Below are 70,705 nucleotides of genomic sequence, written 5' to 3'. Positions count from 1 at the left end.
TGTAGCCTTGATGCGTATAATCATGAAGCGCTCATTGATACACCTCTAGCTTAAGACTTCTTGCCTAAGTCTGGCTCCAATGACAAAGCCGCATCCGAATAAGCGCTGTTGGGTTTCGTGGTAGCAGTTACCATGGTAAATATCGCAGTTTTTCATCCTCTTTTTGCCCCAGCCCATCCCTTTGCTAATTCTTCGGCCACACGTGGTCTGTTAAGGGACCTAACATTCCACGTGCATATCCGAAGTTCGTTGTTCTTAATTCGTTTGCGTTGGTTGTCAACAGTAAATCCGTCCGTATCCGAGGCTTGTTGGTGCTTCGCAACTATGAAAGCTTTTACGTGGCCAGGAAGTCACCCCGACGGCACAACCCCAAACCTGGAGGGCCAGATCCTTAGTATAACTGCAAGGATGGGGAGCCGGATAAAACAGCTCCTGATAGGCCTGGGCTCCTAATAAGTCGAAGAAGCCCTATAAGGTGGTCAATAAGTAGTTCAAACTTACTGGAGCTGTTGATTCCATCTTGGGAATTCTTCAGCTGCCGTCTGGATAAGGAAAGGTGCCTTAGTGGAAACACCTCTCCGCACATCTCTCGTTTGCTGTCCACTGGGGTTGGAACCCAATCTCCAGTTGAGGTACTAGGCACCCGATGTTCACCACGGGGAGGTGAGAGAAGGAGTTGATAGACAGAGGTTGGTTTTGAGAAAAACCTGTTAACGCTTGTGTCCTCTTGAATGCACATGTCTACCATTTGAACATCTGACGTACAATCGTACGGATATACGAACGTAAGAACTCACGTACACAAGCACACACTCTTTTAAACCTATCATTTGGATTCAAAGGACCTTGAAACGTTGAAAAATGTCAAAATTTTGTATATAATTATAAAGAAATAAATTGAAAGTCTAATACCACGAAAGAAACACACTTAAACTTTAATTTTGTATTGCATACTTTGTGAAATTCTTGAAATCATAAGTTAAAACAAAATTAATGGCGTCTTATCCTCTCTTCTAAATTTTTAGAAAGTAATCGCTTTATGAAAGATCGTATGAATTCGAGTATGAAACATACCATCAATATTTTCATAAAAGTTAATGTTTTATTAATTTCGTACAATGGAAAATGTTATACAAAAAATACAAATACAAATCAATCGTTAAGTTGTTTAGCTTGTTATTGCTTTCTGACATCAACTCAATGAAATAAAACATCAAATTGAACACCATATCAAACAAGGACTTTATTTGTTCGAAATGAATAAGTAAACCCTTTTCTAACAGTTTGATATAGCTACGAATTTTTACTGAATTTTATTCCTCTTGGTAAAATGGAAGGAGTTGCTTTCCTTCTAATGCAAGCTCTATATTTTAGAAGCAACTAAATGACACTTTTCAGACACTTCTATGAATGCTGTCTGCGCATTTATGCATGTTCCTATATCCTGGTTTTACCTGGAACATCCTTTGGCACGTATGTGCTATAGGTGTGCATTTATCTATATGAAAAAAAGGATACAAGAACACAAACTTTACACAAGCTGCACATGGAAATTGACATCCAACTGAGCTTTAATAATGCAATGCAAATGGAGCACAAGATGAAGGACAAGCATCTCACGTGAAGAATAAGAAGCAACTCATTCCCAGAGTCCTGTGTACTTTGCACTTCCTGTTCCTATATATTTCTTTCTTATTTTATATACCGAAGTTGTATTGTGAGATAAGGTCTCATGCAATGTGAATGAAAGTTGTCCTGTTACTAGAACTCCGGGAAAATTGCAGAAACTAGCATTGCCTTCGACTTTGTCTTCGGGGGTGGTGGAAGAAGGACTATTTCACAGAAAAAGGATGTGCTGTTATTTGTGTGACAAAATATTGATGCTTGAATTTCAATAAGTTATCTCAGCACAGCAAATAGGTAGGTCCTTGTACCTTCCTTCATATAAAAGAGTGTCTTTTTTGTTGTTGTTGTTGATGTTCAAGTGTCCTGTTCAAGGATGTGTGTTTGTTGTCTGACAGTGTCAGTTATTTCCGTGTTTGCGGAAAAAATATGCCAGTTGAGTGGCACTTTAACAGCAAGATTATCTTACATTTGTATACGAATGTGCAATGGCTACATAGGTATATAACGCTTATGGCGAGCAGGGAACTTAAAAAGGACATATAAGAGGATTAACACCACGGTATATTACCCAAACGCCCTCTCGTGAATTGAGTATATGCTATAGCTCTTGAAGAACATTCCTGGTTTTTCTTTTGTTATTGTTTGATGAGTAATGCTTTGTCCTGAAAATGGCCTCCTGAATGGTATGTTAAGTGCGGTTTTTATATAACTACATTCAATTGGGTTGAAGACTTCAGACAACTTTTCGAAGATGAACAGACGATGACGTATATGGAGAAGATTTTTGAAAGTCCAAGTTCCAAAGTCTAAAATAAAGACATAAGAACTTAAGAAAAGAGTTTGGGAAAATTTACAAATCGTTGTAGCTTTTGCTTTGATGAAGATATTGTATTGTGGTAGAATTCATATTTTATATGTAACTTGCGGGCTTGAAGATAAGGCAATGATAAAAGAATAATCGTCCTTTTTAGGGATTAAATCGAGGCATATACATACATAACTTCTTTTTTACCAACAACTAAAATGTTTACTTTATCAACTTAAAATATGGCTTCTACGACTGTTCAGTGTAAGGCGCATAAAATGGTATAAGATTACTTTTGTTTTTGATAGATTCGAGCTTAAAACTCACTCATAACATGGTGAGTTGTCTCGAAATTTTCAGGAAATCATTTTTAAATGAATTGTTAGTTGAATCATTGGAATTGGAATTATTTACCAGAAACAAGTTCAGCTAGTATTGCTTTGTAGTCTTCTTGTCAAAACGATCTCGGATTGTTTAGAATAATCGGGAGTTTGGCAACACAACTTCTGTTCCACGGTATTTGATTACGTACTCCTAGTTTGTATTAAAAATTCAGTGATATCGATTTACCATTCCATTTGTCTGGTTATAATAAAATAATGGACAGTTTTTTTTGTTGTACTCGTACACAGAAGTTTTGATAACTTATTAAAAAGAGAAGATTTATATTTCTCTTCTTGATCCGGTAGGATTCCTTTAGGAATTCGAAACCGGGGGATCTGTCCGGAAAGAAAAACTGTCGCAATTGTTTCAGTGGTGATATCAGAGAGAGGAATAGCCTCTGACCGTCTTGTAAGTCGGTCAATTATTTAACCAATGGATTCATCATCTTTCTTCTAAGATTTTTGTAAATCTCCAGCTGTAAAGAGGTTATCAAGGAGAAAGAGGTGAGTTTCCTGTGTTTCAAAGCCAACTCAATTCAGGAAAACCGGAAATGCTTTAAGAAAGCCAGGAAAGCCTGCAACGCCTATATTCGAATACTGCAATGTCCCAAAGGCAGTAAGAATTTTTGGTCATTCGTAAAAAACATAAGAAATTCTTTATCTTCCTCGGTTCCTACGCTTGTTGTCAATGACCCTCCTTTAGTTAGCTCCATTGATAAGGCCATTTTATTTGCAAGGCAGTTCAGCAAAAATTCGCCCTTACCAGATAATGTCATGGCTCTTTTCTTTCTCTTTTTTCGTACTCGAACATTGGTGAGAGTTCTTAAAGATTTCTTCATTCATAAATCCGGTGTTGGTATCCGCCCAGATGGTATACACGCTATTACTCTGAGGAGGTGTTCTTCCACGCTAGCAAAACCACTGGGTAAGTTTTTTCATCTGTCCTACTCCTCAGGTCTCGTTCTGAGCGGATGGAAAACTGCTTTTGTCCAGCCTATTTGGAAAAAAGACGAATCTTCCTCATTGAACTTACGTCCCTTCTTTTCAAGGTCATGGAATCGCTGATTAATTATCAGATTAAGAAATATCTTGAGGACCGAAAGCTTCTTAATGATCGACAATACGGAACTGTGCAACAAATCTTTACATCGTTTTGGAGAAAGTAGGATTATTGCACTTGATATTTCAAAGGCATTTGATAAAGTCTTGCATCTTGCTCTCTTATCGAAAATGAGTGCTTTCGGTATCGACGAATCTCGTCTTCGTTGGATTAGAAATTTTCTCTCGAACCGTTCAATACAAGTTGTTTTGGATGGATTCAAGTCTGAAACCCATAATATGAATTCTGGTGTGCCCCAGGGCTCCGTTTTGTCTCCGACACCTTTTCTTATTTTTATAAATGATCTTCTGTCTGCTACTTTTTATCCAATTCCGACCTGCATAGCATTGTACAATGGGGAATAAAAAACCGCGTGGACTTTAATGCTTTGAAAACCAAATGCTGTCTTGTATTGTTAAAGCGAGATAAAACCCTCTTTGCCAATACCCATGAGTGGAACTTCCATCAACGAAACTGCAAATCTCGACATCCTCAGAATGTGCATCAGAAACTACCTTTTGTGGAACGATCACATACACGATGTCGCCAAAAATGCCGCAAGATGTCTAGGTTTTCTGAGAAGATGCAAGACATTTTTCTCCCCGTCTGATCTGGTTACAATCTACAAAAACTATATACGTCCGAAGCTTGAATATAACTCTCATCTCTGGACTGGTGGTCCAGTAACTTATTTAAGCCTCTTTGACAGTATTCAAAAAAGAGCTTTTAAAATGATTGGTGACATTAACATCATGAACTCGTTTACGTCACTTGAACATCAACGAAAAGTTTTTTGTCTCACCGATCAGTTTACCGCTGAGCCCAACTTCGGCCGTGCTATGAAGTACAGAGATTCATTTTTTAGCCGTACTACACGAATGTGGAATGCCTTTCCACGCTCTATCTTTCCCTGTAATTGCAATGTTCAGGAATTCAAAATCAATGTACACCGACACCGCCTATGCAATCCTTTCCTCTTTTCCTAATGCTCACACTCTGTGCTTGGCATGTTAAAGATATACAAAACCCTTTAAGTGTTTGCTATTTATAAAAAAAAAACTCCTGTTTTCTGCAAAGCCAGACGTTTATCTACTGAAAAACTCAAAACTGCAAAGCAAGAACTCGATGATATATGATCAACCAAGGTATTTGTCGACCTTCAAAAAGCATCTGGGTGAGTTCTCTCAATATGGTTAAGAAGAAAAATGGTGACTGACGACCTAGAAGACTAGATGCTATCATCATCACAGATGGCTATCCCAACCTCCCATTGAATATTTCGCTTGTCATCTGGAGACAGTGTTCAGCGTCATAGATTTAACTCAATAGCGTATCATAAAATCCCTGTGGAACCAGATGACAGTCCAAAAACAGCTATTATCATCGTTTTGCGGACGATAAGCTTTTTATATGGTTTCCACACTCAAGATCTTTGGGTTTTCTCAGACGATGCAAGATATTTGTTTACCCTTCTGATCTGTTTTCAATTCAAGAAACCTTCAAGCTTCCAAATCTGAAGTATAACTCGCATTTTGAGCTGGTAGGTAGGTAGGTAGAAGGCAACCCAGCCTGAGATCCAATTAGCGCCGTAGTGCGCCGTTTTGATACCAAAAACTCGTTTGACCTTTGATTGAAAGGGATAGATTGATAGAGAAGCTTCATAGCGATTATATTAGAGCCATTTTGTCGCATTGAGAAAAAAGATTAGGTCTCTAATCTTTGTCTCAGATAGCTCATCGAGTTCTTGAAACAATGCTTTTCCAAAGCATTTCATTCTGGTGATTGCCAAAGCAGGACATTTGCAGAGGAAATGGATTATGGTTTCACATTCTCTTTGGTCACTACAGCTACGGCAAAAGGTGTTGTAAGAGATACCCAACTTCTCTGCATGAACTCCTATAGGCCAATGTCCGGTACAAACCGCAACAATCCTGGCTATGTCTTGCCTTGGCCTGCATAGAAGATCGTTTGTACGGGTTTTATTATAGGTGGGCCATAACTTCCTAGATATAATGCAGTTGGGTAAATTGCTCCACCTTCGGTTTGATTCAGTTTGGTAGATAGAAAAGATTTTACCCTTCATAGCACCAAGAGGAATGTTAACCATTTCCGCAAGTGAGCTATGAAGGGCCGATCCTTGCCTGGCTAGCTCGTCAGCCCGTTCATTTCCCACGGTACCACTATGGCCCGGAACCCAGATCAGGGTGACACCGAGGTTAATATTCAGGTTCGCAAGCTCTTCGCGACATTGATGGACCAATTTAGATGAGGATATGCCCGAGTTAATGGCTTTGACAGCTGCCTGACTGTCTGTAAAGATAGCCACATTTCAGTTTTGGTTTGGGTTTTGTTTAAGTATCTTACATGCCTCTCTTATTGCCAGCAGTTCAGGAAGCCTAAAGGATTTGGCTACATTTAGGTACTCAGAAAATATCCCAGAACCAACCCCGCACTCCATCTTTGACCCCTCAGTAAAGATGGTCGTGTCGAAACCTATCGACACGATGTCATCCTCCCAATCTTCTCTCGATGGGAAAACAACCTTAAAACCCTTACTAAGGCTCAAAGTACAAGTGCAGTAGTCAGTGTCTACCGAGATAATATCTGAGGGAATCAATTTCGTAGTGTTGCTGTGACCATAAGGTTTTGACAACCAGCTATTTGATTCCTTCAGCCTAATAGAGGTGCAGGAAACTATGTACTTAATAAAAAGGTCGATTGGTAGAAGATCCAAAATAACGTTTAAGGCGTCCGTTGGGCAAGTACGCATGGCCCCTGTGGTGCCCCACTTTTAACCCGTACTTCAATATTCAGTTTCCAGTTTAGTTTAGGGTCGAGTATAACTCCCAAATAGTACCCGTAGCATGATGGTTAGTGCGTTGGACTGTCATGCAAGAGGTCTTGGGTTCAATCCCTGCCTGTGCCACCATAATTTGAAAAAATAATTTTCGCGGGTTCTGCCTCTTGCGAGGAATTGACAAATCTTCCAAGAGTAATTCTTGTCATGAAAAAGTGCTTTCTCAAACTAGCCGTTCGGATTCGGCCTAAAACTGTAGGTCCCTTCCATTCCTGACAACAGTACTCGCACACAGGAATGGTTGAGAGTTGTAAGTCACTAGGCTCTGGTTCACAACGGACTGTTGCGCCACCCCATTTGATTTTGATTTTGATAACTCCCAAATATTTTGCACTGGAAGAGAATAATAGGATTTGACCGTTGAGTCAAGGTACCGTGAAGGGCGGTACTTTAGTTTTGGTGGTAAAGAGCAACAGTTCAGTTTTACTTTGGTTAACTCCTAGTCCACAACTAATGGCCCAGTCTTCAAAGCTGACTCCGTGATTTCACTTATCACAGAGGTGTACTTTCCTGACACCAATAGCACCAAATCATCCGCGTAGGCTACCGCCTTCACTCCACAACTCTCCAATTTAACGAGAATTGTATCCATGACCAGAAGCCATAGAAGAGGCGAAAGAACACCACCCTGGGGTGTTCCCCTACTCACGTGTTTTGTTGCGATTGTATTGCCTAGAGAGGCTCGAATCTTCCTACCACTGAACATGGAAATAATCCATTCTCGAATGAAGTCTTCTACACCGAACTTAACGAGCGATTCTTCTATGGATTCTGGAAGGAAGTTGTTAAAAGCACCTTCTATGTCTAGGAAGGTGGCAAGAGTAAATTCTTTATAATGGATTATTTGTTCTTCAGTACGCACTTCCTCATGGAGGGCAGCCTCCGTAGATTTGCCCTTAAGATAAGCATGCTGAGAGCTTTTGAGAGGTCGTTCAACTAGGATTTCTCTAATATGGTAATCAAGAATGTGCTCCAAGGTTTTAAGCACAAAAGATGTTAAGCTTATTGGTCTGAAATCCTTCGCGGATTCGTAACCTCGCCTACCCACTTTCGGGATAAAAACTAGGACTGGTAGTCCTCAAACTTTCTTAAGCCTCATGGACGGTATACAAAGAAGAACTTTTGAAATTTTTGATAACAGTAACATCAGTAACTCAATCGTAGCCGTCGTAAAGTTTCTTGCCTCACTGATTTCTTTAAGGAATATCCTATTGCATTCAAGTACAAACTTAATATTCGCGCTTATCAATGCGTATCAAGTTAGACTTAAATCTAACTTCGGTCGTACTGGGAACTACCGATTTTTACCAAAATCTCATATTCAAAGCCACCGATTTTAATCAAACATGTCATTAAACCGATAGATAAGTTCAAAAAAATATTTCTGTGTGATTCCGTTTGTCGTCCGTCTTGTTTAGACAATCATTTTTGAATCTTTTCAACAAAAACAATGGCGCAAAATTTTTAACAAGGTATTGTTAAGGGTTTAATGATTTACTTGTGACCAATTTGCTTATTATTAAGCAATTTACTAAACGACTCAAAAATTGTAAGCCTAAATTTTCGTTTTGTTAACTTTTACCAAAAATCATGCCTAAAAACATGTCTAAAAAGTGACAGTTCGTGAAAACAAACAACAACGCTAAAACGGACCTATTAGTTGGAATTTCTAACTTTTGGCTGGACCATTCCTTCCACTGCCTTAAAAGAATAATTGTACAGATGTGAAATCGATTTAGCAAATTGCTAAACGTTACAGTGATTTTAACTTTACAAAACGATTAAGAGATTTTAAGATGCGTTTAAAATAAGGTAAACCACCTTTTAAGCTTAGTTAATCGCTAAAAATGGTTTTAACATTTAAACTCTTCCAAATAAAGAAAATTAAAAAAGAAAACTGTGACACAATTTTTAGAAGTTTTGAAGCACACTTATTTGACGCTAAGTGATATGAATTAGTGGACGGTAAGAAATTGATGTAACTTTACATGGATCGTTTTCTTCGGTGTTCCTTCGATGAACGACGCACCTCAGGAAGGTTTCGACGTTGCAACACGACTTACAGTTGCAATTTTTCTAAATGTTCCCAAACGAAATATCAATTTAAGCGCTTTCCTTTTAAATAGAAAGAGTCAACAATACTTTTTATCATCATCTTTATACCCAAAACATAAATTATTCCTGTTCCATCTGTCTCCGATGATAGTGTTAAAAACTTAAATTTCCAAATGTAAAACTAGTAAAATGTATAAGTGCAGATTTAGGTCTACGGTACGTGTGATTATTATCCATTATTGCCAGCACTTTGCCATGTAAAATCGAAGTAAAATCCCTAAAATGCACATTTATCAAATTTCGAACCTCAATTTGAACATTAAACCATTCGACAATCTTATATACATGACACTTAACTCGCCAGAGACTTGCACAGAAATGTCCCATTATTTCTCCATCCATTTTAATTTTGCAACTTGGTACATGTTCCATACATTTGTTATATGTTTGTGCCTATAGCCATATAACTAGTCCAGGTTAGATCCTATTTAAACCTTAAACTTCAACCACAACGGCTTGGCTTATAGGAGGCATCACACACAAATTTGTCAGTTCGCCAATAAATCTATCGATAATCACTTCTAAAATGAAACCCGTCTACTTCTTAGACCCTGCAATGGGCCAAATGAAGTCAATTCAGTCTTATGAGAAACCGAATTCGCTGAGCTATTATATTATATTGAGATGCGATATGAAGAGGAGATGAAGAAGAAGTCGAAGTCAGAGAAGCAGCAAATAATATGTGTAGATCCACCCACAAAACAAGGACATTTTCTTTTGATATCCATCTCGCTTAACCCAAACCGACAACTGTCATCGTCATCAGAACAAGGAGACCTTACAGATGATATAAATGAAAGACTGAATATTCTATGTCTTTGTCTTAGTTTGCTTATTTTCTATGGTTGCCATACTTTAATTAATAATTTTCAATAAGAAATCATTAAAGAAACTAAAAACTGAAAATGAATAGTGTCCCGAAATGCACTCGAGAAATGAGCTTTCTTTTCAAAACATGATCAGCAACTTTTAAATGTTAACTATTTTCACATTCAACAAAATTTTATCAAAATTCCGAAAATAAAGTTTGAAACTTGCGTTTAAACCTCAAGGCTTCAATTTTTAAGAATCAATCTTTTTATCAGCGTCTGTAAAGCATCATCGGACAACAATTTCTTCATAACGACCTCAACCAAGGAAGAGACTTGAAGACATTAAAACCGGTTCTTACATCATTAAACACCTTTGAAACTGGAAACAACTCTTAACAGAAAATACAATTGAAGAACGCCGCTGAGAAAGCTGAAACATTTGAGAATCGATTCCCGCAATTCATTGAAAAAGCTGAATTCTATTAATTTATTCCAAGATCATACTCAATGATGATTAAAAGCTGACAAAGCCGCTACTTACTGATTTCTTCATCTCTCCTGGAGAAATTTCTGACCCTATTCGAAAATGCTAGAACGTCAGCGGGAACCATACGATTTCTGATTTTTTCTCAAAATCTTACCATTCTCCTGCTGATAATATTCAACAAATGCATGAACCGCAGCTATTTTCCGGAAGCCCAAAAACAGCAAAAGTTTTTCCCGAAATCTCTCAAAGTGGACAGATATTTGTCAATTGTTATCCTGCTCAAGGCCTTCTAGGGGAAAAAATATATCAAACCGGAGTTCTAGTATGTCTTTCGAAATAAACATTCCACCATAAATGCACTTCTGGAACTCAACAGCGACGTTACTCAAGGGCTCAATAAAAAGAAAACGACCCTAGCTTGCTTGCTGGACATCAACTATTATTCAAACTCTCAAACTGTCGGAACTAGAACTTTGCAATAAGTTACTAAAGCTAATCAAAAATGTCCTTATTTGCAGGTGGCTGAAGAAGAATTTGCACAGTTGTACCACAAGAATCTAAGCTGGGACCTCTGCCTGTTTCTAAGGACAGAGATAAAAATATATGGAGACAAATCCATCACCAAAGTCACATCTTCATCTCCAGAAAATGCTGCCAAAAGAGTAAAGGAAACATAAAAAATGTACCTATGATATGCCAAACCTAAAAAGCTAAACGTAAAAGGTGCTGTCAAAAACTGTCTCACTCAAATGATTCACGAATCACTTAGTCTCTTCTCAATGTGCTTAGTGATAGAAGAAATCAAGCTTTGTTAGGTAACACAATATCTTCCAAACATGTGAGGAACACCCCAGGTCGGTGTTCTCTCTCCGCTCCTTTGGATTTTAGTCAAGCATAAATCCTCGTAAAGCTAAAAAGTTCTACAGTTAAGGTGCTAGCTTATGCTCATGATTGAGTTTCAGTGGTGTCGGGACAGTTAGCAGCTGGGGCGCAAGCAGTAGACTAGGTGTTAATCAAAGCAAAAATGAGCTGATGCTTTTTATGGCCGACACACAAATACCTGAATCCACTCTTCACCGACTAAACGGTCAAATCGTAATAGATCCCAAAACTGGAGGATCCCAAAGTAAGAAGGCTTGCATCGTATTTTACGTCCGTAGAAAACATTTGGTAAATTGGGCTCCAATTGAAGATGCATTTATGGACGTAGGCAGTCGTTGTACAATATATATGATCATGCTGATCAATTGTGTGGTGGCCTGCGCTTAGCAATAATTACAACAGCATTTCAAAGATTAGCATCTCACAACTCTTACCAACAGGCAACTCCTACTAATTCCACCGGGTATTTTTGCGACAGACACCGACCACTCCCCTGCCTTGAACTTCAGTAAAGATTATAAAGTCGTCTTTTCTCCCAGAAAATACTCGATACTACTATTTTTACTGACATCATTTGTAAGGTTTTGACATAACCTACAAAACCAAGCTATGCATGATTATTTTTTATATTGCGTTTAACAGTTATAGACGTGTAAACATGGTGTTTACTAATGCCGTAATTTGCGGTATTTTAAAGTTTTCCTTCCTTAAAGGCAAATCCGTTAGACATACGTTCCGTGAGATTAGCTGTGTTTTGGGGGATGGTCCTCTGTCACTTCGAACCGCGGAGAAATGGTTTCGAAAATTCAGAGCCGGTAGAAACGTCATGGATAAGCCAGCTGGCGAATGACTCGTGAGGACGAATACCCATTAAATCATGGAAAACGTAGAGTTAGACCGCCATGTGGCATCTCGTGACATCGCCTAGGAGATGGCAGTTAGTCACCAAACCATTTTTAACCATATGCAAAAGGCTGGATACAAAAAACAGGTTAATGTTTGGTTCCGCATGATCTCACGCAAAAAAACCTTCTAGGCCGAATCAGCGCCTGCAATATGCTGCTGAAACGGAACGAATTCGACCCATTTCTAAAGCAAGTGGAGTTTGGAGATAACAAATGAATCACATACAACAATATCAAACGAAAAAGCCGGTAAATCGTCCCAAAGAGTAGCCAAGCTGATATTGATGGCAAAGGTTTTGCTGAGTGTTTTATGCGATTGGAAGCGAATCATAGACTATGAGCTGCTCGAAGGTCAGAAGCTTAATTCTACCATCTACTGCGAAAAACTGGACCGCTTGAAGCTAGCGATCGACCAGAAGTCCAGAATCGGCCAACAGGAAGGGTATTCCACCAGGACAACGCAAGACCACAAACTCTGTTGATGACTCATCAAAAGCTACGTGAACTCGGATGGGAGATTTAATCACATCCCTCGTATAGCCCGGACATAGCGCCAAGTGATTACCACCTGTTGTTGTCCATGCCAAACGCCCTTGGTGATGTACAGTTGAACTCAAAAGAGGCTGGTGGAAAGTGGCTGTCCGAGTTCTTTACAAATAGGGGGGGGGGGGGCTTCTCCGATTAGGTTATTATGAAGTTGCTATCTAGATAGAAACAGATTATCTAACAAAACGGAGCATATTTAAACCTAAATCCGATCACTGTAACACTTTTAATATAGCATTGAATAAAGAGCAAAAAGCGTAAGGCAGATATTTTCCACCCTTTATTTAAATCAACAGGGCTATCTGCACTGATAGCCGGGCGTGTGTTATTCCTATCACTTTGGTCACAACATCATCCATACAATGTTGGGATGAACTCTCCAGCTTCACCATCAACCTCAGTGTCACTTTTATTTGGGTTCTGAGTCATAGTGGCATTGATGGAAATAAACGAGCTGATGAGTAGGCCGATCAAGGATCGGCCCTTTATAGCTCACTTGCGGAGAGGGTAAATTTTACTCTTGGTGCTATGAAGGTCCTTGGCTGCTCGGTCCAACATGGAAGAAAAACTTTCACTTTCTCTGTAAATGTCCTGCCCTCGCCAATTCTAGAATGTTAAGTCTCGGAGGGGTATTCTTGATTTTCTCTTCTGAGCACTACAAAATGGCTTCAGCGTCCCTAATTTTGTCAATATAAATCCCTTATAAGGTCATCTTTTCTTTTCAAGACATAGGTCTAACGAATTTATGGTATCAAAACTACGCATCCAACGATAATTAAGTCAAGGAGAAAGGGCTGCTTGTGACCTTATACCTAAAACTAGACTTCCGGACAACACCAAAGTAGCAATCAAATCAACAACACAGTTCATGGGAAATAAGCTTTCAAACAAGATAAAATTTAAAGATGTGCTGACCTGATGATGAAGATTACCGATATTTCTTTGAACTCAAACCATTCGCGAAATAACATAAACAAGCTGTGAAAAGGCTAGATTGATACCGGAAACATCATCAGAAACTTTGAAGATCATCAAAACTCAAATGTTCCCCAGCAACAATTCATCGATTCCCTAGCAACATTTACTCACGAGCCATCTCCAGCGAAAAATATTTATAGACTTCATCCCAAACGAAGACTAATCCTCCTACAAGAAGACCAAAGTCTTAGGACAACATTGCATTTAAAACAAACTTAATCTTCAGAATAAAACCTGAGTGGCAACCGTGATTAATATTATTGGTATTGTAGGAATTATACAGAACTACAGACAATCGGCCTTCGCCTTTAGGCTAAATGACTTTTCATGTCACGTGTCAAAGGAGGTGTAACCTCATGTGTATTGTGTGTCCGAAAGTTCACCCGAATACCGCCCAGACAACATGCACCTCATCCAAAGTATGTGTATAGTTTCATTTTGGATGCGGTGATCCTTGAGCTTCTTCGGTCTTGAAAAGCTGACATAGAATGGGGAGTTCCACAAACTAAATGCAAAAGGCACCCAGTAGCAGCAGCAGCAGCAGCCAGCAGCAACATCTAAGCGGGTGGTGGACGAATGGATAATACCAGAGTAATGTTGACGATGACATAACAGCACGTTGACGATGTCGATGACTTTCCAACTGTACCCGGATAATAGGTTTGGAAGACTATAGGATGATGACGACGTCGACGCCTCCACCACTCCTTGCTTATCAATTTGGAGAGAAGACAAAATGAAATGCGCTGCTTTGCTATAGTCAGGCTTCGAGCAGCGCCACCGTGTGTTGTTCGTCGTTGTTGTAGAATGTCGAATGTCAATGCCACCGCCCTCCAACGCTACCACTGCCACCACCGCCGCACTGCACCGCCCGCCGAACCGAGTGAGAGAATATAAATTCGATGTCATTAATTTGTTGTTAAATTGGATAGGTAAGCATTTATTTTGAGCAAATTGCTGGTTGCATGACTTTTGCTGGCTTTGGGACTTTTCTTTTTTAAAGGCTTTGTTGTTCTTCGATGTCTGTATAGTTGTTTTACTCGCTCGTTTATAGCTTGTTATATGAATCCCAGTTAACTGTTAAGGTTTTTCAGCTATGGGCGACGACGTTCAGAGTCGTGTTGGTTGCGTTGGACCGTTTTCTAGAGGGCGGGCTGGTAGCCTGGTTGGATAATGAGTCCGATTTCGAGATCGATTTGTAATACGTGCTATACAGAGATAATATTGTCTTTTTGTGATGCGATAGATATACGAAGGTTGCAACTTATCCTGTGTAAGCTTGAATTTAGCCTTGGGCAATGTTAATATAGACAAAATAAACTGAGATATACTCTATAAATACATACTTTGTTTTAGAATATTCATAAAGTGGGAGGTACATTGCAGCCTATCAAAATTGTGACAAGGGATTCCTACATAATGATGATATTCAACGGTTCGTCATTTCAACTCTTCCTTCATTACTTATGATTTTACATTACTGCCCTTGAAAATGTTCAACTTATACTTTTTTGTAATGCGCCAAATTGTTATTTAATGAACTTGTCAAGAAATTCGAAGCGTTTAACCAATTTAAAGTGTAATTGTTGCAAAGATTTGTTTGACGAAATCTGACTAATTGATGAAGGCATATGAAGGATAGTGTTTGCCTCAGGTTTGCATACTTACCACACCTAAATGCAAATGGTTCGACTAGAATTGTTGGATCCTACGAAAACTTTCCTTTAAATACTTGAAAATATTTACATTCAAAAACGCCATTGCTTTCAAAAATGTCAACTTGGATTGAAAACAGCAACAAGCTCAGCAAATTTTAAGCTGGTTTCTACCCTTTTCAAACCCAGATCCTATTTTTTCTATTATTGGTATTGCTAGAAAATATATTAAGAAGCTGTGTGTATGTTTTGTGGGCTTTGAAGCTGCTTGCGATACGGTGAAAAGGTAAGCAATGATTTATAAACTGGCATCGATCGAAGTTTCGAAGAAATTTTCAATGATGTACATACAATTTCTGGGGTCATCAAGTGCAGCTTTATGAAATTATTCTAAGTTTTCATACGTCAGCAGGTGTACCACAGGGATGCGTTTTGAGTCCTATTCTGCTCATCTTGTACATTGATGATGTAGTTGATATTCTAAAAGGGGCGTAAACTTTGCGGGAGATCTCATAAAGTTTCTTGTCTATGCTGATGATTCGGTACTGATATCACATGATCCTTTTACGCTCCAACTTAAAATAAATCTTTTACAAACATTCTCCAAGTGAGGGTTTTTCATATTAACATATTGAAAACGAAAAATCAACATCTTCTAAAATGGACAGAGAGGAAGACTACGAGAAATAACTTGGCGACTCTATAATGAGTGATAATGAGTGGATAGATGTGGTGACCGAATTCAAATACCCCGATTTATTGTTATCATCAAACTTAAACTTTTTCAAACTTGCAAAGAAAAAAAGCACTGAAGCTGAATTGACAATCAACATGATGCGTTTGAAATTATTCGCAAATCCAAATCAAGTCTTTAACACTAATGTCAAAATTTGTATTTGAGTGCAGGCTTTCGGCGTTAGTCCACATTGGAGACTATTCCATTCATCGACCTACTCCATTTATCTGGAAAACCTAAAGAGCATTCTGATTTATTAGTCTTCATAGATCAACAGATTTAAGATAATTGAGAACCAATACTTCGCGTTTCAGGAAAGGGATCCAATTGACCTCATCATATCTAAAATCATTAGCCTCAAGACGGTTCTACAAAAGCCTCAGCCATCAATTGTCTGCTAGAGAAAGTATTTTCGATATATATTCTCTAGGATATATTAGAAGGATATCGGAGTTGGTTCATTTTGTTAAGTTTCTGCTTTTATGCACTGAACAATCTTTTAGCTTCTATATTTTCAGACGTTATTCGAAATTTTAAAATTTTTTTGTTTAAAAAAGCCCAATCTATCTATCCCATAAAAAAAGATCTTTCTAAAAATGTCTACTAAAGTACTTGAAAACCCGTCAGTCATGTTTTTTAAAACCATGAATTTAGATTCTGGTAATAGGAACCTTGAAACGGCAAGAAATTTCAAAAATTTTAATTTCACAAATAAAAACGATTGCAATTGGTTTAAAATTAAAATCTTGATGAAGTACTTATATTGGTGGGAATTATTTTTGAAATTCTTATTTAACTAGCAAAATGTATTACATATCTACATAATGTAAGTTTAAATAAAGTCATTCATGACAGTCAACTATTGCTCCTTTTTATGAATGAAGGTGTTGTCGAAGACAAGTTCATATTTTTATTCAAATTCAACTATTTGATGAAATCATTTCAGATTCTGATAACATTTAAATCAACGCCTGAATTTATACATTCTTTTTTGCAATCATATTTATTTTGTTTGTTTAAAGTTTGAGAACATCTGTACTTAAGATCAATTAGATTAGATACATATAAAAACATTGCATAACTTTAAGCGAATAGGTAACTGATTAAAAGTATGCAATGATTTTTCTTGATATTATTTTGGCAATTTCGTAATATAATAATGAAGATCTTTTGATACATACTTTGTTGCTCAAATTAAAATAACAAATAGCAGTGATTAAATAACAGCTATTAGTATTTTTTGCATATAAACTTTTTAACTTCCCATAGGAAGCTATTGTAATGGGTCCGATTTGTCAAATTGAAAATTTTGACATTTCTCGACGTTTCAAGGTTCCTAGAGTCGAAATAAAAGATTTTTAGAAAGATGTCTTTGTGCGTGCGTGTGTACGTACGTTCGTACGTCCGTACGTTCGCGACGTTTTTTTCGTCCTCTATAGCGCAAGAACCAGAAGAGTGTCACGGTAAAAATTACCGCGACAAGAACCATTCTCTCCGTCATCCAAATAATTGTTCCTCCCTCCTCCATTCCTACAGGTGTTTCCTTCAATCTACTGAGAGATAGAGGGGCAGCCACGGTCCATCAGCCATCGGTTCACTCTCTCAGTACTTTGGAAAGAAACATAATCATTGATGTCGATTTTCCACTTTAACTAAGGTGACAGACGGGCGGTCTTGTCAAATACTAAGAACGGGTGACAGCCAGTCCCCAAAAAAGGAGCATAATTACCACCATAAGTGTCAGACGGATGGTCTGACTCCAGCAAACCAAAATTGGCACGATCGACACTTGGTCTCCAAATGCCGAAGTTACTCCATGGGAGAATGGCTTCAAGCCCAACTTTTACACCCCCATTATACTTAAATGTACAAGATGGAACGATAACGTTAGTCCCTATTTCCCCAAATCTGCGCGAAAGTCAAACGAAATAACTTTAAAACGCGTGTAGCGAACTTCTGCCACATTTCTCTTCCCACAATTGTTTTTAATCGAAACTTACTAATTTCCATCAAGTTTCCACAATTATATTTGTTTTGCTGGGAAAGATCGGTGGGGAAAAATGCAAAGTGTGAACAATCAAATTTCTTGAGTTCCAAGGTTTTTCTTTCATTCAAAATTGAATCGGGGATGTTAGGTGGCTGAATGCACCCACTGCATTCCGCACTCTACAAGTCAGAGTAGAGCGCGGCGAATTCAGGGGTGACTTGCATTAAGCTGGGGAGATTAAAGTGCGAGTAAGAGAAGACTACTGGGTTTGCAACTGCGTTGGCACACTCACGCAAACAAGCTGAGCGTTGCTGAAAAAAATGACGCGACCGAAACCCAAGTCACTGAGTTGCTGAAAGCACTGGCTATTTGAAGAAAAAGGGTTCATCCAGGCTTGGAAAAAGCCAGGGAACTCACTTTTTTGTAAGCTACGAAATCGAATAGATCGAAATAAAAGTAAATTTTGGAAGAAAGAAATTTGATTGGAAAAAAAAATTTTAATTTGAGGAAGTGTTTTAAAAATTTGGAAAAAGGAGAATAATTTTGGAAATTTGTTGGAAGATACTTTTTGAGATACAGGAGAGGAAAAGAAGAAAAATTGGTTAAGGAAGGAAGGGAAATCTGGCAGGAGAAATAAGCTAAGTATAGTAGTTTGGTTTACTTGATTAAAAATTATTTCCGTTGAATCACATTATTTCGTTGTCGAGACATTGTTCAAAAAAAAAAATTATCGTTTGGCTTTGGCTGTTCGCTTTATTTCCGAAAATTACGGAACTCGTGACCCACTTAAAATAAAACCGTTAAAATTTTTTTTTTTCGGGACTAAAGGTTACCGGTCCATCTTATCTTTTGAATAACGATTTGTTTCTTTGTTTAAAAGATCCTGGGTTTTAGCCCTACTTAATTGCAAGGTTTCCCAGGCAATTTACTTAACAATAAATATTTTGAAAATTAATTCCAAGACTTAATCTTTTATTGAAACTTCTTTCACCGTCGGTTTCGCTCCGAAGGTTTGCAATTTCCTTAATTATAAAAAAAAATTGCTGGCGCCCTATTTCTCAATTTCAGGATAGACACCCCTGTGGTCACCGACATTTTTATATTCTCATCAATTTAATTGATCACCTACGATATTATCTCAATTAGGATATCAATTTATTCGCTGAACCCACCCTAAGCTGAGTGGCCGGAAATATCAGCATCATACGTGCTGAATGTGCTAAATTTTTTTTCTACGACCTTCTTTCAGCGTTACCACTTCTCAAAAAAAAGTGGAAGTAGATTTTAGGAAAAAAGTGAAGTAGATTGAGAAAAATGGAAGTAGATTTCAAAAATCAACCTTTTCATATTATTCTACATATTTTTAAATTATGTATGTTATTTCAATAAAAAATGGAAAAAAAATCATATACTTCAATATGTTAATGTAACATTTCTTAAATTAAATCTTGGTTGTTAGCAACCAAAAAGCAAAGATTGGGCTCGTGTTGGTCATATCAAATGACTTAAGGTTGTTTTTATTGCAAAGGAGGAGTTCTTTAAGAAATAGTTATTGTAAAAGTAATACAATTCTAGTACATCAACAAACCTTTTATCTTCGTTTTTGGACAACTTGAAAATATCTCTTCATATTGAAAACAAACAATCAAATCCAAAATTAGACTAGGGCACAACTTAAAACATTAACAAACAGAAAAAAAATAAAATGCATGAACTCGCTCATGTATTCAAAAATATCTGTGTAAAACAATTTCCTGTTTTGAATTGAAATGTACCTGCAAAAAAGTTTGTTTTCAAAAATGTAAATGCCATTTCCTTTTTTTTAATTTGCGTTTGAAAATCGTTTTTGAATTTTAGTTAATATTTCTGGTATATAATTTTGAACTTATTATTAGACGACTGGCATTTCAATTTTGTAAAAAATGATAACCCATTTTCAAGAATTCAAATTTCGTAAAAAATAATATATGTTTTTAAATTAAAAATAAAAAACAATGATATTTTAGGCAGAAAAAAATAGTTTAGTTCTTGAGAAAGCTTTAAAACAAAATAATTGTTCTAGCTGGGATGGAATAGCCTTTATATATTTTTTATATTGAAAGAAGCTAAACTAAGAACACAAATTTTAGCAAGAATTTAAAAAAATCTATCGGTTTGTTTTTGAAAAAAAAAATCGAATTATCAATTTTTGACCGTACAAACTTGTATTGAAACTACTGTTATTTTTAGTTTAAAAAAAAACGGGGGACCACTTTTTTCGTCTTCTCTACCATCGTAATGTCATGTTTGATTAAAATCTCGAATTCGAATTTGTTTACGAATGCAAAACTTGCCTTACAGGCCCTATATGTATGATAGATAAAGATATTTACAAACTCAAACTATGTAAATTTGTTATTGGGAGATCGATTAGCTTTGAAAACGTCCTTAAGGATTGTTTTAAAACGAAACAGAAACAATAAATAATTTTCGTCTATTGAAAAGTGAAACTATGAGAATTAGGGCATTATTTTCTAAAATCAAGTCGTTGTTATTGAAATACGGCCCAGACATTTTCAACAGCCCTTTTGAATAGAAATAATGATAAAGGTCCTTCTAGGCCCTTTCATGTATGTCGAACATGACAAAAAGGTTACACTAGAACACATTAGATAAGACGTAACTTCACTGCAAATGCAAATACTCAAGCGATTTTTAATTCTCTAGAAAGTTTTAAGACTACATACAAGACTGAGAGAAAAAAGGAGTAGATTCAGTCTATTTTTATTAAAATTGAAGTAGGTAAAAAACCAGATATTGAAAATGAAGTAGATTTCAATATTTTGATGATGGTGCGAAGTAGGAAGTAGATTTTAAATATATTTGAGAAAAAGAAGTAGATCTACTTCAATTGAAGTAAAGTGGTAACGCTGCCTTCTTTAAGTCATAGGTTCTAGTCTTCGTCGTAGGTTCGTTCGAGATCGTCGTGGTCGTAGTCGTGGTCGTCGTCGTCGTGTAGAAAAATTATAGCAACAAGAGATATCAACTTCAAATAAATTTTGTTATACAGATAATAAGGCAGAAAGATGCAGAAAGATGCAGAAAGGGCTCTCAAGAAAATTGCGTGAGTGGTTTTTTTACCATAGCAGTTTGAAAAAAAGTGAAAATTTTTGTTATCACTAAATATCTTACGAACCAAAAACGCTAGAGACTTAAATTAAATTTTATATAATATATTGTAATGTGATACCAAACAGGTATATTTTTGAAAAAAATCAATATAACGGTTTTTTTATAAATCAATAAAACTGAAAAAAAAAATTTGTCACCTCCAAAATTTTACGACTGAAATATGATTTCATCTCTAAAACAATTTTGTGCAGCGAAGATTAATGTTTTTGGCAGCTGATAAAATTTTAAGAAAAATCTAATTGACAGTTTTTTTTATAAAAAATAAAAATTTAAAAAAAACATTACTCAAAGTTCGTAACAATTGAATATCGATTTAAATATACTTTCAAAAACTTGAAATTTAGGCTTCGAACTTATTTTATCTTATAAGAAATATTGTTTTTAACATTCGATAAAATTTTGAAAAAAATCGAATTGATAGTTTTTTTACAAAATTTAAAAAAAACCTAAAAAAAAAATGCTAAAACTTGGTTAAAATTTACTTTCGACTCAAAAATTAAAAATTAAAAACATTGGTTTCAAACTTATTTTATTTCGCAGAAAATATTGTTTTCGATATTCTGTAATTCTGTAAAAAATCCAACAGTCCGTTTTTTAATGAAAAATAAAATCTACAAAAAATAGTACGCAAATTTGGTAAAAATTGATACGAGTACATATAGACAAACTTTTAAGCAAGACATATCGACAGACGGGATGGGAAGTTATCAATGTGGGTCGCATCCCAGCCTCTTTTTTAAAATACATTCTGGAGTTGCGATAATTAAATCATCAGTAGAAAATTCCCACCCTGCTCACTTCAAATAACTCATCATAAAAATTAAACGGAAAACGAGAACTATGGAAATTTTAAAGTTTAAAAATTTCTAATAACTCTGATTTTCTAAAGTGTTTAACATCAACGAAAAAAACACAAACTACTTAAGAAATAGTTGCCATTTCTTTTTAACTTCCCATAGAAAATTGTTGTAATCGATCCGATTTGTCAAATTGAAAATCTTGTCATTTCTCGACGTTTCAAGGGTCCTCTAGTGCGTGCGTGTACGTACGCTCGCACGCCCGTATGTACGCGAAGTTTTTTTGTTGTCCATAGCTCAAGAACCAGTAGAGATATCGACTTCGAATTATTTTTTGTTTACAGATAAAAATGCAGAAAGGATTCTCAAAAAAATGCGTTATTTTTTTTTAGATAGCAATTAAAAAAAAAAGATGAAAATGTTGGTTAGAAATCAAAAAAAAAATATTTGTCGCCTTAAAAATTGTACGAATAAAAAAATGATTTTTTCTCCAAAACAATTTCGTGCAACCAAGAATAAAAGAGAATTGACAGTTTTTTCATAAAAAATTAAAATTAAAAAAAGGCTGGGATGCGACCCACACTGATATCTTCCCATCCCGTCTGCGGATTTGTCTGCTTAAAAGTTTGTAGGTTTTCGTGTTGGTTTAAGAAAGTTGTCAGTTGAATTATTCTTAAAAATTTTAAAATTACCAACAATATTTTTTTCACATAAAGAAATAATTTGGTTTGAAAATATTGTTTTGTTAAATAGATTTTTAGTCGAAAACAAATTTTTACCAATTTTAAAATTTGTACAAACTAAATGAATGAAATTAATTTGAGAGATATCAAGAGCCGAACATCAATTTCTCTTAAATTTGCGTACCATTTCTTTTTAATTTTTTAATGGAAAAATGGACTGTTGGACTTTTATAAAAAAACACTGAATTTCGAAAACAAGATTTTATGTGAAATAAAAAAAGTTTTAAGATATATTTTAAATTTTTGAAAAGCACTTGCATTTTAAACAAGTTTTAGTTTGGTTTTTTGTTAGGTTTTTATTTTTTGTTTGATTTTTCTTAAAATTTTACTTAATGTTGAAAACAATACTTCTTTTGAGTGAAAATTAGTTGAAAGCCATAATCTCAAATTATTGACAAGATATTTGAGTCGAAATTAAATTTTTACCAACTTTGAGTAATGTGTTTTAGGTTTTTATCTATATTAAAAATATGTATATAAAAATCAATGCCATTTTTCGTTCTAATGTTATAACTCAACAATGCCTTTTTCGATTTGGCTAATTTTGGTCTTGAATTATTCGTTCGAGACCAGAGAAGGTTTGTAAGTAGAGAAAATTAAAAAAAAATTGAAAAGGTGTAAAATCAACATCTTTCTATACTCCCATATGCAAACAATTTGTACTAATACTTAAAAAAATCCACATTTGTTGATTACCTTAGAAATGTAGAAAGAAGCTGTAATAATAATTGAAGATATTATGTGTCTAACGATTGTAAATAAAGCATTAATACAATCGGGTGAATTGCAACGTGAGCGGGAGTTCGATTCTAATGGTTAACGTTTATTTATACAATCGAATATAACTAAATTTTTTTGGAATTGCTGCTAGATTATTAGAAGGTGGTCGGACCGCACACTCTGCATTAAAATTGCCATTGAATGTACGGGTGATTGAAACTCCAACTTGCAATATTTCGAGAAATTCTGCAATGGCAAAAGTACTGCGATTGACGCCAATTATTTTATGGGATTAGTGCACCATGGCGAACAAAAAATCAAAAGAAGCATTTAATCAAACAATGCAAGATTTTCAACAGCTGTTTTGGTGGGGCTCTGATATTTCTATCAGGGGACTTTCGTCAAACATTGCCTGTCATTTCTCGATCAACTCCTACTGATGAAATAAACGTATGTTTGAAGTCATCAGTTATTTGGAGATATGTACGAAAATTGACACTGAACATTAATATGCGTATTCACATACATAATGATGCAACTGCCCATGATTTTTCAAAACAATTGTTGGAAATTGGTGATGGCAAAATACCAATCGACAGTACCAACGGATTGATCACTTTACCGAACAATTTTTGTACAATTGCGCAATTTATAGATGAGTTTATTGAATGTTTTTTTCCAAATATTCTTCAGAATTATAGAAATCATGATTGTTGAAGAGGACGCACCATTTAAGCACCGACAAACATTCATATCAATACCATTAATTTTCAAATTTAAGCGAAACTGCCAGGTGTAGTCACAACATATAAATCAATTGACAGTGTTATGAATCAAGATGAGACAATGAATTATCCAATTGAATTTTTAAATTAATTGAAATCGGATTAGAATTCATATATCACCGCATTGCTTGAATCTAAAAATTGGTTCTTTGATTATATTATTGCGTAACATTAATCCACCAAAACTGTGTAATGGATCCAGATTGGCAGTGAAAAAGTTATTGCCAAATTTGATTGAAGCTACAATCTTAACTGATAAATCAAAAGGAGAAGTGTGTTTAATACTGAGTATCCCTATGATTCCAACTGATATGCCATTTGAATTCAAAAGATTACAATATCCTGTGCGTTTATCATTTGCGATGTTCATATGCCCAAGGGCAAACACTTCACGTTTGTGGTGTCAATTTGGAGGAATAATGTTTTTCACATGGCCAACTTTAAATTGCCTGTTCCAACTGTTTTAGACTAATCCATATAGTCCCACCATAGTAAGAGTACCCAATTCTTTTTTATTAATATGCCTTATACGTAGCGAAGCACGTACCGAGCCGCTAGTTTTTTATAAGAAAAACCGTCATTTTCATTTTTCTCTTAATCTTACCAGATGTTAAAAACGTTATTTTTTTGGCACAAAATTGTTTTGGAGATAAATTAATTTTATATTCGTTAAATTTTCGAGGTGATACATTTTTCTCTCAGTTTTTTTGATTTATAAAAAAACCCACACTATCAGTGTTGGTCGCATACCAGCCTCTTTTTGTTTTACTTCAAATTTCATTACTACGTGATTTATAAATTTAATGATAACAAATATATAAAAAGGGACGGGTACCACTCCACAGAATTTGAATTCTAATTACTTTGTGTTGTTCTGTACTGATCAACGCTTTAAATATGTTTATATAAGATATTAGTTTTTTTAGTTTTTTACATAGATTTTGTAAATGGAACTTCCAACGCCACATTGAGGTTACTTCAAACGTAAAAAAGAGCATACCAAAAATGTTATATACAAAAGCTTCACCTATTTTCATACTAAGTATCGTTTTTCTTCTTAGACCTGGACATTTTTTTATTCAAACCTAGTATAAGTAAGTGGGTGGATAGCACGGCCTTTAAATCAGTGACTAAAATTCTTATATTTGTTATCTTTTATTGCAGCCTCAGATCTACTTTCCTACAAGAAGTGAATTACTCTTATGAACGATTTGTCAATTACTCACAAGAGTCAGTACCCGTGCAAAAAAAAACTTTAGATGGCAGAGGAAGGAATTGAGGCCAAGACCTCTGGCATGACAGGCCTTCGCACTAACCATCACGCTACGGGTACTACTTTAGGTTACTACAGTTACGGTTTTAGTGACTGTAAAATTAATGTAATTCATAAATTACGGATGTTCCAGATATTTTAATTTTTGGAGTGGATAGTCTTATCTAACATTCTAAATATTTCACATTTGAAGTTTCGAATTTAATTGGTATTAAGGTTAGATGGTGCTCGAAAACCGGCTAAGTTTGTTCTCGTAAAAACATTCCACATACGACAGGTAGACTTTATTCTTCATTCTCATTGGGCCTTACCAATAATCAAATTTAGTGACGACTTAAATATTTAAGTGGACTCTAAATAATGAACCATACCAATAATCAATTTAATAGTCAGCTTAACGCTAAACGTTACTCTAAAATTTAGAGTAGAGAAACGCGCGTTTAACTTCGTGATTAAGTGTAAACGTCATGTTTGTGCTGTCATTCCGACAGGTAGCAAAAGAAATTTTTCGTTTTTCTTTTATCTGTTTCAAATTTATTTTTGGCCGTGACCGTGACCGTGGGTTCATAAAAATAAACAAAATTAAAAAAAGGTAATTAAAGTAAACAAATAGATTAATTTCTTTATTTAAATATATATGTAAGTAACATTTCAATTTATTTCAGAGTAAATTGTTATGGCAACGAAGCGAAGTCGGTCCGTTAACTGGACACCAGCAATGAAGGAGTTGCTGGTTGAAGCAGTAAAGCCCTTTTCAATAACAGTGGAGAGTAAAATGAATGATGGGAAGACTCTCAAAGCCAAATTTGAAGCTTGGCAGAGCATTCAAGAAATGTTCAATGCCACTGGCTATTGCTTTACAGCAAAGCAAATAAGGGAACAATGGAATCGGCTGAAAACGCAAGCAAGGAGCAAAATAAGTGCTTTCAGTCGGTCTCAGAAGGAAACTGGTGGGGGAACACCCCCCAAAGAACCTTCTGAGATCGACATTGAAATATCTGCAATGTCGTCGGTCGATTTCCAATTGGATAGTGCGGAATTTGATAGTGATGCAATTCAGGCATATGAAATGTAAATTTATTTTTCTATTCAAAATAAATTTATGTTGACATAAATCATCTTTTATATTCCAGCGAAAACATACCACCACCTGAAACACCACCACAAGTTAAAACAAAACCCAAAACAAGGTCACAAGATGTGGGCAAATCACCACCAAAAAGATCGGCAATAAAAAGGAAAGCAAAAAAGCCAACAATATTAACATCTGAAGAATTAATAAAAAAAAGAATTGAACAAGTTAAAATGGAAACAGAAAAAAAACAAAAATATCCTGATACTTAGGAAAAAGTATTATTAAAAAAATTGGAAGTGCAAGAGAGAAAGCTTGTGTTGGTAGATTTAAAAATCCAAAACATGGAGCAAAACAATGTTTAGAGTTGTTATTTTTTTTTAAGCCAATGATTGAAACAAAACCTGAACACAGACTGAACTGTGATTTTTTTTTTGTATGATAAAGTAGTATTAAGCTTTTTTTTCATTCATCGTTCCTTTAGAATTAAATATATAATTATTTATGTATATTCATACTTATTATTTTAAGTTAATAAAAAAAATAGTTAAATATGTTTCAAACATTAATTTATGTTTTATTTTTGCATGGTTTATTTTATTTACGTAAAATGTTTGAGTATAAACTGTGATCGATAAAATCGTCCAGTTAATCTTCTACCTGGCAGCACAACCAAGTCATCACCATTTCCATCATCAGACTCAAATACTTCATCGGAGATGCTTGCTGGAGAAGAGTCATCTACAAATACCACTGTAAAGAAAGAAATCTATCAAAAATTATTTTGTTTTCATTGCTTTACATTACAAACCAACCATTTGAAAAGTTCTTTGATATGTTGTGTAAAATGCATATAGCTACTATAGAGGCCTTGGAAGTCTCGTAATTGAGCTGAATACCATTGAAGCAGCATCGAAATTTATTTTTCAGCTGCCCAAACAAGCGTTCAATGTGATTTCTTGTATGTATATGGGCTATATTATATCGCCTCTCTGGTTCGGAGAGTGATGCAGACACTCTAAAAGGTGTCAGCAATATTTTTGAAGCAGGGTACCCACCATCAGCAAGAATAACTCCTCCTTGCAAATCCATGCTTTGTAAGCGGCTGCAAATAGACGATTCTCTCCATATTCGAGAATCATGTGCAGATCCTCTCCAACGTGCCACAACATCAGTTATGCGCTGATTCGCATCACATACAATCTATTTAAAATAAATAAATATTTAAGATTAAAAAAAACATTTAAAAATAATATTTAATAATTTATCTAATCTAAGTGGTTCTCAAACTCATTTTCAAATCAAACTAGGATTTGAAAAAAAATCCATCTAAAAGTAATTCGTTTCGTTTAAATAATTTTCGAAAACACGAAAAAATTACTTTTAGATGGAATTTTTTTAAAATACTTCTTAAAATTTAAAACCGGGCTAAGAGCACGTAGAAGAGTTAAATTAAAACTTGGAAACCTTTCAATCATCGAAATATAGTGAGTAGTTTGGAAGTTACAGTGAGGTTTGTCTGGATACATTAAGACATTTCTCAATATAGCCAGATAAACCACCCTGTAATTTCCAAAATAGTTTCTTCATTGGATGGCTTTAAATGGTTCTGAGTCTTAATTTAAGTCCTCTAAGCGGCTCTCAAACTCATTTTCAAATCAAACAAGGATTTGAAAAAAATTCCATCTAAAAGTAATTTTTTCGTGTTTTCGAAAATTATTTAAACGAAACGAATTACTTTTAGATGGCTTTTTTTTCAAATCCTTGTTCGATTTGAAAATGAGTTTGAGAACCACTTAGAGGACTTAAATTAAGACTTACTTGTAACTAAGACAATATTAAAATTGTTAGGATAATTAAAATAATTAATTGCTCACTGATTGTTGTGAAATGTTGTGGCAGTCCCCTGAAGTAAATAATTAAATGTTTCAATGATCATTTACCTACGTACATTTGAGAGAATAATCTTATTATTTTAACTTACCGACGTCCTTCTGATATGAACCTGCAGCCAAATATCTGATTGCTGTAAGTGCTATAACATCTGTTGAAATTGCCCCACCTCTGTTGGAAAGTGGGGTAATATCTGACCGGACAAGATCAATTATAAACCTCGCAGTGGACTTATCAAACCTTAAATTGTTATTTTACAAAAATGATTTTTACTGGGACAAAAAAACCTTACCTGTAGTGCCGAAAAAAAACTTTGTCGTCATAATCAGCGAATGGATCTATCCTTTTTCTGTAAATTTTCCTTCTTCGGGATTGTGACACCTCCTTCAAAATATTGATATCATTAATAATATTTGCATCGTCGGAACTCATAATTAATTTGTAGGTACTTTTAATAGTTTCACTTAAAAACTTTTATGCTGACATTTCATAAATAAAACAAATGTCATTTCGACAGCAGCTGTCTGTTTGGCAACAAATGTAGTAGATAATGTAATAGAGCACAGTTTAGTTAAAGACGTGTTTAATTTGGTTATTGGTTAACACACAAATAAACTCGTCTCTAAAGTTTAACGTGGAGTTTATCTAAACGCTTGTTTAGTCAATAATTATTGGTAAGGCGCATTGTGTTCTAAAGATGTACATATAACCTACGTTTGCCATTATCAACCTCCTTAAAGTAGATATGACATGACATTTATTTTCACCATAAAATAATATATTTAAATTGCATGTTTCACTGTTTGTCAAAGTATCTTTATTTCAATTAATTAAATTCTCCCCGGTATCTTATCAGTAGTTTTTTTGTGTTGCTGTATATTTTGTATTTTTGAATCATATTAACGCTGTTCTATTCTCCCACCACCGCCATCGCCAGGACCGCTCCCTCTAAGTCGTTATCCTCTTGAATAAATTGAATTCCCGTTTGCGATGCCATTAACACTGCATAGGTTAACATATCTCTAGCGCTAGCGTTGGTATTTTCGCTCATTCAATTTATACTTGCGCTACATAGCTTGTGAAATGTAACGAATCCTCCAGCTTTTATGGCATTATTTCTAGCTTCCTCGTGCTTTTCATCAAAGAAGGAACAAAATTAAAATAAAAATAAAACAGGGTTGTTTGTTTTTGTTAGTTTTTATCCCTTGTGCGACATTGATTTTCTTTTTCATTTTTATTTTTTCGTACTCTGTATTTTGTTTCCTCCCTAAATACACTTGCTACTTCTGATGCTGCCGCTGTTATGGTTTAGAGAGAGAGTCCTTTTTTTTGTTGTTGTTTGGTGGCGTCCTGTTTCTTGTGTTTCGGGAGCAATTTCCTCTGACAGCCATTAATCATGTGCTGTCACTTAAATGTATGCATGAGTGCTATGGATGAGGGATGTTATTCCTTTCTTTTCTCGCTGTTTTGTATTTTCAATTTTTGTATTTTCTTCTTTTTTCTGAACAGTTTTAATGATTGAAAAAATAAGAATATAAATAAATATACAACCAGAAGATGAAGGAAAATTAGGAAATGCCCCATAGCTTTTAGGGTTCTGGTTGTTCATATTCTTGAATTCTTTTTCTTGGATGGTTTGCATAATTTCTTTTTTTTAGATAGTTCGTCCCCTTAAATCATAAGATGGTATATTTTTGAATATAAAGTAACCTACTATTTTTGTTCCTTAAATGTCTATCAGGTGTTCATAGCTTAAAACAATATGTACCCAACCCTAAGAAGGAACATAGACAGATTTGATATATTTAAGATAAGGATCAACTGGAGACGTATAATACTATAAAGGATATATCTTGAACTTAAGCTGGATCTTCAACTCTAACTGTAACTTTATTTTCAACTCCAACTCCAAATTTAACTTTATATGCAACTTCAAACTTAACTTAATACTTCACTTCAACTTAGATCTTAACTTTAACTTATTATTAAACATGACTATAGCTTCAAATTAAACTAAACTTCGACTTCAAACTTAGCTTAGACTTACTCGTAAACTGCAACTCGACTCCAACTTCAAATAAAACAAAATTTCAACTTCGAAATCAACTGAAACTTAACTTTAAATCTAAAACTGACTTGAACTTTAAATTTAAGTAAAACTCGAAATATACTTTGACTTGAACTTGAATCTGAACTTAAACCTGGAGTGGAATCGCGTAATGCGATAGTTAACTGTCACTGTGAAATGAAATGAAATTTTGTGGGATTTTTATGCACATTTAAATACATAATATGATATCAAAACCCATAAGAGAAAAAAACAGGTTTGGGAAACTTGGTGAAATTTTCAAGCTTCCAAACAGGCTTGTCATTTCGATCAGCTGTTGTGTTTTATTATCATATTAATTTTTAATTGTTTTGTGCTAAAAACTATTGTTTCTGCTAAAATGTAAGTATGCATCCTTTTCAATCGTTATAAATTAAGTAAAAATGTCTGTTTTCGTTAAGGACTGCTACACAATGAAACCCTCTTTCATGGAAGCACATCCCGAGCTGGCAAGATCCTACAGTGCCTTATCAAGCTCTAGAGGAACATCCCAAAAACTCTTGCCGAGATAGGAGATGTTATTAAAAAACTTACACATATCCGGGAAAAAAGGAATCCGAAAGACCTCACTCTCTTAAAAAAGGAAATTGAAATATGGAAGAAAGAGTTGGAAATCGCAAAAATCGCTAACGATTTGAAGCTGTTGAACAAGACTTCTTAGCCTTAAAACTTCTTTGGAAGTAGATTTAAGTTTTTTTTTGTTATTGTTTTTGTCTTTAAGTTGTTTCTCATCAATTGAATTTTTTGTAGTAATTTTTCGTGCTCTGATAGAAAATTTGCATTGAAGTATACATAACTGTTCACTTTTTTTTAACTTCCCATATGAAGTTTTTGTAATGCGTCCGATTTGTAAAATTGAAAATTTTGACATTTATCAACGTTTCAAGGTCCCTAGAGTCGAAATAAAAGATTTTTAGAAAGATGTCTGTGCGTGCGTGTGTACGTACGTTGGTACGTTCGCTACGTTTTTTCGTCGTCCATAGCTCAAGAACCAGAAGAGATGTCGGTTTCAAATACATTTTGTTATACAGATAATAGGGCAGAAAGATGCAAAAAGGCCTCTCAAGAAAATTGCGTGGGTGTTTTTTTTTACCATAGCAGTTTGAAAAAGGTGAACATTATGGTTAACCCTAAATATCTTACGAACCAAAAACGCTAGAGACTTGAATTAAATTGTATATAATAAATAATGTTTTTGACATCTGATAAAGTTTTGAGACAAATCGAATTGACAGTTTTTTTTATAAAAAATAAAAATCTAAAAAAAAACATTACTCAAAGTTGGTAAAAATTGAAAATCGATTCAAATATTTTTTTAAAAACTTGAAATTCATACTTAAAACTTATTTTATCTTATAAGAAATAATGTTTTTCAACATTCTGAAAAATGTTGAGAAAAATTGAATTGTCAGTTTTTTTTTTAAATAAAAACCTAAAAAAAAAATTTATAAAATTTGGTAAAAATGGATTTTCGATTCAAATATCTTTTCAAAAATTGTAGATATTGGCTTTAAACTACTTTTATCTTTCAAAAAATATTGTTGTTAACATTCAGTAAAATTTTGAAAAAAAATCCAATTAACAGTTTTTGTACAAAAAATTAAAAACCTAAAAAATATTTAACGATAGTTGGTAAAAATTGATTTTCGACTCAAATATCTTTTCAAAAATTTAAAATATTGGGTTCAAACTAATTTTTTCTTTTAAGAAAAATTGTTTTCAACATTCGATAAAATTTTGAAAAAAAATCGAATTGACAGTTTTTTTACAAATAATAAGACTCTAAACAAAAACAATACTAAAACTTGGTAAAAATGTACTTTAATAATATTGTTTTCGATATTCAGTAATTTTTGTATAAAAATCCAACAGTCTGTTTTTTCATAAAAAATAGTACTCAAATTTGGTAAAAATTGATACGAGTACATATAGACAAACGTTTGAGCAAGTGTGGGTCGCATCCCAGCCTCATTTTATTTTTATTTTCATATCGTTTCACTTGTTTCACTAAATTTTAAATTTATAGTGGAGCTGAAGTTTACACAGATCATCTTTCTCACAAAAAATAATCAAAATATATGAAAGTGACACCTAAATAGCTGTCACTAACAAACCATAACAAAAAAGTGATAGTCAATTTGATAATCACTTTACGTGGAGTAAAATCATCCATTTTGATGGTCAACAATCAACAATCACCTTACGCGATTCCAACCCTGTATTGCATTTTCTAAACTTAATCCCTTGAAGATAAATTTCAACTCTAACTTAAACTTGAGTTTGAGTTAAACTTTAACTTTAAATACAAATTGAACTCGTCAATGGAGTGAACATTTTTTTCTTTGAAATTCTAAAAAAATACCCCCCGCAAAAGTTGCATATAGTTATTAAACCAATTTTAAGATTTTTTTTTATTTTCACCGCTAGGGGTCACGCAAAACAAAAAAAAAATTAAAAAAACATATTTTTTTTATTTATACAACTTTGAAATGTATGAACGAACTTAAGAATTCCCTATTTTTAAAAAACAGACCTTTGTTATACATTTTTTTTTAGGAATTTTGTATTTATTAGTAACCTATATTTTTTAGTTCAAAATTGAATTTGATGGGTTTTGGTATCATGTTCTTCATAATCAATGTTTCTGAAATGTTTCTTTCGTTATTATTATTAATTTTATTTTTGCACTTCTGCAGTATTACAAAATTTAATTTGAAAAAGAATCCTTGGTTCCTTGCACCATTGCTTGAAATAAAATTTTAAACCAAAAACTTAGTTGCCCGGCATTAGGTGTCATTTTAATAATTCAAAATAAACCTAACTTCTTTTCACTCGTGGTCGTGTATTACAAAAGAAAATTTTAGTACGATTGCCTTGAAAATCGAAAACAATATTTTACTGGAATTCTGTTCTAGAAATTAAAGTTAGAATGGATACTCGCTCACAGAGAAAAGTTTTCAAATATTTGGAACAGGAAAAATGTTATCGATGCGTCTGTTGACAACTAACGAAGATGTTTGTTGCAACATTTTCTTCCTCGAAGAAGAGAAGAATATCACTCACAGCTTCGAAAATCATTCAAATCTACGTTATTTCTTCAATTCCAACGTTTGGTAAGCTTAGTGTTGAGAACAAAATTAAAAAACTGAACGAGAAAAGTACTGCACTTCTTAAAACATCAAAAAACAGAAGGTCAGGTGCATTTGAGCTGCAGTTAAGCGATTTTAAGAACGATGGTAAAAACTCTTTGACTTCCAAGTACATCAATTTGAAGTGCTGCTCCTGTTCAAAAGAAAAAAAAAGTTCCATTAAAAGAGCGTTCCTTTCTTGAAGATCAAAGGACTCAAAGAAAAATGACCATTGGCACAGTCGATGTTATTGAAACCAGTAAGCTTCAAAAATCCCTTGCAAGAAAGTTGACGAGTTCTTCAGCTTCAAGCTCTTCCAGCAAGCCGACGCAATTCATCACTGAAATAGACGATGCCGAAATCTACTCTTCAGATGCCGAATCTGTTGCGATTTCAATGCCTTTAGAAAAAAAACACGGTTAGGCAATGACGCTCTTTTCAACACCAACCCAAAATGTCTCCCTAATGTTGCGAAGGTGGCAGACAGATTCAGAATGTCTGTCTGAGCAACAACAACAATGGTATCTCAATGCACAATATTAAACTTATTGGGTGCGACGGAACCAATGTAAATACCGGGCTAAGAGGTGAAATTATACGACAAATTGAGATACAAATTTAACGCCCTCTGTAATGGTCTATTTGTATGCTCCACGCAAATGAACTGCCTCATAGACATCTATTTGTGAAGCTTTATGGAAAAAACATCTAGACCAAAAGCTTACTCTGGTGATATTGGAAAAGATCTAAGGAACTGTCAAAATGTATATGCAGTTCAAATTAACTTACCTGATCTTCCATTGTCTTGCCTGAGCTCGGATGAAAAATATTTTTATGAAATATGTCCGTGAAGGATCAATTTTTGATAAAAATCCTGGTATGATGGTGCATTCAAGACGGTGCATTCAAGACGGTGACAGCACACCGCTTTCTTTGAACTTATGTGTCAAAAGAATCTCCAGAAGAGCCATTGAAGCAGATAGTCGAATATTTTGCTAAAGTTTATTCTTCCTTCGTATATGGTGCCAAAGCACTTTTTTAAGACAATTTAGTTGGCAAGGTATTTGCCAGATGATTTAAAAAAAATAGTACATGCTGTCTTCGCTCGGAATGGATATTTTGGGCACTGTGAAAACATTTTATCAGCTATGTTGTTTGATGATCGCCAAAATATTCGAGAGCTAGCTGTTCGCCGTGTACTTAAAGCAAGAGCAGCATCCGATTGCAATAATAATGAAGGAGTTGTCCAACAATTTCAGCTTCCAAACTTCCGTTTTGAAGCAGATGAATACTACGAGTTGATAGATTTATGGCAAATTGAAAGAAACCGTTTTACTAAAGAAGACCTTTGGGACATTGTGCAACAAATGAAACCAATAAGTCAAAGCTATTAAAACAACTTCCATGCCACAGCCAAGCAGTTGAAAGAGCGGTTAAGTTGTTGACGAAGGCTTCCCAGACTGTGGGATTAAAAACAGAGATGGACTTATTAAAAACACTTTGATGTCTCGAAAAGAACTATCATATTAAAAAACAAAAAAAAATTACAATGAAATAAAAGTTTAAGAAAAACAAAATAAATATAAATACTATCATGTTTTTTTATATAAAAAGATGGAAACGACCTTTTTTAAAAAAAATTAAAACGAATAAAAAAGTGCCAAGTAGTACGTGAATATTTAAAGGGATTGCCCGATCCCTTTTGAGGTTATTTTTAAAACAAAAAAAAATAATAAAACTACCCAACAAAACTTTTGCAAAACATGCGCGAGGTATGTTTTTGTTAGACTTTATATCCTTTTTTAGTTTTAAATTGCGATGCTTGACCCCTAGCGGTCATTTTGGAAACTAAAAACAAAAATTAAAGTTTTTAAAATAACACTATACAACTTTTGCAGGGTGTATTTTTTCATATTCTTATTTTTAACTTCACATAAGAAGTTATTGTAATGGGTCCGATTTGTCAAACTGAAAATTTTGACATTTCTCGACGTTTCAAGGTCCCTAGAGTCGAAATAAAAGATTTTTAAAAAGATGTCTTTGCGTGCTTGTGTACGTACGTTTGTACGTCCGTCCGTCTGCACGTTCGCGACGTTTTTTTCGTCCTCCATAGGTCAAGAACCAGAAAATATACCGACTTCAGACAGATGTTGTTATATAGATCAAAATGTAGAAAGATCCAGAAAGGGCTCTTAAGAAAATTGCGTGGGTGGTTTTTTTTTACCATATCAGTTTGAAAAAAAGGTGAACATTTTGGTTAACAATTAATATCTTACGAACCAAAAGCGCTAGAGACTTGAATTAAATTTTATATAATATATTGTAGCGTGATATTAAAGAAATTTATTTTTTTGAAAAAAATCCATTTAACGTTTTTTTTTATAAATCAAAAAAAAATGAAAAACAAAAATTTGTCACCTCCAAAATCTTGTGCAACGAAAAATAATGTTTTTGACATCTGATAAAATTTTGAGAAAAATCAAATTCAAAGTTTTTTTATAAAAAACTGTAAAAATTGAATATCGATTCAAATATCTTTTCAAAAACTTGAAATTTAGGCTTTAAACTTATTTTATCTTATAAGAAATATTGTTTAAAACCTTCTGAAAAATGTTGAGAAAAATCGAATCAACAGTTTTTTTTACAAAAAATAAAAACCTAAAAAAACATTAATATAAGTTGGTAAAAAATGATTTTCGACTCAAACATATTTTCTAAAATTTGATATAATAGCATATCAGTAATTTTTACTTATAAGAAATATTGTTTTCAACATTAGGCCAAATTTTGAAAAAAATCCAATTGACAGTTTTTTTTACAAAAAATAAAAACCAAAACAAAAATGTATAAAAGTTGGTAAAAATTGATTTTCGACTCAAATATCTATTCAAAAATTGTAGATATTGGCTTTAAACTACTTTTATCTTTCAAAAAATATTGTTGTAACATTCAGTAACATTTTGAAAAAAAAACGAATTGACAGTTTTTTTTACAAAAAATAAAAATCTAAAAAAAAAAACAATACTAAAACTTGGTAAAAATTTATTTTCGACTCAAATAGCTTTTCAAAAATTAAAAATATTTGCTTCAAACTTATTTTATTTCACAGAAAATATTGTTTTCGATATTCAGTAATTTTTATATAAAAATCCAACAGTCCGTTTGTTCATGAGAAATAAAATCTACAAAAAAAAAATTTTGTAAAAATTGATACGAGTACATATAGACAAACTTTTAAGCAAGACAAATTGACAGACGGGATGGGAAGTTATCAGTGTGGGTCGCATCCCAGCCTCTTTTTTTATATAAGATCACTCCACCGTACTCGCCATACACTTTGATTTGAACTCAGATAAATGTGAACTTAAACGTATATTGCGTTTTTTTTTTAACTAGAAATCTGACTTTAAAGTTGACATAAATGAACACTCCAAAATAAATTTTAGCTCTTGTAACTTTTATTTAAAATTGAAATGAAGGCAAATTTTAGATTTAATTTGAAATAGAATATAAACTTTCAGGAGAACTTGCACTTCAACATTAACTTTAACTTAATTTAAACCTTCAACATCAACATCAACCTCAACTTTTACTTTAATTTCAGTATTCCGACCCAACTTTTGGTTCAACACCAACTTGAAATGAAACCTTAAGTAAAATTTTGAGCATAAAATTGAAGTTATGTTCAAACTGTGCTTTAATTTTACTTTAAGGTTGGAACTAAGCTACAAATTTTATTTTAACTCCAGCATTAAGGTACACTTCAACTTCATCTTTAAAATTAACCTTTTTTCAACAACACTTTTATTAAATTTATATAAAAACAACTGCACCTGAACTTAACATTAAATTAAATTTGCGACCTCGTACTCAAATATTCAATTAAAATAGAGTTTAAACCATAAATATTAGGATAAATGGAGCTTTAATTTTAATCTTAATTTTTAGTTGAATTGCAGTAACAAGTTATATTAAAACTTCAAGATTTGTTTCAACTTCAACTTGAATTTGAATTGAAGTTGATTTAAAACTTAAATCTGAACATGAAATAAAACTTGTACATTAACTTTTTCAAGTTTAGGTTTATCATCTGCATCTAGTCCACTTTCAAATTGAACTTCGACTTTAATTTCAACACCGACCCAGACTTGAATTAAAATTGAACTAAATTTTAAACTTCAATTAAAACTCAACCTTGAATTAAATATATACAATCTTAAAATGGTACTTAAACTTCAACTCGAAATTGAACCAAAATTTCTTAGCCAGGTTATAATTTCAACATTTACATCAACTTTAGCATCAAATTATTGTATTTCAACATTAACATGAACTTTTATTTTAGATTAAACTTTTACTTAAATTAAACTTCTATTACAACGTGAAACTCAACTTAAACTTGAACTTAAAATTTTACTTCAACTTCAATTCCAACTAGAAATTAATTTTTCAACTTAAGCACCAAATTATTGTACTTCAACCTTTTCTTTAACTTTTATTTAAGATTGAACTTGTACTTGAACTTTACCTCGATTACAACATGATGCTCAACTGAAATTTATTAAATTTAAAGTTTTAAAAAAAAATTAAGCTTTAAACTTAAACAGGACTTCGTTGAACTTCAACTTTAGTTTCTTCTGAAATTCCAACTTCAATTCAACTAGAATCCATGCTTGAAAAAGGAATACTAAGGTATAGTTTAAACTAAGCTTAAGCTTAAACTTGTAACTAAACTTTAGTTCCAAACTGAAATATAGTTTACTGTAACTGCAATTTGAACTTAAATTTTAGTAAATAGTTCAACTTAAGCTTTGACTAAATCGACTTGAATTCAAACTTGACGTGAAATTTTGAATTTTTGCTTGATCTACTACTTAAATTAGAATTTAAACTTAAGCTTATACTTAAGTTTCAATTCCAATTCAATTTTAGCAAAAAGTTACCCTTCAGCTACAACTCAATCTTTCAACAAATGGAAATTGAATTTGAAAGGTTTTACTGAAACTTGAACTTGAAATTTACCCAAACTTCAATTCGTCCTTAAACATAAATTTTAAAAGCAAATTCACTCAACTGTAGTTTAATCTGAACCTGAATAAAAACTCAAGCTTCAATTTAAACATTTAATTAAAAGAGTATTTAAAATTTGTTACATTTTTTTCTTATAAACCATTTAAAATAAATTAAAAACCTAAACATTTATGTCAGTGAACTTAAAATTAAGCGGTATAGCTGGAATATTCACAAAATATTGCTTAAATGCATTTTCCGCTGGGTGATTGTACTCGATTTTGAAATTCCTTATTAACTTAGCCATGCACACCTCCAACTCAATATCAACAATTCGCTTGCCAACACAAATTCTTGGTCCAAATCCAAAAGGCAAGAAACTAAACGGATGGCTATTGTCTTGAATTATTTCCGAACTATTGCTGTTCTTACGCAACCATCGTTCTGGGATGAATTCATTAGGTCGGGAATAGTAGTTTTCGTCCAAGAGCATTAAGAAACTATTGGTAATTGCATTGGTGCCCTTAGGGACTTGATAGCCGCCCAAAACAATATCTCGACCAGCAGTGCGAAAACTTCCCGCAGCAACTGGATAGAATCGCATCGATTCCTTGATGCAAGCTCGTAGGTAAGGCATATTTTTCATGGACTCAACACTCAGTGGTGAATCTTTGTGTGGTAGGATTTTGAAAACTTCTTCCCTGAGAATATCTTGTTTTGCTGGATTCTTAGCGAGTGTCAGAAGTAAGCCAGCTAAAACTGTGCTCGTCTAAAAAAAAACAAGAGAGCAAAGTTTATTTTTCGGATCATTCACATCAAGTTCATAATTCTTACCACATCAACTCCTGCAAGTAACATGTCCATGGTCATAACAATAGCGACTTTCTTGTCAATCTTCAGGAGTTTCTCAAGTACACTTGGCTCCTGATTTTCAGACGAAATACCCAACGACTTCTTTCTTTCCAATTCGTTCATAGCATCCGTTACAAATTTATTGGTTGTCTCGAAAATCTCTTCTTGACAATTCATCATTTTGTTAAACATTGGTGTTCGGACCATTTTCCACATCGATGGCTTCATCTCGAGCTCGTAAATATAGATGAAAAAATCACGAACATTTTTGAACATCCTCAGAGCCTCAGGGTGCTCTTTTTCCCGTCGTACAAGTCCGAAGTTTTGATTTAGAGCAATCGAAGTTATTGACTCAAATGTAAGCCTGTTTAAGTCTTCTTCAAAACTCCCTGGAACTTCAAATGTACTTGGATCTCTTACATCACGGATTCTAAGATAATAAAGTGAAATAATTTATAAAACATGGCCTTAGCGAAAGATTGAAGTGCTAACCTTTGAACAAATTCGTCATTGACATCAATCAATGACTTTATGTAGAGTTTGACATTACGTGGTTGCACAATTACGGGATTTACAGCACTTCTTTGTCTTCCCCAGCTTTCTCCTTGCCTTTATTGAGTATGTATAGAATATTTTTTTAAATTGTAGGAAACAATATCCATACCATAACTTACGCTACAATAAGACCAGAAGTGTCTCCGAAAAAGTCCTTTTTCAGAACATTTCGAAAATACGCTACTGTTTCGAATCCATCACGGCCAGGCCAAATTCCTTCAGTACGATAGATCTTTTCAATGTGATCGGGATTAAGAACCATCAAAATGTCCGATCTTCTAAAAATACCAGGTACCACAAATAATTCACCGAGTTCTTTTTTTAATGTCAATGCAGTTTCTGTTGCTGATGTATTTCGAAATCGTCCTTAAAATATATTATTCATTAGATTTCAGAATAGAAGAAATAAAAACAATGTATGTAGTACCTCCAGGTAAATAAGAACGAATGAAGTCATATTTCGATTGTCTTGGGATCTCATTATAAGGCCGTGCACTGACCCATTCTAGGTCCTGAGTTGAACTTGGAATTTCTTCTGTTGCTGTTGTTATCTGAAAGATATGATAAACATTTTTGAAACTTCAAATTTATGTGTCAGAATAATGATTTATTCAAATGTTATTTTCAATTTAAGAACTTTATGATCAAACCAACTTTAAAAGTGAATGCCGCTAAAAGCTAAAATTGTAAAGAATGGTTAAATATTTAATGAAGATGTAAAATGTAAACCGCACCTTAGTGTCAAGTCTATTTTGACATTTCTTATTTTCAAACCAACTCAATTTGAAAGTTTGGCCAAAGAGCCATCCACCTTAACTTACTTAATTGAAAATTTGGACCATCGAATGGAGTTGTGCCGCCGAAGTTGCAGCGGCTTTTTGGCCGATACATAATTGAACCATACCAATATTATCAGAATAAAAAAAATGGCAGTAATTTTCTGAATAATTGCTATTTTATTCAAAATCAACATCTTACCTTAAAATTTAAATACCCTTAAATGTGTTTTTATTCATTTTGTGATAAAAAGTTACATTTGAAATAAAAATTTCCAAGGCATAAGATTGAAACGGGAGCGGGTTAGGTTTTTTAGAACTCTTTATGATAATGTTATATGACAATGATTTGTTTCTAAAATTCTTAACTTCAAAACACTTTATATTAAATTCCTGTACATGTGATTGATTGTAAGAATATTTATAAAAACTTTGCACAAAAGAAAAATAAAATGTCAAAATATCTATATTTTCATGAAAACATAAAACTAAAAAATTTTCAGGATAATCCGATGTTCATGCTCTAAAGATTTTTGTTAAAAGAATATTGATAAGTTACATTGGATTTAACATTAAAATAAAGTTAATACAAAATAATTTATTCCAAAAACTATTCTCTCTTAAAACTTTTAATTTATATTATATAAGAAAGTTTGAAAATCCAAGAAACTTAGTCTAGTCTTCCACACTACCATCCAATCCAGCTTAACACCTTCCTATCGTTAATACAAATATGCAAACAATCAAGTTACCTAAGAGAACCTTGCCAAAGTTTGATGGAAACTATACGAAATGGAAGCAGTATTATGACCTGTTCACAGAATTTGTTGATAAAAAAGGTATAGCTAAGTGGTGAAGCTGAAACCCTAAAAGTAATTTTTTTCCATTCGACAAAAACCAAAACAACCCGTGTTGAACATCGGATGCCTAGTACCTCAAATGGAGATTGGGTTCCAACCCGTGTGGAAAGTTGTTGGGGGCAGCAGACGAGAGAGGAGCCTCCTTATCCAGACGGCAGCGGAGGAATTCCCAAGATTTAATCAACGGTGGCGTCTACAGTTCCAGTAGGGTTGAACTACTTAGTTAACACCTTATAGGACTTCTCTGACTTATTCGGAGCCCAGGCCTATAGGGGTCGAAATGTCAAGGTAGCCATTACGCGTTTTCCACACCTCAACATCCACAAAGGAACTTGGACTTCTGTAGATCAATCTACCGTCAACCAGATTGACCATATTGCGGTCCGAAATTTCTGAGGAGCTAACATCGACTTGGACCACTACCTCGTTGTAGCTAAGGTAGCACTTCGGGTTTCCGGACCCAAGGCAAAACAGGGAGATGCTGAGAGAAGGTACAACGTCAAACGCCTACAATCGCAAGAGATCGCCATGAACAGGTGAAACGAAATTCACAACACATAAACCTAGAACCGAAGACTGCAAAAAAGAAAGTGGAAACATCATAGTGGAACCGCAGTCCATGCCGAGGATATGGAAGGACCACTTCTGCAGACTGTGAAACGGTGACGACGAACCTCATTCCTCTGTCAGGCAGGATGATGATCCATTCAACATAGACGACGAAAGCCAACAATTCTGTCCTCCCGACTTAGACGAAGTAAAGATTGCCATATCTATGCTGAAGTCTAATAAAGCCGCTGGAGCGGATGGCTGGAATGCCGAGCTCTTAAAAGCAGCTGAAGATAAGTTGGTTAGGAGTATGCACCAACTTATCTGTAAGATATGGTTGAAAAAAAGCATGCCCGATGAATGGAACCTCAGTATTGGTTGCCCGATCCTGAAAAAAGGAGACCCTCTTATCTGCACCAACAATAGAGGAATCAGTCTACTTAACATCGCCTACAAAATCTTCTCTGCCGTAATATGTGAACATCTAAAGCCCATCGTCAACAACCTGATAAGTCCTTATCAGTGTGGTTTTAGACCAGGAAAGTCCACAGTTGATCAAATATTCACATTACGGCAGATCCTGGAAAAAACCCAAGAACACCAAATCGACACATATCATCTTTTCATCGATTTCAATTCCGCATATAACAGCATCGAAAGGGACGTGCTGTATAGAGCCATATATAGTTTTGGCATGCTTGACAAATTTGTCCGTTTATGCAGGATGACCATGAAGAATTTAAAATGCTCCACACTTAGAAACAACTTAACAGAACCTTTCGTAGTCAAAAAAGGTTTAAGACAAGGTGATGCGCTGTCATGTGATGTCCAATTACTAGCATATGCTAATGACATTAACATAATTTGAAGAGCTCAGCGTGATGTCAATGGGGCTTTTGTGAGTATTGAGACAGAGGCGGCAAAAATGGGTTTAACGGTTAATGAGGTTAAAACAAAGTACATGCTGTCGTCAAGAAAGGACATACAACACCGACGTCGTCGTGGTCAAAACGTCACCATCGACAGACGTAACTTTGAGGTAGTCAAGGACTTCGTCTACCTAGGCGCTGCTGTAAACGCAGAAAAGAACACAACAATTTTGTGAAACACTGCACGTTTCTTTTACAGCATATTGTTATTTTGCAAAGGTGCTGTTATTTAAATGATTCTGGAATATTTCTGAAGCTTGATGTGAGCACACCAAATTTGTTCTTATGTTAAAATTTCGGAAATATGAAGAAAATAAACGTTCTTTTAAGAATGTTTTTTTATTTTATACACAGCCCACAGCGAAATATTGAAGAGATCATTTTAAAAAAACATACACTACATATCACTGACCTTTAAATTAGCATCTGTGGAAAGATTTCTCATTATAGAAGATATTCCCGATTTTTGCCGAAAAACTACACTAGTATTTTTAAACATTTTCAATTGAACTTTTTCCAAACCGTCTGATACGCAAAAAGATTATTAACTGAACTTAATTCGTTGTAATGATTTTGTTTTTATTGTGTTGTTATCAGTTAATTACAGATGTAATAATATACGAATGCAGAAATGCCTTGATGTTCGAATGTAATAATAATGTGCATATATTAATCTGTATCAAATTTAATATAGGGTAAATGACTGCATTATCGAGAAACTTGTTAATAAGCTATAATTAAGTTTAAACTTGAGTTTCGCCCGAAAAATCTTTCACCCATAACATTATTCTTCATCTGGATTTTAAAAATCTTTTAGGAGGTCCGCCAGAATATCATTTAACTTCAAATTTAGAACTTACAGTTTTGAAAAATAAGTATGTTCATAAAATAGATCTCCATACATTTTCCCGTTTCGTTTATGGCAACATAGAATTAAGCCTTAGGGTGAGAAGCTCATAAAGCCATAAGAAAATTCGGGATCCTAAAGAAACTGATCCGTGACCATAAATTCATATATGGACCCGTCAAAATCTTCAATAAACTCAGAAAAAGGGAATGCGAGACTTGGAAAAATCTACCAGAGGGACAAACGTCACACAGCAACTGACTTACGGAAATGAAATTAACATCTTTTAAAGAAGCCAACAAGATTTACAGAAGTCATTTATCCAAATCGAGGTAGCGGCAAAAAACCTGGGACTGCGCATAAATGACGGAAACATAAAGTACATGGTGGCTTCATCAGCTAAAAACGTTGGAAACATTAATAAATTTAGGTAATCCGGAATTTGAAGTCAATAAAACCAACTATAGCAGCTTATCAAGACTCTTTTATTCCAAAAATCTCTTATGGTTCCGAGACTTGAGTACTACACTCACAGCCACCTTAACGTCTTATTCGAGATAGCAATAGAGATAAAGCTTGGTAGACCTCGACGGGTCGGCCACTTAACACTCATGAGCGAAAAAGAGTCCACTCAAAGTGGCCTTTCCGGAAAAATTAATGGTAGAACAAAGTGGAGTAGACACATACCTTGGCTGGAAGGATAGCGTAGACCAGGACGCCCGGAGCCTTGAGGTGCGTCGATGGCGTTGACTAATAACCGGAAAATGTGTAAAAGGATATTAAACGAGGCGAGGAGAAATCACCTTAAGCAAAAAAATCGCCAGGCTTTTAAATAGTCACACTTATGTACGTCCATTAAAATTGAATATTTTATCTAGTGCTTATTTCTTTCTCAGAGCTTTCGTAAAGTTGAAAAGAAAGTGCTATCGAGCTATGCCTAATGATTTCAAAAATGTAATCAGCTAAGCTTCAACGATATTAAATTTCCACATAACGGCGTGAAATCAATATATTGGAAACTAAAACTTGTTGACAATAACTCTATGTCTAGAACTGGTTCGGTTAACGACTACATTATTACTTTTTATGGGGCTATGTAAATTCACCGGCTTATATCGACAAACCGGAAACTCTTGAAGCTTTCAAACGCAATATTGAAATTACCTTTGATCCCATATTGGCAAATATATGGGAAAAAGTAAGTCGCAACAGCTTGTAGAGAAACAGGTCTTTGTGTCTTACAGCTATCAACCATTTCTGTGTGCGAGTAATATCTATTTACTCTTAGAGGATTTGTCGATTAAGCGCAAGAGGCAGGAAACGTGACAAAAAAAAACTTTAGGTAAGACCCAAGACCACTGGTCAAGATCTCTAACCATCAAAGGCATAACGTGAAGTTTGGGGTTGTGACTAATCCTTACAAACTCAAAGTACCAAGTAAGCAAGTGAACCAGAATCTCCATCGTGTAAGCAACCAAAGACAACTACGTGTGTTCCATTGATCTGCTTTGGAGCAGTTTGAAGCTGATCGTAAACATCACGTTCACTGATTAAACCCAAAGTACATTTAAACCAAGTTTTCGAATTTTCGACTTTACCAATCCATATGAGGATTTTCACAGGATTCCTCACCGTTCAAGACGAAAGGAGTAAGTTTTTGATTATCATCTACTTATGACTTGGCCCTTATTTGATGATAGGTGCAGTAACAGGGTAGACATTTAAGGTACCACAAACCTCACTCCACATTGAAAATTATCCGTGAGCGATTGGAGGGCTTGGTTATCTTACGGTGAGGTCATTTAACCTTGCACTGTGATTGTCTAATCTGAACAAAATAGTTTTTTTTCTGTTTTTCAGAAGTCACAAGACTACGCCTTCAAAGTCGATACAACCCATATAACATGTCAAATCAATTCAGATTAATTCTCTAATCATGGAAAAATAAACGTTTCGATTGCCCTGAAGAGTAACAGCGGATAATTGATGTTAAATTCTGCTGAAAGTCCGTTGATAGGATTTTTCCACAATTACAAAATTTCTATCGTATTGAAGACATAATAAAAAATGTTGAAGATACACGAAAACACTTTACGGAACCTTTCAAGTGCATTTCAAGAACAATTCCACTTTATTTGTTAATATTTTGTGAAAGCGAATTTCATATTTCTGTAAAGTTAGATTAAACCGTTTTAAAACAAAAATAAGTTGGTGTTTAAGAAGTTTAACTTCCATTTTTTTAATTGATTTGGAATACATCACTGACCTTTAAACTAGCCTCTGTGGCAAGATTCCTTAGAACACAAGCTAATCCCGATTTTTGTCGAAAAACTGTACTCGTATTTTTAAGCATTTCCTTAATAAAACTCTTATAAACCGTCCGATATGAAAATAAATTATTAACTGAAATCAATTCCATGTTATTATTTTGCTTTTATTGTGTTTTTCACAGTTCAATAAATTTTAAAAGTGCAAAAATGCTTTGTATGCAAACAATAATGTGAATTTTAATTTGTCTAAAAATATTAATAGGGTAACGTACGAAATTACCGAGAAAATAAATTGATATTAAAGTCTGCAAATATTCTTCAATGCAGTACCCGTGCCGTGATGGTAAGTTCGTAGGAAAGTTACGGCAAAGGTCTTGGGTTTAATCCCCGCCTGCAATACCTAGGCTTTTGTTTTACAGGAACTGATAAATCCTACAATAGTAATTCTTTCCATGAAAATTTCTTACTCAAATAAGTCGTTTTTTTCCATTGGGCTGTGGAGGAAGCCTCAAGATTCATGCAGGTCCCAGACATTAATCGGACATAGGAATGGTTTAGAGTTTTAAGCCCCTAGTCTTTGGTTCTATTCAAGCTCTTTCACCACTTAATTTCGTTTCACTAACGATTAGATATTATTGATTTAAAACTATTAAAACTTTCAACTATTTCATATGGGCTTATTTTTGACATTGTTTGACACTTAAAAGTCCCTAGAATCTGAATCCTTGGTTTTCTCCAGCGGGAAATATTGTAATTGATTTCTCGTTAATTTAAGGAAATTAAATGGAAAGTTTTGCTAACCTAAATAGAAACCTCCTTAAAGTATTAAACAATTAAATGTTCGGCTCAAATATCTTGAAAACAAATTGAGGCTTTGACTTCAAATTTATTTACTTACCTTTTTAGATAATTGACAGCCATAAGACTTTGTATAGAAAATTTAAGGCCTGGGATTTTCGTTTTTACTTTGATGTGAAACCTTTTTCCAAAACGAAAGGTTTTCTGGAAAACATCAGAGCTGTTGCAACGTTTATAAAAGAATTAACCGTGAATGAAATATATATTTATTTTCAAAAATTGATTCTAGGTTTTTCTTACAACTCTAAACCTTGTTCCATATAAGGTATGCAGTATGCATTAAAGAGCTTGATTAGAGCTTTTCTATATCACTTCGCATTTTACAAAATTTAAATGTCAAACTTGTAATCATACTAACTGATAATAATAGTTCATCTATTTACTTACTTATTAACTTAACTATAGCAATAGGTACAATTGAGCTTATGCATTTATGCAAGTCATTAAATCAAATTATTCTCGTTTTCATGTGCAACAGGTTTTATCAACAGAGCTTTATTTATCAATTCATTTGTTAAATTTGTTTATATACAGTCTTATGTAAATGCAGGGCTGGGTCAGGTATGTGTGTAAGATGTGCAACTAAACAGGACGTGGAATTGTGGGGGGGGGGGGTAAATTTCCAGGAGCAGTGACTTATTGTTGCATTGAAGGAAAATTAAACTCAAGACAAAATATTTGTTTCCTTTTTAACTTCCCATAGGAAGTTATTGTAAAGGGGCCCATTTGTCGAATTAAAAATGTTGAAATTTCTCGACTTTCAAGGTCCGTAGAGTCGAAATAAAAGATTTTTAGGGAGATATCTGTGCTTGCGTGTGTACGTACGTTCGTTCGTCCGTAGGTCCGAACGTTCGCTACGTTTTTTTCGTCGTACATAGGTCAAGAATCAGAAGAGATATCGAATTCAGGTAATTTTTCTTATACAGATAATAACACAGAAAGATGCAGAAAGGGCCTCAGGAAAATTGCGTTGTTTTTTTTTACTATAACAGTTTAAATTTCACACGAACCAAAAACGCTACGGACTTGAAATAAATCTTATATAATGTGATACCAAACATGAATATTTTTTGAAAAAAATCCAATAACCGTTTTTTATAAATACAAATCACCTCGAAAATTTTACGAATACAAAATGATTTTATCTCCAAAACTATTTTGTGCCACGAAAAATAACGTTTTTAACATCCGGTAAAGTTTTGAGAAAAATCGAATTGACAGTTTTTTTTACAAAATATAAAAACCTTATCAAACAAATTAGTAAAAGTTTGGTAAAAATTGATTTTCGACAAAAATATCTTTTCAATACTTTGAGATTTTTATTTAAACTACTTTCATCTTATCAAAAAAATTGTTATTAACATTCACTTAAAATTTGAGAAAAATCCAACTGACAGTTTTTTTTACAAAAAATAAAAACCAAAAAAAAACAATACTAACACTTGATAAAAAATTACTTTCGAATCAAACAGCTTTTCAAAAATTAAAAATATTGCCTTCAAAATTTTGTATGTCACAGAAAATGTTGTTTTCAACATTCAGTGTTTTTTATAAAAACCCAACAGTCCGCTTTTTCATAAAAAAAAACAAAAAAATTTACGCAAATTAAGTAAAAATTGATATTCCGTTTTTGATATCTCTCAAATTAATTTCATTCCTCCAATTTGTAAAAATTTAGAAAATGGTACTAATATTGGTAAAAAATCGTTTTCGATTAAAAATCTTTTTAACAAAACTTGATTTGCAAACTAAACTATTTCTTCATGTAAAAAATATTGTTGGTAATTTTAACATTTTTAAGAATAATTCAACTGACAACTTTTTTAACCGAACACAAAAACCTACAAATTTTTAAGCAAAACAAATCGACAGACGTAATGGGAAGTTATCAATGTGAGTCGCATCCCAGCGTCTTTTCAAAATTGTTTTTTTTTTTTTTCAAAAAACAAAGCTATTTAATTTTTTTGCCGATGTTGTTATGTACCTACGTGGAAGTTTTAAGAAATGGCGCTTTCTACAAATCTTGTGCAGGGCCCAAGATCTGCTGGGACTGGCACTGTGTAGTTTACTATGAGAACACTACGTTCTTATCATAGCCGTGCATTGCTAAAAACAAACCTCTTCACATTTTTTCGGTTGAAAAGGGTCTTCCACTTAGTACTTTCTCTTTGAAATTAAATAAAAATAAAAATAAAAGGCACGACTAGATCGGACGAACTTGTTCTTGTTTTTAAAGAGTATGTTACAAAATAGTACACATAATTCAAGGTTTAAAAATAAAAAGTGTAAAATGTGAACCACACCTAAACATTAAGTTTTGTAATGCATTTCATTTGGCTTTTTTTAGTTTCAGACATTTCTTAATTTGAAACATGGAAAGATACAACGCGTTAAGGTTTTTCAGGCTTGTAATGAAAATGGGCGTTCAAATCGAAATCCATGGCGTGCTCTTCGTGATTTTTTCGGGCAATTTAATCGTCAAAATGTGCATGCCCATGGCATACTGGTTACTGCGTTGGACTGTTGTTATTGAAGAAGTTCGAGCTTCAGCTCATCTTCAACTCAATAAAAAAAAAAAATCAGCAGGTGTCGATTTTATATCCAAAGTTGTACTAAGACATTTACCGATAGAAGAAATTGACATTAACACCACACTCTTCAATAATGCATATTATCCAGTGCATTAGAAGAACTTTCTCCCGAAAAAGGACAACTCCAACCCGTCAAATCTTCGGTCGATAAGTCTTCTTGCGGGCATCAGCAAAGAGATCATCAATAGGGCTCTGACTAAGTGGGCTGCGGACAACAAAATAATTACGGATAATAAGTTCGGGTTCAAGGCGGGTCATGAAACTTTTCAGTCTGCGTCTAAACTCTTTTCTGATATCCAATGGAATAAATCAAAACAACAATGCATAGGTGCTGTTCTGGTTGATTTGGAAAAGGCCTTTGACACAGTATGGTTAGAGGGTCTTTACCTTAAGCTGAGCAGGCTTGGTATAAGCAAGACGTTGTTGTATAATTATACTTTTTGATATGCCTAGCGGTAGAAAGTTTGTTGTCAAAAGTGGCAATGTAGTCTTCAACAGGGAGCGGTGAATTCGCCGATTCTCTTTAGCATTTACACCAGCGATCTGATAGGTAGTCTTACAAAGGCAATTGCGTACGCCGACAATCTAATTACAGAACGGCCCACAAGGTTGAGGTTATTAGAATTCTCTTGCAGCGCGATTTCAACAAGATTCAGCGATATTGCGACGACTGGAAACTGAAAATAAATGTCCAGAAGTCGGAGACAATTCTGTTCCGGACTCCGTTGGCTAGGGCCACGAGGGATACGTGCAAGAATTGGCGCAAGATGGTCAGCGTTGATCTTCACGGGCAGCCATTAGCGAGCAAAAGTGTAGTGAAGTACCTCAGTATCTGGTTAGATCAGTATTTATGTTTCGACAGACATATAAATGCTGCTCTGACCAGGGCCAGAGGAGCCTTTGCTCTGACAAAACGGCTATTTTTTAGCAGTCGGCTTGACCCCAGAGTGAAGGTAATTTGCTACATGGCCCTCATACGGCCAATGATCGTTTATGGTTGTCCTGTGTGGTTCAACGTTGCCCCTTCCCAGATGGTGAAGTTTCGGGTGTTCGAGTGGCAATGTTTACGACGCTGTACTGGCTTATATCGAACAGCCGAATCTTCTTATGTGTTTTACTAGTTCAACGAGGTTTCATACAACGGGGCTCCAATCAACAAAATTTAAAATTTCGTGATAAAACTCGTTCGAGGTCACATTGCAAGAGCTATGTCTTCGATTAACAATTACATTTTCGAGGCGTTCTATCCGAACGACTAGTACTTTGAGAGTGCATGCTTGAGCGGCTTCATTCCACCAGAGGCATTCATCTTTTTTAGATAGATGCGGTCTGATACAGAATAGATTGGCATTTCCGCTAATCTACCACGTCAGACGACGAACAGTGGATAGGCGACTCCTGTACAATCGGGACGTCATGGCACAAGGCGGAGCAGAGCTCCTTCGGTTCAGTAGGGATGTGTCCGAACGGGACCGAACTGATAGGGAGAAGCAGGAGAACCAGTTTTGGTGGCTTCAATTGGCACTTTATAGTAGGTAGTCGGAATGGGGTCTTAAGCCTTGGCCGGCTTACATACTTGTTTTATAGTTTTAGGGTTTAATTTTAAGTTGAATTGCCATGGCACAAAAAAAATACAAACAAAAAAAAAATAAAAAAAATAAACAAAAATAAAAAAAGACAACAAAATATGAAAAAAAAAATGTTAGATAGTAAGATTTGCTGCTGTGGTTGTTCTAGTTCTAGTTCTAGGTAGAATAGGTGGTTTAAGTTAGCTTTAAGTTTTATATTAGGAACCTTATTGATATTAGTTTTTTTTTTTCAAATTTTCTAATAAATACAAAGATAAATAAAATTGAATTAAAGTTAAATAGATCTTAGGGCCGAAAGGCATTAGAATTAAGTATTATTGTTTAACTTAAAGTGTCCGTATGGGACCAGTAAGTTAGATGCAAGTTATGGATAACGAGGCTAGTTTTATAAATTTTTGTCTAGCTTTAAGATAGTTTTAAGAAATAATGAATAAAAATGAATTCCAAAAAAAAACACACTGCGTTGGACTGTCATGGCAAAAGTTCGATTCCTGCCTATGCCATCTACAGTTTTACGCGGATACTGCCTCTTCCGAGGAAACTACTAATCCTCCAAGAGTAATTCTTGTGATGAAAAGTACTTTCTCAAATTAGCCATTCGGATTCGGCTTAAGACTGTAGGTCCCCTCCAACCCTGACAACAGCTCTCGCACAGTTTAATGGTTTAGAGTCGTAAGCCACTAGGCGCTAGTTCTCTACGGATGTTGAGCCACCTAATTTATTTGTTTAATGTGCTTATAATTGGAAACAAATTTGCAATCCTGAACTTTTTAGTGTGGTTTATGGGCTGGTGGCATCATCGGGCCCTATTTTTGATGATAACAACAACATTTTAGTAATTTTATTATTTGCTAGCATAATAAATAAAGCCTTGATGAATATTGTCTTGTTTTAGCTTAAGCACTATCAATAATTTCCAATTAGTTCATCAGGCGCAAGTGATTTCTTGGCCAGCATGGTTTTGCAAAAAAAAAAATGAAACTTAAACTTAAACTTAAACTTAAACTTAAACTTAAACTTAAACTTAAACTTAAACTTAAACTTAAACTTAAACTTAAACTTAAACTTAAACTTAAACTTAAACTTAAACTTAAACTTAAACTTAAACTTAAACTTAAACTTAAACTTAAACTTAAACTTAAACTTAAACTTAAACTTAAACTTAAACTTAAACTTAAACTTAAACTTAAACTTAAACTTAAACTTAAACTTAAACTTAAACTTAAACTTAAACTTAAACTTAAACTTAAACTTAAACTTAAACTTAAACTTAAACTTAAACTTAAACTTAAACTTAAACTTAAACTTAAACTTAAACTTAAACTTAAACTTAAACTTAAACTTAAACTTAAACTTAAACTTAAACTTAAACTTAAACTTAAACTTAAACTTAAACTTAAACTTAAACTTAAACTTAAACTTAAACTTAAACTTAAACTTAAACTTAAACTTAAACTTAAACTTAAACTTAAACTTAAACTTAAACTTAAACTTAAACTTAAACTTAAACTTAAACTTAAACTTAAACTTAAACTTAAACTTAAACTTAAACTTAAACTTAAACTTAAACTTAAACTTAAACTTAAACTTAAACTTAAACTTAAACTTAAACTTAAACTTAAACTTAAACTTAAACTTAAACTTAAACTTAAACTTAAACTTAAACTTAAACTTAAACTTAAACTTAAACTTAAACTTAAACTTAAACTTAAACTTAAACTTAAACTTAAACTTAAACTTAAACTTAAACTTAAACTTAAACTTAAACTTAAACTTAAACTTAATCTTAAAAATCAAAATGGGGAATCATGATATAAATTGACTAGTACTAGTACGGCAGAGAGGTATGAAAAATTTGATTTTGTTATGAGTAGTACGAGGGCGGGTCAATAAGTCCGTGACTTTTTGAATTTCTGACCTCTTTATTAAAACAGCAACACTGCTCCTGTCAACAGGCATCTATCAGCTGACTCCTGTCAAAACTTGCTGCGTCAGTTATTGATCATCACTCTAGTGTTTCAAAGCTAGAAGTGGTTGAAAAGCTTTCACAAAACTGGTTCTATGAGACTTGGAACTGAGCCAGAAGCAGTCAAAACCAGCCTAGTCGATCGAGTATATGTCACATTTGGGCTCTACGGATGTCAAACAGCTCAATTCAGAAAATGTTCCTCTATGATTTGCATTTTCATCCGTTCAAGACATGAAACAAAACGACTACAGCAGACGCAGAGGTTTCTAGAAGCAAATATGGAAACCTTGACGGATGACAATGTTTTGATAATGATGTAGTTATTAAAATAAAACTTGCTTTAATGGGTTTCTGAAAACCCTCAAGAGTTCTATTAACTACCTCTGCACATTCCCAAGGTAACACTCGAAGCCTTAAGAAAGACGATAACCCAAGATATACAACCGATTCCACGTCAAATGCTTTAGAGGAGTGTTTTGACAAAAATTGACAGGAAAAAGTCGTTAGATCTCCAAAACCAAAACTCCACTACGATTGATTAATTCAATATTTTGAATCTTTCGTTAATTTTGTGAAGGGTGTGGATTCTTAAATTTGTTTAACTAGGATTTCACAGTGCTTTAGGGTGAGGGAGCTTTTATACCAAACGTGCTTGATAATCCACTTTGCAATTAATAACAATTAATGTAGAAAAATGAACTCTGCGAAATGTAACCTCTTTATGAAGAAAAAACTTAGATTTTGCTTTATGAAAAATAAAAGGGGCTCAGACCTCAAATGACAAATTTTGTAGCCGCAAGATCAAAAAGCATTTAAAGTACAATCCAACAAAAGTAAACTTTCTACATTTTGAAAAACTTAAACTTCAACTTATTGAAAAGAAATTTCCATTTATTAAGTTTCTTGCATTAAAATACTTTGATGATTTTTTATTTTCCAAAACTTATTCTAGCCTAAAGTTGATTTCACTTGCAGCATTTTCCTTCAGCTCCAGATTTGCAAGCACATTTGCAGGCTTCAGAACAACCACAAGAGTCACCACACTTAGCACTGGTGCACTTACAATCTTAAAAGAAGAAAAAACAATAACAATAACAATCTTATAGATATTCGATTAAATGTTGAATATTACCTTTACAACAATCTTTGCAAGGCATTTTTAATATGTTTTATGTTTTCGGACAAAATATTAAGCTCTTTAAAAAAATATTCCACTGAAGTTTATGATCAAATCACCAAATTGTAGCCTGATTTTATAGGAACTGCAAGATTGTCCGGATTAAAAAATCTAAGTGAAGTGTGCAATTCCACACAGAAAAAGATACTTTTTGCACTTTGTTTACAAACAATTGATATTATTTTCTCTTTTGTTTAATGTTATTATTTGTTTTGGATGAGCTTTTTTCATATCTTTAAAATGAAAACAACAACAATCTCTTATTTGTTTAAATAACTGAATATGAGCGTTGGTGCTGAGTGTATTACAGATAAGATAGCGATTGCCGGTTTTAATTTATTATAGATAAAATCAAATTGATATTAAGAATGGATGGCGTCACTTTTACTGTGATGTCAATTTTTATTTGTAAACAATTTATAGAGGGTGGTTAAATTTCAAAGGCCGATGTTGATTTTGAATAACACAAATAATTATTTAAGAAATTACTGTCATTTCTATTATTTATGATAATATTGGTAAGGTTCATTAACGTAGGGAACAAAATATCGTCCGAATGGTCTCGTGTGTGTTGTACACCTTTTATTCCAAATAACCTCAAAGAAAAAAATCCAAGGGTGTCAAAACGCATCGCCATCAAGTCAGATGAAACAGCCATTACATTTGCCGAGCAAAAGACCCATTTTTTGTAAGCTGTGTCAAGTGCCAGCGTCCTGATTAAACAACATACCGTCAACATCCATATCCTACAATTCTGGCCATAAAAAGTTCGTTATCATCTCACGACAGGGAAATTCATTCACAAAAAATTCATGACCGGCTTTATTTTGGAAAAAATACGGCACGATGATCCTACTGGCACATAATCTTTTGTGAATGCATTGGTTTTTCGACAATCGCTCCTGTATTATCATTTGCCCACATACAAAAGTTTTACTTATTGACGAATCCACTAAGGTGAAATGTGCCTCTTCACTGATGATAATACGAACATTCTTTGAATATGTATTATCCACTGTTTCCATTGGTTGCCACCGTACTGACCATTGTGACCATTGACACTTGAAATGGTTTTATTCTTAAGCACATTGCACCTCGTAAGCGTGTAAATGCAAGTCTTAATGCAAAATGTTCAACACTGAGCGTGAGAGGTGCAATTGCGGGCAAGAAGACTAGTTGAGTCGGTTAGCTTTTTGCTCAAAGTTTTGACAGGTTTTTTAGATTGTTCGCACCATTGGACAATTGCATTGTGTTTTCATTAGTTCACACTAAGACAAGCGAGACAGATCTTTTGTCATTGAGTGAAATCCAGATAGGTGAAGATTCCTATCATTCGGAATTTAGTTTTAATAAATAATATATGCAATTTGATACTCTGTCTGACTCCATTCAAAGAATTGTTGGCCATTTTCCACACAATGAAATCATCTTACTTACTTAAGGTGGCGCTACAGTGCTGTGTGAACTAGGGCCTCTCCAGTTTTGCGCTCCAAGTTGGGTGAGGTCACCTTCCACTTGTGCGCTCCACTTGATCCACGGTTTTCCTCTCCTGCGCTGTCCTGAGGGTGTGGATTCGAAGACCTTCCGGGCCGGAGAATTGGTTTCCATGCGCTCTACGTGACCCAGCCATATTAGTCGTTGGACTTTTACCCTTCTGGTTAAGTCAACGCCGCTGTACAGCCCGTACAGCTCGTCGTTATATTTTCTCCTCCACTCCCCTTACATACATACGGGACAGTAGATCACACGAAGTACTTTTCTCTCAAACCGACCCAGGCGCTTTCATCTGCTTCTGCACCTTATAGCAGGACGGGAATGATAAGGGTCTTATATAGCAACACTTTGGTCCCTCGAGAGAGGACTTCACCACTCAATTGCATTCTTAGTCCAAAGAAACAGCAGTTAACAAGAGTTATTCTGCGTATGATCTCAGCGCTGATGTTGTTTTCTGCGTTTACGTTCTTCCGATTATGTCAATGTCATCAGCATATGCTAGTTATTGGACAGACTTTTTAAAAATATTGCCTCTAGTGTTGACGTAGAAACTCTGTACTATTCTTTCAAGTACGATGTTAAAAAAATCGCATGACAGCGCATCACCTTGTCAAAAATCTTTTTTGACATCGAAAGGTTATCTTAAGTTGATTCGTGAATTCGCCATGGTCATCTTGCACAAACGGACGAGTTTGGCAGGGATGCCAAACTAGACATGGCTCTATACAGCTCGTGCTTGTAGATGCTGTCATATGCGGACTTGAAATCCATAAAAAGATGGTGAAAGATGTCGATTCAGTGTTCTTGGTTTTTTTCCAGGTTCTGCCGTAATGTGAATATTTGATCGACTGTGGACTTTCCTGGTCTAAGACCACACTGATAAGGACCTATCAGGTTGTTGACGATGGGCTTTAGACGTTCACATATTACGGAAGAGAAGATTTTATAGGCGATGTTAAGTAGACTGATTCCTCTATAGTTGGTGCAGTTTAGAGGGTCTTCTTTTTTCAGGATCGGGCAAACAATACAGAGGTTTAATTTATCGTTCAAGCTTTCTTCCGACCATATCTTCAGGATAAGTTGGTGCATGCTCCTTACCAACTTATCTCCAGCTGCTTTAAATAGCTCGGCATTCAAGCCATAGATATGGCAATCTTTACTTCTAAGTCGGGAGGACTGGATTGTTGGCTTTCGTCGTCTATGTTGAATGGATCAACCTGTTTGACAGCGGAATTCGGTTCGTCGGTCGTCGCCGTTATATAGTCTTCAGAAGTGGTCCTTCCATATCCTCAGCATTAACAGCGGGTCCACTGTTATGTTTTCACTTTCGTCTTTGCAGCCTTCGGTTCTAGGTTTACGTACCAGTACATTTTGTTTCACCTGTTCATAAATCTTTCGAACTTCATTCCTGCTTTTAAACCTCTCAACATCTTTGACCGCACGTTTCTCATGCTCTCTCTTTTTCCTTCTGAGAAGTCGGTGTTCCTCTCGCCTCTTCTGCTCATAAAGCTCATGAGCAGCTCTCGTCTATTTATGCATCATCAAACCAGGGAATCTTTGTTGGTGATGGCTTAAAAACCAGCACGTCGTAGGCGGCTTCTTTGATTGCATCTTGGCAATGTTGCCACTGGTATTCGATTTATTGTGTTGGTGGTAGATAACTTCGAGAGAGGTTACTTGTAACTCGGTCGGAAAAGGATTTGACGATCTCTGGCGATTGTAACGTTGTACCTTCTCCCAGCACCACCCTGTTTTGCCTTGGGTCTGGAAATTCGAAGTGCTATATTGGCTACAATGAGGTAGTGGTCGAAGTCGATGTTAGCTCCTCGAAAAGTTCGTACATCCATGATGCTGGAAGCGTGGCTGGCGTCGATCGCAATATGGTCAATCTGGTTGACGGTAGATTGATCTGGAGAAGTCCAAGTTCCTTTGTGGATGTTGAGGTGTGGAAAACGAGTGCTGGCTACCATGACGTTTTGGCACGCAGCAAAATCTATGAGCTTGAATCCGTTGTCGGAAGTTTTGTCGTGCAAGCTGTTCTTCCCGATTATTCCACCAAAGATGTCTTCCCTTCCTAGCTATTTTAATATCGTAGCTAGTACACTGCTAATATGTTTTATCGAAGAGCTCGAAGAACATATCTTTGGTATTATCGTCTTTCTCTTCTGTGGGGGCGTGCGTTCATATCAGGCTAATGTTGCCGAATTTAGCCTTGATACGGATGGTCATGAGGCGCTCATTGATGCACCTATAGCTCAAGACTTCTTGCCTAAGTCTGGGTCCAATGACGAAGCCGCATCCGAATAAGCGCTGTTGGTTTTCGTGGTAGCAGTCTCTATAGTTAATATGGCAGCTTTCATCCTCTTTTTTGCCCGGCCCATCTCATCGTATTTCTTGGATAGCGGTGATGTCTGCTTTATAGCAGTCTAGAGCCTCTGCTTATTCTTCGTCAGCACGTAGTCTGTTAAGGGACCTAACATTCCACGGGCATATCCGAAGTTTTTTGTCCTTAATTCGTTTGCGTAGGTTGTCAACAGTAAATCCGTCCGTGTCCGAGGCTTGTTGGTGCTTTGCAACTGTGAAAGCTTTTACATGGCCAGGAAGTCACCCCGACGGCACAACCCCAAACCTGTAGGGCCAGATAAAATGAAATCATCATTTCGAACAAATTTAGTGTACGCAAGTCTTCCTGGCTTCGATTTTCTGCTCAGAAAATATTGCAGGAAGGCATTGTGAAGTCATTTCTAAATTAAATCAATTAATTCAGGTTTTGATTAGCTAACTCGAATTTCTGACATTGCAGGTCAATTCGTCAACACCTTAGACATGTTTCTTACCGTCTTATGACACATGAGACCATTGTATCGAATCTGCAAATTACTCATGTAAAAAAAAAAACAGTTAAAGAATAAAAAACCTTAAGAGAGTAATGTTGTCAGGAATGGATAGGACCTACAGTCTTAAGTCGAATCTGAACGGCCTAGTCACTGATAAAGCTTCGGTTAACATCGATCACCGCAATCAAGCTTCAGTGAGCGTGGTTAGTAGATAGATGGGTGACCGTCTCGATACCTACCGCGTGCTGTCGTCTGTGTTATTTCTGTCTGTTGTTCCTTCTCTCCTGTCCTTATATCTAGTATATTAATGTCAAGCTTTTTGCGAGCATTCGTACTTTTGATATTGATGAATCTCTTCTTCATGATATTAAAAACTACCTTTTTAACCGTTCAATACAACTTATTTTTGAAGTCTGAAATTCATAAAAAAAATGCTGGTGTTTTCAAGAGCTTAATTTTGTCTCCGACTCTCTTCAACATTTTCATAAACGATCTCTACTTCTAATCCATTAAACTGTTTCGCTGACGACAGTATCTTCAACTTTTCAGATTCGTTTCTAGATTCACATTTATGTCTTTAGGTTGTGGAAGTTCAATGGCAGCGTATGATTAGCCCATTAAATTCCAATCTCGACAGCAATGTCCAATAGGGAATTATTAACCTTTGTAGAATTTAATGCTTCAAAAACTTTATGCTATCTCCTGTCCAAAAAGCGTTACCCAACACCAATGCTATTACCAATGACAGATCACTTCTTATGGAATAATCACTTTTCTGCATTTCCAAAATTGCTTCAGATTTCTTCGACGGTGCAAGAAATTTGTCATCCCTTTATCATTCTTCCAAATCTTGAATATAACTCGCAAATCTCGACAGGTGCTTTAAAAACAAGTTAAAATATCTAGGTTGCAATAAAAAAAGCATTTTTAAATTACAGTCGCTAGAACTATAACCGAAACATTTATATCTCTCGACACCGCCGCCTTTTTTGTTTTACCGATATCTTTAAGGACTATGCTTTGTCAAATAAGCCAGTTTCATTCAGCCCTTCCCCTTAAACAATTCAGCCGTAATACATGCACTTCCAGGAATGATTACCATCGCACATCGGGAATGTGGAAGGCTTTGGCCAACTCTGTTTTTCCCTATCATTTTTATATTCAGAACTTCAAGACCAATATGCATTGGTATCTCCTCCTAAATTATTCAGTATTTTGAAATAAAAACGAATTTAGTTTAAAGTTTATTAATTAATTTAGGTAGTTACAATAATTTATTTGTTCTTAATCTTCAAGTTCTGTCAATTTAAACTTCAACGGAATAGCAGGCGTGTTAAGAAAATGACTCTTAAATGCATTCTCAGTCGGATAATTGAATTCCATATAAAAGTTCCTAACCAAACGTGCCACTGTTACTTCCAATTCAAGATCAACAATTCTTCTGCCCACACACATTCGTGGTCCAAAACCAAAAGGCAAATATGAAAAAGGAGTGATAACATTTTCTAAAGGTCCATCACGCATCCAACGTTCCGGAATGTATTCGTTCGGCTTTGGGAAGTAATTCTCCTCCCTCAGTAATAAATTTGCATTTAAGAGTATTCGAGTTCCCTTTGGTATACGATATCCAGCCAGGGCAATATCATCACCGGCCTTACGAGGAATTCCAGCTCCAATCGGATGCATGCGAAGGCCTTCTTTTATGCACGCTCTCAAGTAGGGCAAATGTTTCATACTTTCCACAGTGAATGTAGAATCTTTATGTGGCAGAACCTTTCGCACCTCCTCACGTAATTTTTTCTGCTTCTCAGGGTTCGTAGCCACCTCAAGCAGAATCCCAGTCATAACGGATGAGGTCTAAAGTTTTTAAGAACATTCAATACTAAAAAACAAAAACGGAACACAAACACAAGAACTTACCGTATCAACTCCAGCCATAAGCATATCCGTCGCCATTACAATAGCTATCGCCTTATCGATCTTAATGAGCTTCTCCAATACACTCAGTTCTCTGTCCAACGTCTCTGAATTGTTCTTATTTCTCTTTTCCATTTGCTCAAGTGACTCTTCCACAAAACCAATTATAGTTTCAAATATAATGTCTAGAGCTTTCTTGTAACGAGCAAATGATGGTGTCCAAATGTATTTCCACAGAGAAGGTTGGAAGTCCAACTCATACACAGACTGCAGGAATATTGTTAAGCTGGTGAATAGTTTCTTAGCATCTGCTCTATCCCTGTTCTTCCGGATTAGACCGAGCTGCTTATCCAGGGCGACAACTGCAACTGATTCGAAGGTCAGTCGGTTGATTTCATCAATGAAATTATCCGGCATTTCGTTGGTATGAGGATCACGAATCTCACGGATTCTGAAAAGTTCAAAAAGTTAAGTTGGAAACAGGAACAAGCACCATCTCATTATGTTCACCTTTGTAGGAACTCCGAGTTGACTTCCTGCATTGGAATAACGTAGCTCTTTGCATTGCGAGGCTGCATTAAGACCGGATTCACAGCTGTTCGAAATGTTGACCAAGCCTTTCCCTCCCTGATAAAATCCAAACACAAACATCAAACACTTTTGAATTGACACCAACGCAACTGTAACTTACGATGCAATAAGTCCCTCGGCTTGATCGTATAATTCAGCACGATAATTCTTTCGGTAATACGTCAACGAATCCATGCCCGGCCTTGAAGGCCAAGCACTCTCAGTTCGAAAGACGTGTTGAATATGATTGACATCGAAAAGCATTACAACATCGACCTTTCCAAATGTGCCTGGTATTCGAAAAATATCGCCATACTGCTCACGAGCTTTTAAAATATAATCGGTGAAGGATTTTTTATGATATTGGCCACCTGGCATAAACCCTCGAAACAGCTCATATTTTGTTGGCCCAGGAATTTCTTCATAAGCCCGTGCCTTAGCCCAATCGGCTGAATCCAAATAGTCCAGCTGTGATTAACGAAAACAAAATATAAACAAAAACTAGATTAGTTTTCTTGCCATTATCAGTGTTTTTATTTATTTGACCTTTAAGGCACCGGCAGAGGTGGCAGCGGAACGCGTCGCATTCGACAAAAGCGAAAGCTTCAAGCATTTTAAAGTGCTTGATGATTTGAGCATTGTTTTGGTTTAACGTTCTTTGTATTCTGCTTACAATGGGTGTTTTATTGATACTGAACGTCTGGAAAGAATTCTCTCCGAAATATTTACCATTTCTTAGAATATGGAAGCTTTTTGATTAGAAAAAATAACTGATAAAACGGTGCGCGAGCGGGCCACGAGCCTTAGAATATAATATTATTTTCATGCTTTGTATTTATGTGTGAATGCAAAAATGTCTTGAGAAGTTTATTGCTTTGATAAGAACAAAGAAAAAAGAATTCAATAGAAAAGTTTATTTTTTAATTTGAAAATGATAAAAAACAATAAGAAAACCATAAGTATTTTGATTGGTCTCACCTGATTATATCGGTTCTGATTAATCTAAAAATAGAAAAGTCAACCTTATCTATTTATTTTTCCATAATGGGTGTTCCAAAACTTACGAAAGATTTGAATTTGCTGACATTTGTATACTGTTAAGTGTTGGAAACAATATTTGAAAAATACTGAACACTTTTTGAAATCATTTCAAAGATTCAAAGTAAACTTACATTCGAGCATTCTTTAAATTTTCGAAGGAATACAATTTAGCCAACTTCACTAATTTAGATGTTGAAACCGTATTAACTGACTGTAGAAAAAAATCGTTCTACCAAGACTGCTATATTTGAGCCCACCAGTTTTGTGAACAACTAACCTTCGTGAACTTACTTACGTAAGGATGGACCTGGGCCTTAACCAACATGCGCCTTCAGCCAGCTCGGCATTAGAGCTATTTTCTGTTCGCACTCCTATTTGGTTGAGATCTTATATCATCTGCCTGTGCCACCTGAGTTGCAGTCATTCCTACTGCGCCCTTCATCGGGATTGAATTCGAAGACCTTCCTCTCTGAAGCCTTGATGTCCATTCGCAATGCATGACCCAGCCTCTAATTCGTTGTACTTTTATTGTTTTAACCAGGTCAGTGTCGCTGTAAGTCCCGTATGGTTCGTAGTTGTATCTTTTCAATCCAAAATCCCTAGTCCGAAAATTTCAGAAGTATTTTTCTCTCAAAGCATCCTAAAACGATATGATCTTTCTTTGACAAGGTCCAGGTCTCAGAGCCATAAATGAGAACCGGGATGATGAGTGCCTTATAGATGGTAATTTGAGATGCTAAATTGAGTTCTAAGTCCAAAGAAGCAGTGATTTGCAAGAGTTTTATTTCGTTTGATTTCAGCGCTGGTGTCGTTGTCTGTGTTAATAGCGGTGCCTAGGCAGACAAAGTCCTCAACTTCCTCAAAGTTATAGCTGTCCATTGTGACGTTTTGTAAAAAAAACCATCGTTCAATGTCCTTTTTGCTGACAGCATATTCCTGGTCTTGCCCCCATTGACCACTAAAATCATCTTTTCCGCTTCCGTCGCAATGCTCAAAAACAATCCACTGGCATCACGCTTTGATCTACTAATTGTGGCAATATCATCGGCGTAGTCGAGTAATTGGATGGACCTTTAGAATATTTTGCCTCTAGTATTGACGGTTGAGTTTTGCACAATTCTTTCCAGAATGATATTGAAGAAGTCGCATGATATGAACCTATCAGGTTGTTGAAGAATTGCTTGAGACGATCAAGGTTCAGGAGACTGATTCCTCTGCAAGGCGTAAGCTCCAGCAGATTTGTTGAACTTTCGTTTCACTTCGTCGATGTCGGATAGCCGGAATTGTTGTTTCGCGTCGCTTAAGTTGGATGGTGCTATATCTCTTGCACTGGAATTTGATGAGTTATCTAACTTACTTACTAACTTAAGGTGGCGCTACAGTCCTGTGTGAACTAGGGCCTCACCTAACAAATTTCTCCATCTAACTTGGTCCCTCGGTCTGCTATTTCGCACTCCGAGTTGAGTGAGGTCATTTTCCACATGTGCTGGCCACCTGATCCACCGTCTTCCTCTACTGGGCTTTTCTGTGGGTATGAATTCGAACATTTTTGGCGCCGAAGCATTTGTTTTTATGCACTTTACGTGACCTAGCCATTTCAGTCGTTGGACTTTTACCCTTCTGGCTAAGCCTACGTCGCTGTACAGTATAGCAGGACGGGGATGATAAGGGTCTTATATAGTCTTTCGAGAGAGGACTTTTCCACTCAATTGCTTTCTTAGTCCAAAGAAATAGCGGTTAGCAAGAGTTGTTAATCTTCGTTTGATCTCTACGCTGGTTTTGTTTTCTGCATTAGGTAACAGCGGAGCCTAGGTTAACGAAGTCCTTGATTAACTCAAGCCATCCGATCCAGCGGCTTTGTAAGACTTTAGCTTAGATAATGGCAATGTTTACTTTATTTCCATTAAGATGTTTCCACTTTCGTCTTTGCAGCCTTAGGTTCTAGGTTTATGTACGTGTGAATTTCGTTTCACCTGTTCATAAAACTTCCGAACTTGATTCCTGCTTTAAAAACACCTTCTCAGAAGTCATTGTTTCTCTTACCCCTTCTGTTCAAAGAGCTCATGAGCACCACTCGTCCTTTTATGCAGCGCCGCTTTGCGTGCCTGTTGTTTGGCTGCATTTACCTACCGACATTCCTCATCAAACCAGGGGTTCCTTGTTTGTAACTGTTTGAAACCCAGCACATCAGAGGTGGCTTCTCTGATTGCATCTTGGCAATGTTGCCACTGGTTTTCGGTACGTTGTGTTGGCGGCAGAGTACTACGAGACCGGTTACTTGTAACTCCGTCGTAGAAGGATTTGGCGATCTCTTGCGATTGTAGCCGTTCGACGTTAAACCTTCTCCCAGCATCTCCCTGTTTTGCCGTGTGTCCGGAAACCCGAAGTTCTACCTTAGCTACAACGAGGTAGTGGTCCAAGTCGATGTTAGCTCCTCGAAAAGTTCGTACATCCATGATGCTGGAAGCGTGTCTGGCGTCGATCGCAATATGGTCAATCTGGTTGATGATAGATCGATCTGGAGAACTTCAAGTTCCTTTGTTGTTGAGGTGTGGAAAACGCGTACTGGCTACCATGACGTTTCGCCCCGCTTCAAAATCTATGAGCCTGAATCCGTTGTCGGAAGTGTTGTCATGCAGGCTGTTCTTCTCGATTATTCCACCAAAGATGTCTTCCCTTCCTAGCTTGGCATTAAAATCACCCAGGACAGTTATAATATCAGCTAGGGCACTGCTCATATGTTTTGTCTAAGAGCTCGAAGAACATATCTTTGCTGTTGTCATCCTTCTCTTCTTTGGGGGCGTGCGCGCATATCAGGCTAATGTTGCCGAATTTAGCCTTGATGCGTATGGTCATGAGGCGATCATTGATGCACCTATAGTTTAAGACTTCTTGCCTAAGCCTGGCTCCAATGACAAAGCCGCATCCAAATAAGCGCTGTTGGTTTTCGCTCAGCAGTCACCATAGTAAATGTCGCAGTTTTTCACCCTCTTTTTGCCCGGTCCATCATATCGTATTTCCTGGATGGCGGTGATGTCTGCTTCATAGCAGTCTAGGGCCTCCGCTAATTCTTCAACTGCACGTGGTCTGTTAAGGCACCTAACATTCCACGTGCATTTCCAAAGTTCGTCGTCCTTAATTCATTTGCGTAAGTTGTCAACAGTAAATCCGTCCGTATCCGAGGCTTATTGGTGCTTCGCAACTTTGAAATCTTTTACGTGGCCATGAAGTCACCCCGACGGCACAACCCACAATCTTTAAGGCCAGATTCTTAGTATAACTCCAAAGATGGGGAGCCGGATAAAAACCGCTCTTTATAGGCCTGGGCTCCGAATAAGTCGAAGAAGCCCTATTAGGTGTTCAATAAGTAGTTCAACCTTACTGGAACTGCAGAAGCCACCGTTGATTCGGCAGCGGGAATTCATCCGCTGCCGTCTGGATGAGGAGAGGTGCCTTAGTGGAAACACCTCTCCCCCCTCTCTCGTTTGCTGCCCCCAACAACTTTTCACTGGGGTTGGAACCCAATCTCCAGTTGAGTTACTAGGCACCCGATGTTCACCACGGGGAGGTGAGAGTAGGAGTTGATAGACAGTGATGGGTTTTGAGAAAAACCTGTGGACGCTTGTGTCCTCTTGAATGCACATGTCTACCATTTGAACACCGAATAAATTCATTCGGTCAACATGTTATTTATATTAACAATCAAATCAGACTTTTTAAAATCAGACTCAAAAATGAAGTAATGTTTTTGATATTACTTTTTAAAATCCGAAAAACACAAACCTATTGGGATTTTGAAGCTATGAAGTATGAAGTCTGTTTAAAAAAAAAAAAGTCGTTGTGGTTCTTCAAAGCATTCATCATTATCTTCAATATAGTTTAATAACAGTTGATTTTCTTCTTTAGCAGTCACCATTTAATTTAATTTGTTAATTCGTTTGCGTAGGTGTTTAACAATAAATTCTTCCGTATCCGAGGATTGTTGGTGCTTCGCAACTAGGAGATTTTTACGTAGTCAGGAAGTCAAACCGACGACACAACCCCAAACTTAGAGGGCCAGATCCATAGTTTAACTCCAAGTACGGGGAGTAAGATAATCCGCTCCTTATAGGCCGTAATCACCGTTATTTAATGTGGAAAAGTGGTCTTTCCATATTCTTAGCATAGTTCTACTATGAAGTTCCCCTAATCGTCTTTACAGGCCTTGGTACGGTTTTTTGTATGCCTGTTGCTTAGCTGCTGAAACCCACCACTTCAAAGGCGGAATCTCTGATAGGTGTAAGACAATATTGCGATTGGTCTTCAAAGCTGTGTGAACTGCCTACTAACTACCAGAATGTCTTGCCCAGCAGCGAAAATCAATCATCTTGAATCCTTTAGCAAAGTGATGTCGTGGAGGTTGTATCTCCCGATTGTGCCAACAAAGATGTCTGCTCTTCCTAATTAAACCTTCAAAGACAATTTTAAAGTCATAACCATGGCACTGCTCATATATCTTGTCCAAGAGTTCAAAGAATATGTCTTTGGCGTCTTCATCTTTCTCAAACAGAGGTTTGAACATGTTATAGACACTCAACTAGACCAAAAGAGGACAAAATACAACAAACAGGATTGCTAATGATCTACAAACGCATCCTACAATATTGTAAAACAAATGCATAAAAGATATTTTATGATCAACCAAACAAGATACTGAATACAGAAGCATCCTATAATTATAAGATACAAAAAAGCAATTAAAAAACAATTAACCAACACCACCATAAACCCCGAGGACAAGAACACCAACTCATCAGCATAATGATATAAAAAGAGAGAACACGGAAGGAATAGTGAGTAGTTCTCGAGGAGTAGTTGTCGAGTAGTACTTATGCAAGAACTATCTACTTATTAAAACTATTAAAATATTATATTCGTTAAGTCAAAATAAAGTTTAAATTTAAAAAACTTTTTTCTTTTAAACCTGAAATAGTGATATTTGCTTGTCAAACTGTGTCTGTATCTGTCAGAACTTTCGATATTTAAACTTACTAACTACCTTATAACTGTGACGTAAGCAGTTTTTCCGATTTCGTCTGAATGAGCTACTTTTCGAGTTCAAAAACATCAATTTGTATTTTTGATCATGTCTATATACCGGTTCCCGTGACCTTCCTCTATGAAGTTTTTAATAGATAGATACAAAACGCTCTTCATAAACAAGCTATCCGAGAACCAATCTCTCTTTATGATGCTTTAAATTGATTAAACAAATAGACAACTTAAAAAAAGCTTTCAAGGGGCTCTTCAAACATTACTTTTGCACATGAAAAGCTTTTTTTTAATATCTAATAATATTAAATTTGATACAGCTCCATGAACTTGGTCTCCGCTAATGTTGTTTTAGTTTAAAAACAGCTATCACTGATTAATGATGTATTATCAAAGAATTATTCTTCGTCAGTCTCCAGCACTGGCACTTAACCAATTGAAACCGCTTCGGGCAATTGCGCAGTTTAATATCAAGGTAAGAAAATAATAATTAACTTAAACATTTGTGTCAATTGAAAGACAAAGTTTTACAAAAAATAACAAAACTATTTTTTTAATTATTGAAAAAAAAGACCGAAGAAACGATAAATGATGTCACCCAGTCACAAGAATGGTCACAAGCGAAGCCGTTCACAACAATTCCAGGCCCAACTAAGTTTCAATTGATTCGAGGATTTTTACCTGGAGGTAAATTAATAGAATTTAAATCTATCGCAATGTCTTATGTTTCATTTTGTAGGGGTGTTCCATAAAACGTCTTTAAATGACTTTGCCGTATTGGTTCGACAGATGTATGGTGATCTGGCATTGGTTCCGGGGGTTTTTGGCAAGAAAGACATTCTGATGTCTTACAATCCCGATGATTTTCGTACTGCGATTCGTTCCGAAGGTGTTTGGCCAAGACGTCGTCTTATGGAGACCTTATCTTACCACCGAAGTGTCCATAGAAAAGATGATTTCAATGATATGATAGGTCTTCTCGGAACGTAAGTTTGAACAAAAACAAAAGAAAGAAGTAACACTTCTCATATCTTGCTTATGACACTTTTCAGAAACGATGAAGCTTGGAGTAAGATTCGATCAGCCGTTAATCCAGTTTTAATGCAGCCTCGGAATGCAAGGCTCTATCTTAACAAAATGCTAGAAGTAAACAATGAATTCTTACAAAGGTAATTTTCAAATTATTTTCGGCTAATATCAGGAACTGATAATTTGATTTTATAGGATTCGAGAAATTCGTGATCCGAAAACCCTGGAAATGCCAGAAACTTTTGAAGATGAAATCAATCGCTTGACTTTCGAATCAATAGCTGTTGTAGCACTCAATCGACAGATCGGTCTTATTCGCAGAGATCGCGATAATGCTGATGCAAAGAGACTTTTTAAGGTCCTTCGTAACTTTTTCGATCTAGTGCTTTATTTGGATATCAATCCATCGATTTGGAAGGTCGTTAAGACCCCAGCATTTCATAGAATGATGAAAAACTATGACGAGATGTACGACATCATTATAAAGTATATAAACGAAGCTCTTGAGAGGATTGAAAGTGATACTTCCAGAGCTAATGTCGATGAGGATGAAGAGAAGAGTATTTTGGAGAAACTCCTCAAGATTGACAAGAAAATAGCAATTGTAATGGCCTTGGATCTTCTGATGGCTGGAGTCGATACAACCAGTACAACTATGACAGGCATTCTTCTCTGCCTAGCCAAGAATCCAGAGAAACAAGAAAAACTCCGACAAGAACTACGCACAATCCTCCCTGAAAAGGACTCATTGCTTACCCTCGACAGTATGAAGAATTTGCCCTACTTAAGGGCCTGCATTAAAGAGGGCATGCGCATCTATCCGATTTCTTTGGGCATTATGCGAACAAATGAGGAGGAAATTATTTTGAGCGGCTATCAAGTCGAGAAGAATCAGGACATTTTACTTGCGAATAATTTATTACTCATGGAAGATAGATACATTCCAAGGGCAAAGGAGTTTTTGCCAGAAAGATGGTTACGTGAGGAGAAAGGTAATCACGGCACCATTGATCCATTTATGTATGTTCCATTTGGACATGGAGCTAGAAGTTGTGTGGGAAGGCGACTTGTTGAATTGGAAATAGAAATAACAGTTTCGCGATTGGTGAGAAATTTCAATATGGAATTTAACTATTCAACTGAAAAAGCTTTCAAGAACCACCTGATTAACGTTCCAGCAATACCGCTTAAATTTAAAATGAGTGAAGTTGAAAATTAAGACAAAATTAGTTAAATTTATAAAATATATTTAAAAACACTGAAACTATCGTAAAAATTAATGTTAAAATAAAATAATTAAATTGAATTTATTATAAAAAAAAAATTAATGAATAGCTTTTTGGAAAAATTAAATTTTTTTACGTTCATCAAGAGATTCGTTCTTTAGCCGTACTACACGAATGAGGATGCCTTAGCATCATCTCCAATTGTTATTTCAGTATTTAGAAATTAAAGTCCAATCTGTACTGATAACTCGTTTTAAAGGTAACAATATTAACTTGAGTGTAAGCTTAATACACGTTTTAATGTTCTAAGAAGTCAAAAGTCGATGTAATTAATCTACAAACCACAGCCTTAGTCTGGTTTAAAAGTTACGGCGCACAGTGGCCCGTTTTGACTTTTTTGGTTGCAAAAATCATATTTCCTAAACGAATAAAGGTATTGCTTACGTTTTTTTTTGTATCTTGAAGGAAATTTCCAAGGCTATACAAACTGTGACTTTCAAAAAAAAAAACTGCATACAGGGTGTTTCAGAAGTTTCTGTTAAAAAAAGAAGTTTTAACAAAGTTGATAAACATAGCGATATTTCAATATGCAATCGTCGAAATCATTTTTTTAAGTAATCTTAATGAATTGAAGCAGTAGAGCAAAAAGAAATAGAACCAATTGGAGTGAAAAAGTGGGAAAAAAATATTTGTTTTTTGTAATTTTAAGGCATATTTTTATTTTCCAGTATTTAAGAATACATAATGTATTTTGCTGATTTATCAAAAGTCAAACAGTGGAAAAAGAAATAAAGAACAAATTAATATATAAACACTAAATTTTTAAAGTCTAAAGTCCGGGGAAATGTGTAATAAACTCTTCATTTCCGGAGGGTATCGTTCTTTTAGATCTTTTTGGCTTCTCACATGCCTTAAGGAAGAAATAAGTGGATCCGAAGAGGTTGCTAGCATGTTAAATAGGTCTTCATTCTGCCGAATCCTTAAAACTCTACACGTATTCTGATATCGATATTTCTTGGAGTCTTTAATTTTGCATTCCTGGGTAGTGATTGATATTCAATGATATTTTGAATATGAACCAATATTTTGTGTAGAGTAGGTGTGAGCAGTTTTTCAGGATACTTTTGCTTTAAAAGCTCTGCCGTTTTCTTAGTATACTTCCCAAA

General features: G+C 35.1%; 7 protein-coding genes across 7 annotated transcripts; 2 read left to right on the top strand and 5 right to left on the bottom strand.

Moving 5' to 3' along the window:
* Positions 1 to 25,701: 25,701 nt before the first annotated feature.
* Positions 25,702 to 26,927, top strand: LOC129941312 (uncharacterized). The gene is made up of 3 exons (XM_056049912.1): positions 25,702 to 25,954; positions 26,028 to 26,433; positions 26,496 to 26,927. Exons 2-3 carry the CDS (start codon positions 26,039 to 26,041, stop codon positions 26,704 to 26,706), a joined length of 606 nt encoding a protein of 201 aa, XP_055905887.1. The 5' UTR covers positions 25,702 to 25,954; positions 26,028 to 26,038; the 3' UTR covers positions 26,707 to 26,927.
* Positions 26,928 to 26,999: 72 nt separating this feature from the next.
* Positions 27,000 to 27,993, bottom strand: LOC129941313 (putative nuclease HARBI1). The gene is made up of 2 exons (XM_056049913.1): positions 27,250 to 27,993; positions 27,000 to 27,187 (listed from the first exon to the last, which is right to left on the bottom strand). Exons 1-2 carry the CDS (start codon positions 27,524 to 27,526, stop codon positions 27,036 to 27,038), a joined length of 429 nt encoding a protein of 142 aa, XP_055905888.1. The 5' UTR covers positions 27,527 to 27,993; the 3' UTR covers positions 27,000 to 27,035.
* Positions 27,994 to 28,299: 306 nt separating this feature from the next.
* On the bottom strand, positions 28,300 to 28,966 carry LOC129952742 (uncharacterized). The gene is made up of 3 exons (XM_056065584.1): positions 28,620 to 28,966; positions 28,419 to 28,567; positions 28,300 to 28,340 (listed from the first exon to the last, which is right to left on the bottom strand). Exons 1-3 carry the CDS (start codon positions 28,757 to 28,759, stop codon positions 28,300 to 28,302), a joined length of 330 nt encoding a protein of 109 aa, XP_055921559.1. The 5' UTR covers positions 28,760 to 28,966.
* A 9,705-nt stretch (positions 28,967 to 38,671) lies between these two features.
* Positions 38,672 to 46,374, bottom strand: LOC129939029 (probable cytochrome P450 12a5, mitochondrial). Its single transcript, XM_056046890.1, has 6 exons — positions 46,207 to 46,374; positions 40,407 to 40,530; positions 40,099 to 40,345; positions 39,917 to 40,033; positions 39,407 to 39,854; positions 38,672 to 39,341 (listed from the first exon to the last, which is right to left on the bottom strand). The coding sequence occupies exons 1-6, from the start codon at positions 46,357 to 46,359 to the stop codon at positions 38,754 to 38,756; spliced, it is 1,677 nt and encodes a 558-aa protein (XP_055902865.1). The 5' UTR covers positions 46,360 to 46,374; the 3' UTR covers positions 38,672 to 38,753.
* Positions 46,375 to 54,081: 7,707 nt separating this feature from the next.
* Positions 54,082 to 54,374, bottom strand: LOC129952670 (metallothionein-3-like). Its single transcript, XM_056065463.1, has 2 exons — positions 54,350 to 54,374; positions 54,082 to 54,283 (listed from the first exon to the last, which is right to left on the bottom strand). The coding sequence occupies exons 1-2, from the start codon at positions 54,372 to 54,374 to the stop codon at positions 54,183 to 54,185; spliced, it is 126 nt and encodes a 41-aa protein (XP_055921438.1). The 3' UTR covers positions 54,082 to 54,182.
* Positions 54,375 to 59,956: 5,582 nt separating this feature from the next.
* On the bottom strand, positions 59,957 to 61,977 carry LOC129942335 (cytochrome P450 CYP12A2-like). Its single transcript, XM_056051206.1, has 5 exons — positions 61,759 to 61,977; positions 61,334 to 61,680; positions 61,153 to 61,269; positions 60,646 to 61,093; positions 59,957 to 60,582 (listed from the first exon to the last, which is right to left on the bottom strand). Exons 1-5 carry the CDS (start codon positions 61,849 to 61,851, stop codon positions 60,010 to 60,012), a joined length of 1,578 nt encoding a protein of 525 aa, XP_055907181.1. The 5' UTR covers positions 61,852 to 61,977; the 3' UTR covers positions 59,957 to 60,009.
* A 5,623-nt stretch (positions 61,978 to 67,600) lies between these two features.
* Positions 67,601 to 69,641, top strand: LOC129938744 (cytochrome P450 CYP12A2-like). Its single transcript, XM_056046473.1, has 5 exons — positions 67,601 to 67,759; positions 67,857 to 67,971; positions 68,024 to 68,270; positions 68,337 to 68,453; positions 68,509 to 69,641. Exons 1-5 carry the CDS (start codon positions 67,664 to 67,666, stop codon positions 69,530 to 69,532), a joined length of 1,599 nt encoding a protein of 532 aa, XP_055902448.1. The 5' UTR covers positions 67,601 to 67,663; the 3' UTR covers positions 69,533 to 69,641.
* The last annotated feature ends 1,064 nt before the right edge of the window (positions 69,642 to 70,705 follow it).

Source organism: Eupeodes corollae, chromosome 1, assembly GCF_945859685.1.
Source record: "Eupeodes corollae chromosome 1, idEupCoro1.1, whole genome shotgun sequence".
NCBI lineage: Eukaryota > Metazoa > Arthropoda > Insecta > Diptera > Syrphidae > Eupeodes > Eupeodes corollae.
Note: the sequence above shows the minus strand (reverse complement) of the source record. Positions and strands in the feature narration are given on the sequence as shown.

What these genes read in the sequence shown, in the direction of transcription:
- LOC129941312 (XM_056049912.1), top strand. Translation starts at nt 26,039, where the DNA reads ATGGCAACGAAGCGAAGTCGGTCCGTTAACTGGACACCAGCAATGAAG. An exon ending in GCAATTCAGGCATATGAAAT is followed by an intron (nt 26,434 to 26,495) that starts GTAAATTTATTT and finishes TTTATATTCCAG; the next exon opens with CGAAAACATACCACCACCTG.
- LOC129941313 (XM_056049913.1), bottom strand. Translation starts at nt 27,526, where the DNA reads ATGGATTTGCAAGGAGGAGTTATTCTTGCTGATGGTGGGTACCCTGCT. An exon ending in ATCAAAGAACTTTTCAAATG is followed by an intron (nt 27,188 to 27,249) that starts GTTGGTTTGTAA and finishes CTTTCTTTACAG; the next exon opens with TGGTATTTGTAGATGACTCT.
- LOC129952742 (XM_056065584.1), bottom strand. Translation starts at nt 28,759, where the DNA reads ATGAGTTCCGACGATGCAAATATTATTAATGATATCAATATTTTGAAG. An exon ending in GTTTTTTTTCGGCACTACAG is followed by an intron (nt 28,568 to 28,619) that starts GTAAGGTTTTTT and finishes TAACAATTTAAG; the next exon opens with GTTTGATAAGTCCACTGCGA. An exon ending in TTCATATCAGAAGGACGTCG is followed by an intron (nt 28,341 to 28,418) that starts GTAAGTTAAAAT and finishes TATTTACTTCAG; the next exon opens with GGGACTGCCACAACATTTCA.
- LOC129939029 (XM_056046890.1), bottom strand. Translation starts at nt 46,359, where the DNA reads ATGGAATTGATTTCAGTTAATAATTTATTTTCATATCGGACGGTTTAT. An exon ending in AATGACGAATTTGTTCAAAG is followed by an intron (nt 39,855 to 39,916) that starts GTTAGCACTTCA and finishes TTATTATCTTAG; the next exon opens with AATCCGTGATGTAAGAGATC. An exon ending in TACTTGCAGGAGTTGATGTG is followed by an intron (nt 39,342 to 39,406) that starts GTAAGAATTATG and finishes GTTTTTTTTTAG; the next exon opens with ACGAGCACAGTTTTAGCTGG.
- LOC129952670 (XM_056065463.1), bottom strand. Translation starts at nt 54,374, where the DNA reads ATGCCTTGCAAAGATTGTTGTAAAG. An exon ending in TTGCAAAGATTGTTGTAAAG is followed by an intron (nt 54,284 to 54,349) that starts GTAATATTCAAC and finishes TCTTCTTTTAAG; the next exon opens with ATTGTAAGTGCACCAGTGCT.
- LOC129942335 (XM_056051206.1), bottom strand. Translation starts at nt 61,851, where the DNA reads ATGCTCAAATCATCAAGCACTTTAAAATGCTTGAAGCTTTCGCTTTTG. An exon ending in CCTCTGCCGGTGCCTTAAAG is followed by an intron (nt 61,681 to 61,758) that starts GTCAAATAAATA and finishes CGTTAATCACAG; the next exon opens with CTGGACTATTTGGATTCAGC. An exon ending in TTATGGCTGGAGTTGATACG is followed by an intron (nt 60,583 to 60,645) that starts GTAAGTTCTTGT and finishes TAAAAACTTTAG; the next exon opens with ACCTCATCCGTTATGACTGG.
- LOC129938744 (XM_056046473.1), top strand. Translation starts at nt 67,664, where the DNA reads ATGATGTATTATCAAAGAATTATTCTTCGTCAGTCTCCAGCACTGGCA. An exon ending in ATGATAGGTCTTCTCGGAAC is followed by an intron (nt 68,271 to 68,336) that starts GTAAGTTTGAAC and finishes GACACTTTTCAG; the next exon opens with AAACGATGAAGCTTGGAGTA. An exon ending in AACAATGAATTCTTACAAAG is followed by an intron (nt 68,454 to 68,508) that starts GTAATTTTCAAA and finishes TTGATTTTATAG; the next exon opens with GATTCGAGAAATTCGTGATC.